The sequence below is a fragment of the Cetorhinus maximus genome, unplaced genomic scaffold, assembly GCF_964194155.1.
Source record: "Cetorhinus maximus unplaced genomic scaffold, sCetMax3.hap1.1 HAP1_SCAFFOLD_2189, whole genome shotgun sequence".
NCBI lineage: Eukaryota > Metazoa > Chordata > Chondrichthyes > Lamniformes > Cetorhinidae > Cetorhinus > Cetorhinus maximus.
Window position 1 is genome coordinate 1 of NW_027598128.1, and position 52500 is coordinate 52500.

The following is a 52500-nucleotide window of genomic DNA, read 5'->3' on the forward strand; positions in this document are numbered from 1 at the left end:
CCCACAAACCGCAGTGTGATGATGACCAGCTGATTTGTTTGGGTGCTGTCCGCCAAGGGCTAAATATTGACACAGGAGGAAACTCCCCTTTTCCCCTTCAAAATAATGCCCGCAGGACCCTTTATGACCGCCTGAGAGGGCCTCTATTTTCACGCTTCATCTGAAAGACGACAGTGGAGTGCTCCCTCAGTACTGGCACTGGGGAGTGTGTCAGCCTAGATTGTTGCGCACAAGTTTCTGGAGTGGGTCTCGAACCCACAACCTTGTGGCTCTGAGGCAAGAGTGCTACCCACTGAGCCACGACTGACAGTAAACCTTGGGGTTCATTGTCTCTGATTTGCCTGAACCCAGTGCTTTATAGAATTGGCCCAACTGGTCCTTGCTGGAGCTTCATTGCAAAGGCTGTGAGCCTCAGCAGCTGTGCAGTGATAAGTGCCTTATGCCGAGCAGGTTGCAATACACTCCCTTTCAGTGCTCGCCCCTCACTTTGCAATTTAATAACCCTGCACCTCTAAACTCATGAGGAGAAAACAAAAGCAATCCTCTGTCGTTCCCTCTCTCTAGTTATTAGTTGGTCATAAATTAATACAATACTGGTAAGAATACTAGTAAACCATTCCATAAGTTCACTGCAGCCCTATAGCTCTTATGAGATCTCTGTGCCCTTCCATTTCTGGCCTCTTGCCCATCCCTGATTTTTTTAACACTCCACCATTGGCGGCTTTGCCTTCAGCTGCCTGGGCCCTCAGCTCTCAAATTCCCTCCCTCACCCTCTCCCTCAGCTTTGGAATTGCCTCCCTCACCCCCTCTCCCTCAGCTCTGCAATTCTCTCCCTCCCTCCCTCTCCTCACCCTCTCCCCCACCCTCTCCGTCTCTGTTGCCTCCATTTAAGACTCTCCATTAAGCTTACTTCTGACCAATCACCTGCCCTAATCTCCCTCTGTGGCTCGTGTTAGATTTCGTTTGATAACGCTCCTGGGAAACACCTTGGGATGGTTTAACGACGTTAAAGGCGCTATATGAATACAGGTTTCTGTCGTTGATCGGGTGGGTAGGGCCGACAGAGCTATTGAAATACAAAGCTTTCTCCCCCACCCCCGCCCCATCACTTCTCTGAACCGAGCGGCAATTCCTGGCTCCCTCAGCAATACTACTGACCTCTGCAGGCATTCCATTAGCTGAGACTCGAGCTGCGCGAGAGGTTTTGCTGCACTTGTCTACCCTCCAATCCAGTGACACCTTTACAGCCGCCATTGATGTCAGTAATCATCAGCTTAACTCCCAGTTGCACCTAGACACAAAAGAGCCAATGCGGAGTTTGACCCATGGCTAGAGAGTAACGGACCCAGTCACTTAGCTGCGAGTGCTGGCTCCTGTACATGTTCACTCTAAACTGGCTTAGTCCGCTCGGTTAGCTGAGCCACTTTGCAGGCTGTGATGAATAAGCCATTGTTCATTGCTTTGTGCACTTCCTGTTGATGGAGCGTAATCCAAATAATCTAGATTTTACTTGAGGCTGTTGTACAATGAGCTGCTCATGTAACAATACATCCATCCCATGGTTCTTTCTCCTTTAACACTGCACGTTTCTGGATGGGTGGGTGTGTAGGGAGAGAGAGTGTGGTTCCACTCGTCTTTGCTGTTCTCTTGCAACTGACCGTTGAGGTTCGAGGGAATGAAGCTGATAGTGTCTTGTGTATGTGAGGGGGTGGCGGGGGGCGGGGGGGATTTGTTTGTGTGACCACCTCCACCTTGCTTTCACTGCTTGGTCGTTTAGTACAGCTCTCCGCCATCAAAATTGAGTGAGGGAACATTCCACAGCGACCCCTGATAGATGGCACCTTACTTGGGGCTTTGTTCACAGTGCAGTCTGCTACATTAGGGGCACCGCGCACAGATTAAGTGTTTTATTGAACCCTCTCTGTCTCTGCCCTGAGCTGCCTGTCCTTACCACTGTCACCCAGCCCCATGCTTGATGCTTTTGTTATTAGCTTTTGCCCTCTCTTCCCATGCAGCTTAATGTCCCTTCGCAGGACAGTATCTCATAGCTCTAGGGTGCCAAGAGGAATAGACTGTTAACTTAAATTAACTCTAATCCTCATTTTTGAATGAGCCTGTCAATTGAAGGCTCTTCAAGCCTCTTTTTTCTCCTTTACTCTTTCTCCCTTATATACAACAAGAATTAGAGGCGGATGGGATGGGCGGAGACTCGTGTGATGAATGAATACCAGTACAGACTAAAAACAAAAAACTACAGCGGATGCTGGAAATCCAAAACAAAACAAAACAAAGCAGAATTACCTGGAAAAACTCAGCAGGTCTGGCAGCATCGGCGGAGAAGAAAAGAGTTGACGTTTCGAGCCCTCACGACTGAAGCTGCCAGACCTGCTGAGTTTTTCCAGGTAATTCTGTTTTTGTTTGGTTTTGGTTTTCCAGTACAGACTAGTTGACCCAAATGGCCTTTCTCTGTACTGTATGTTCGATGTGCATAAAAATAACAACCATTTGCATTTGGATTGCGCCGTTAACATGTTAAAACGCTCCATGGCACTTCACAGGAATGTTATCGAGCAAAATTTGACACTGATCCACATGAGATATTCGGGCAGGGTTGGTCAAAGAGGTTGTGTCTAAAGTTTGGGGGCTTAGGGAGGGATTTCCAGAGCCCTGGACCTCATTGGCTGAAGGCATGGCAGGCAATGAAACTCGGATGCTGAGGAGGGTTGTAGGGCTGGAGGAGATTACAGAGATAGGGAGGGGGCGAGGCCATGGAGGGATTTGAAGACAGGAATGAGAATTGTAAGAACGTGGACCGTGAGCCAGTGACCATAACTTCCTGCAAGTTAGCTTACAAACAGCAAGAGTTTGTGTTTAACCTTAGTTTCCACCCTTTATTTGACTAGTCTAATGTGTGGCATTGTTCCATTCCATTCCTCTTGAGTCTGCCCACCATTTCTTTATTGTAATCCCATCCTTCTCCCGCTCCCTCTGATTTTGTGTTCGTATATCCGACTTCTAGCCTCCAAGCCCGTGGAGGACCCGCACCCAAAAAGGACAGTGTCCGTTTTTGCCGCTAATGCACTCTTCTTTGAGCGTTGTGGTCATTTTCTGCTTATTTGTTTCTGATTCCCAGCATCTGCAGTAATTTAAAAAAAAAAACAATTATTTGTACGAAGTTCCACCCGTGAAGGGGGAATAGTTCCTGTGCCCACTCTTTTGGGCATTTAGAATCCATGTCAAATCCTCTCCTGAGTTTTGACCCCTTTGAGTTGGTTCGAGCTCCCTCCCGAGCTGCTCCGTCGATGAAGGTTAGACCACAAGACATAGGAGCAGAAATTAGGCCATTCGGCCCATCGAGTCTGCTCCGCCATTCAATCATGGCTGATAAGTTTCTCAACCCCATTCTCCCTTCTCCCCGTAACCTTTGATCCCCTTACCAGTCAAGAACCTATCTATCTCGGTCTTAAATACACTCAATGACCTGGCCTCCACAGCCTTCTGTGGCAATGAATTCCATAGATTCACCACTCTCTGGCTCGTTAGGGGGGGTAGGGCGTGGCCCCTCTGCGCTCCTCTGCACAAGCGCTTGTGGCTTTTCTTTGGGGGCAGATGCTTTTTCTTCATCCCCCTAAGTGAGGGGATGCCTTCCCTAACTAATAAACAACATTCGGACATTAATTTCGGAAAGGTCTCCTGACCGAGACCCTCAAATATGCGTGGCGTTTTGCTGCCATGTTGGACACTCACGGACGGCCACCCTTAATGTAATTGTGGTGAGGTTTAGGCAGCTGCCTCTCTGTACGTCAAGCCTGAAATCTCTTCCATTCTCCCGTTAGGCCCTCAAGCCTCCTCTTGTTTTTAAATTTGTGCGCTTTCGCTGCAGCTGAAAGGGCTGGGAGCTATAAAAAGCAGGAACGCGGCGTTGATTTGAATGTGTGAAAGGTTTTCGGATGTTTCACTGGTCCAGCCTAAAACTGGCTCCTGCCGAGTGTGAAGAAATAGGAAATGTTTCACGTCCGTATCTTAATTAAGTTTGAAATATTTTTTTTATTGCGGTGAAGGTATTTTAGACTTCCAGTCGTTTGCCTGAAGTGCTCCCAAATCAAGCGTAATGTGGCTCCAGTTTTACCTTCCTCCCCGAATGAACCTTTGGCTGAACATCTCCCCCTGAGCATGTTGCTGCTCGTTGTAGATCCCTACAAGAGTGTGTTTGTTACCAGTCCTCCTCCACATTCGCACACTTGCTCCCCAGCCTCTGAAAGGGAGGTGGCTGGTGATGCGCACTCTTGTGAATTGAGCTTACACCCGAAAGAAAGGGCAAATTTGGTATTTTAACAAAGAGCACACAAAGGCAGCTCCCAATCTGCCTTGGCGTTCTGTTTGTTAACCCCCCCCCCCCCCCCCCCCCCCCACACACACACACACACACACACACCCCTCCCCCTCCCCCCAGCCACCCAAAGCGCCCTCAGGGTGTTGGCAACAGTTTCATTGTTAGTTATTGTCAGTCAGATTTCAGCAAAGCAGAAATAAAAATGAATTGCGCAGAAGGCTCTCGATTTCGAATCCTCGGAATCGATTGTGCCTGGAAGAGGGTGCTCGGGGTCGCAGGCTAAGGGGCTGGCGGTTGTGGGCCTGCTGTTGGCCAGTTTGAGAGGCTGTTGGGGTTGAGCAGTGTTAACACAGCAGCGAGCAGCGTCGGCTTCAGGGCAGGAGACGAAAACAACCCCCATCACTTCCCTTGGCTGTGGAACTCCACCCAGTTCAGATGCCTTTCGGTTACGTGCTGCATTGTCCCAGTTCAGTGTACAGTAGGTGGGAGATGTCGCTGGGCGATCAGGCTGCTTTGTAAAATGCTCCAGCTGTCCTGAAGAACGGGAAAGTAGAAATGTTATTTTTGGACTGCCATTCCTAACTGAACGCGAGATGGTCTGAATATATCGGGAGCTGCTTGAGCAGAGTAAGAGTCTGTGTGAGAGGTTAACTGTGTCATATGTAAACACTTCCTGTACTTGGGCTCGTAAATCAGCTCGCGATTTCAGTTGTAAAGTTCAGCCTGGATCATGTTCAGAGGGAGCAGTGGCCCTGTTAAACAGCCCATCGTCGTCTCCTTTGCGTTATTTGTTCAAGATCCACGGTTTGCTTTGTCAAAAGGGAGCGGCTGCTTTGAGTGCTCTCAAAAGTAGGAAGTGTGCCAAACTTGGGGTGGTGCCCCCAAGTATCAAAGTGACGGTCGCTCTTTTCGATGCTGAGTGTACCTCCTTTCAGGCCTGGCCCAGTGGGTTGCTGACTCTCTCCTAGCTCGGCAGGTTGTGGGTTCAAGTCCCACCCCAGAGACTTGAGTGCCTAACCCAGGCCCACGCTCCCACTGCTGCACTCTGGGAGTGCTGCACTGCCAGAGGGGCCATCTCTCAGACGAGATGCCTCAGACAAACTGCAGACCCATTCGCCGCCTCGTTAAAAAGGATCCCTGGAGCAACTGGGTAGAAGAAGAATTGGTGTAAATTGTGTAGCATACCAAACATCTGAAGTAGGAGCGAGAATAGGCCATTCAGCCCCTCGAGCTTACTCTACCATTCAGTAAGATTATGGCTGATCTGATTGTGGCCTCAACTCCACTTTCCCACCTACCCCTGATAACCTTAGGCCCTTGACTCGCAAGGGATTCAGTCTACCTCTACAATGACCCAATACAAACATTCAAATTAGCAGCAGAAAAGTAGGCCATTCAGCCCCTCGAGTCTGCTCCGCCATTCAATAAAATCATGCCTGATGTAGCATTTGAGTATATAACTTTATTCATGTGGTGAGCATGAACAGGGGATTCATTTGAGCTGTGTGTAGGAACAGACTGAAACTGTGAACATAACATAAGAAATAGGAACAGGAGTAGACCATTCGGCCCCTCGAGCCTGCTCCACCATTCAATGAGATCATGGCTGATGATCTTGTGTTTCGATTTCCACATTCCCATCTAACCCCGATAACCTTAGATTCTTGTTTGGCAAGGGAATCAACCTACCTCTGCCTTAAAAATATTCAATGACCCCCACCTCCACCGCCTTCTGAGGCAGAGAGTTCCAATGTCTCTCAGCCTTCAGAGAAAAAAAATTCTCCTCATCTCTGTCCTAAAAGGGCGCCCCCTAATTTTAAAACAGTGCCCCCTAGTTCTGGACTCACCCACAAGAGGAAACCTCCTTTCGATGTCTACCTTGTCAAAGGCCGTTCAGGATCTTGTATACTTCAATCAAGTCGCCCCTCACTCTTCTAAACTCCAGTGGAAACAAGCCTGGTGTGTCCAACCTTCCCTCATAAAATAACCCACTCATTCCAGGAATCTAGTAAACCTCCCCTGAACCGCCTCCAATGCATTTACATCCTTCCTTAAATAAAGAGACCAAAACTGCACACAGTATTCGAGGTGTGGCTTCACCAATGCCCTGTATGACTGAAGCATAACATCCTTACTTTTATGTTCAATCTCCCTCGTTATAAAGGATAGCATTCAATTAGCCTTTTTAATTACTTGCTGTACCTGCATACTAACTTTCTGTGACTCGTGTACTAGGACACCTAGATCCCTCTGCACCTCAGAGTTATGTAGCCATTCTCCATTTAAGTAATAATCTGCTTTTTTTGTTCATCCTGTCACAGTTAAAAACTTCACATTTTCCCACATTAAACTCCATTTGCCACATCTTTGCCCACTCACTCAGCCTATCTATATCCATCTGCAACCTCCTCATGCCCTCTTCACAACATACTTTCCTACCTATCTTTGTGTCATCTGCAAATTTAGCTACCATGTCTTCACTCCCCTCATCTAAGTCATTGATGTAAATCGTAAAAAGTTGAGCCCCCTTGCTTGTTGAGTTCGGAGGTGCATGCTTGTAATATGTATCTCCGCAAACGAAGGCTGAAAAGATTAGGCTCTAGTTTTATCTTTGCCACCTGGCTTACTGAAGTAGAATAGTTTGGAGCTTCCTGCGTGAAAATTGGTAGCTGCATTTTGTACACAACAGCGACTCCAGTTGATTAGCTTTGAAGTGCTTTGGGAAGCCCTGAGGTTGTGGAAAGCGTGGTCGAAATGCAACTTGTTTATTTTACCGGCCACCAGACAGCTGGGCTGTTTCGAGCTGGGTGTTGCCGCCCTGTGCCTGAATGGGTCGCTAATCTGCATCTCTTGTTTTCCGTCCTTGACAGATTTCTGATTGGCCGAGTCAAGGTGGGCTTAGAGGCGTTTGCTTTGACCGGAGACGATGAGTGAGCTCGAACAGTTGCGCCAAGAGGCAGAACAGCTACGAAGTCAAATACGGGTGAGCAGCAAAGAATCCAGAATTTGTGTGGTATCACATTTAATTGGAGCCAGCCAAAACTTTGTTGAAATGAACCATCGGTGTAATTATTACTTCCTTCCCCAAAGTCACAAATTTGAGGTGCTGAATGGCCTTCTACTGTTCCCGATCCTGGCAGGTGAGCCAGGAACATGTACCCTGAGCAAAATACTTCAAGGCTTTCTACTTTTTCCCAAGCATATCTAATCGTAGCAAGATTGTTCAAATTCATTCTTGGGATGTGGGTGTCGCTGGCTAGGCCAGCATTTGTGATCATCCGTAATGGCCCCTTGAGCAGGTGGTGGTGTGCTGCCTGCTTGGCCCCGCTGCAGTCCATGTACTGTAGGTACACCCCCAGTGCTGTAAGGGAGAGAGCTCCCAGTCGGGATAGTGTGTGGCTTGGAGGGGAACTTGCAAATGTAGGTGTTCCGATGTGTGTGCTGCCTTGTCCTTCTAGGTGGTAGAGATTGGAAGGTGCTGTAGAATATAGTGGTGCACTATACCCCTCCTCCAAAACCCGTTCCTGGCCATCCCCTTGCCGCCCTCCCTTGCACCCCCCTTCTCCACCCCTCCGCCCCCCAGAATAATGGGGCGCGAGTTGGCAGCCAAGGGAGGAGAGTGAGATACTAATGGAGAAGTGTGGCAGCCCTGCCGCGGGTCACCTGCTGTTCAAGGCATGAGTTTGGAAGAAGCTGAGGGATGGAAAAGTTATTGCCCCGCGACCACTGTCTCAATTTAAACCTGCGATGCCAAAACCTAAATGTTCCTTGGCAGTGTAGCTCGAGTCTGAAATTGGAGATTGGCTCAGGATCCTGAGAAGGTGCAATGGTGGTGGTGGTGGTGGTTGTTGTTGTTGTTACAATAATTGCTTTATAAAACCTGACATCCTTTCCCCAAGCCGACGCCCAATTCTCTTTTTGGTGTTTTGTTGTCCCAAAATATTGCTGTGTACGGTTTTCCCCTCAAAAAGCGCAAGTTGAGAATATCATCATCTCTAAACAATGCTGTTGCATTGCTTTGCCCTTGGGTAGCACAGCCAGTCTGAATGTTGCGCTCAGAGTCCTGGATCTAGCCCAGAGTGACGCTGAGCTGAAATAGCCCGGAATGAAATGAACTGGGCCACGCTTTCAACTCCCTTCCTATGGGGAAGGAGCCCACTGCACATTGCAGCTCCAGGTTCATTCCCTTGAATTTCATCGCGTATCAGCCACGGTTCAGTGACTTGTCTGAGTCAGAAGGTCTCCCGAGTTCAAGTCCCACTCTGAAATCGAGGCTGATGCTCGACAGCAGTACTGAGGGTGGTGCAGCACTGTTGGGGTGCCGTCTGTCGGGTGAGGAGTTAAACCGAGGCCCCGTCTGCCCCCTCAGGTGGGTGTAAAAGATCCCATGGACCTTTGGCGTTCTCCCTAGTGTCCTGGCCAAAATTTATCCCTGAACGTCACCAAAATGGATTATCTGGTCCTCATCACAGTGTTTCCTCAACGTTTTTCCCCTTGTGACTCCATTTTAATACCTCGAGCTTCATGTGATCCCGGGTGTTTGGGGGGGGTGGGGTGGGCAGAGGGAGTTGCGTGGGGTGGTTTTTGCCGCTCCCGAGTGGAAGAGGAGAGAGAAGTTAAGCGCGGCGGGAATTGTTTAAGCCACAGGGTTCTTTCTTTGAAAAAAAAAAGACAAACACCTAACTTTTCACAGGCTTCTTCTTTCGCAGCAGTGTTCAGGCCTCAAAGATCTGTCCATCAGGCTGAGCCCACCACTAGAGAGAGAAAAAAATGCGAGTTATTAAAAGGGCCTCGGTGCTGTTAATGCTCAGCCCGCGTTCCACAGCAGCCATTGCGGCCCTGGAGCTCGTGACCCACAGTTTGTCTTTTCACAACCAGTTCCTCTCTACCCACCCAACTGGAAATAACTTCAAAACAGTGACCTAATTGCCCCTTGAACCCACCCACATTCCGTGAAATGCGCCCTCCGCTCGTGTAATTTGTTCATGTAATTTGATGGATGCTCAGAGTCCAGGCACTGTGCTGGAAAACCTACATTGCCCCAAGGCCAATATATCCTTCAGACTGTTAAACACGAGCTAACATAAGCTGAATCTCAGCCGAGCTCCTTTCCTTACGTGGGAGGTTTTGACACTTCGCTGGAGCAAGAGCAGCAAAAACTGAATGTTTTCATCTTTCCAAATCACTGAATCCCTCTTACTTTCAAAGGCACGGCTTCAGATTTACTTCAAGTTGTGACGCAAGTTTGCATTAACAAGTGGACTGAAGCAAATGTGATGCTGGAAGCGCTAAGTTTTTTTTCTTAAGGTGACAGGCGATGTTGATGGATCAGGAAAAAATTATTGAGCCAGCACCGACCAACCAAACGTGTCTTCTAACTGAGACTCTGTTCCTTACAGGATGCAAGGAAAGCATGTGGCGATTCTACGCTGACCCAGGTGAGTCCAGTAACGGGGCCGCTAGCACAACTGGCGGGTTTTCTATCCTGATCTGTCTCGCACTCTGTATGGTTAGTTTTGTAGTCTTCCAGCAAGAGGCTGTCGCAGATTCAGGAGTTAATTATCACAATAGTTTCTGTCCGGCCTAGATTACTAAGAATGTATAAAAATAAGAGATGGAGTAGGCCATTCGGCCCTTCAAGCCTGCTCTGCCGTTCAATACAATCGTAGCTAATCTTCTACCTCAACTTCACCGACCACATTAACCCCATATCCCTTAGTATCCAACAATCTATCAACTTTTGTCTTGAATACACTAGACCACTGAGCATCCACAGCCCTCTGGGGTAGAGAATTGCAAAGATTCCTGTAAAACCACTTCCTAAATTTTCGAGGGGACATTGACTTCATTCCTGCTTTTTGAGATCTATATAGCTGCACCCCTAGACTTCATTGTTCATGGGGTTCTATTGCACCTTTTGCCAAGTAGGAGTATTTTTTTCATTCTTAACAGTATTGCTTTACAAGGTTAAATATTGGGAAGACTCAAGCCATTGTTTTCAGTCCCCGCTCCAAAGCCAGCTACCGACTCGATCCCTCTCCCTGGCAATAGTCTGAGACTAAACCAGTCTGCTCGCAACCTCGGTGTCGCATTTGACCCTGAGATGAGCTTATCCCTATTCCTATCCACGCCACCGTTAAGACTACCTGTTTCCACCTCTGTAATATCGGCTGACTTCACCTCGTCTCAGCTCATCTGCTGCTCAAACTCTCGGTTGTGCCCCTATAATGGCTAGACTTGACGATTCTACCCTCCATCAACTTGAGATCATCCAAGACTCTGCCTTAGTCTTAACTCACAGCAAGTCCCATTCCTCTTGTCACCCCTGTGCTCACTGACCTACATTGGCTCCTGTTCAAGCAACGCCTCGATAAAATTCTCATTCTTGTTTTTTCATATCCCTCCATGGCCTCACCCGTCCCTACCTCTGTAACCACCTCCAGCCGCACGACCCTCCGAGACCTCTGCGCTCATCTAATTCTGGCCTCTTGAGCATCCACCGCCTTTGGCCTTCAGTTACCTGGGCCTAAGCTCTGGAATTCCCTCCATACACCTCTCTACCTTGCCTTCCCCCTATGAGAGACTTCTTAAAGCCTGCCTCTTTGACCAAACCTTTGGTCACCTGACCTGATATCTCATGTGGCTTGGTGTCATATTCGTGTGAAGCACCTTGGGATTCTATACGCATATAGTGCCTTTAATGTAATAAAACTTGAGCGTGAGTAAGTGTTGCCCATAAATTAGTTACCCTATTTCCCAATGAAATATAGTGAATCATGGATATTCATAAGATTGATTTTCATATCCATTACTCAGCCTTCCTGTGGCACTAACTTGTACACGTTGGCTGTTGCTGGGGTCTGGTTCTGTTGGTGCTGTCATTCCCTCAGTCACTTTGCCCTGGCTTGCACTGCACACTCAGGACAGCTGCCACTGATGGCCAGTTGTTCGACCGCATCAAGCCCCAGCCAGAATATAACCCCCGTGTCTACGCACGCACTTTTGCACACTTTTTTTTTCAAAAAGAAAAGGCTAAGGATTTAATTTGGCTTCCTTGTGATGCCTTCATTGTCAAATAGCCAGCTGAAACATCATTGAGGCTCACGTGCGAAGTGTGGGGAACTGGAAGGTTACCTGTGCCCGTTGAAGTTACATTGCAGCAAGAAGGATTGTTGGCAGGGACAAGCGATTACCAGCACCGTGAGCTGCCTCGAATATAGGGCGGCCGCAGTCTGACCCGTTAGGAGGTCAGGCCCCTCCACTCCCGGAGGGTTGGTCAGGAGCCAGCTGCGCTAGGCTGCTCTTACGATCTTGTCGATGCGCGTGAAAGCACGCGCTCTGTGATTTCGAGAGTTGCGTTCTGCCCAAGGATACTCTCCACAATCACTTTCCTGCTGTGCATGAAATGTTGTGTTTGTCCATTTCCAGATTACAGCCGCCCTCGATCCCGTCGGAAGGATCCAGATGCGTACGAGACGCACACTAAGGGGTCACTTGGCTAAGATCTACGCCATGCATTGGGGAACCGACTCTAGGTGCGTACACCACTTATAACAAACAGCAGCAACTCGCATCTATGTGATAAAAACAAAAAACTACTGCGGATGCTGGAAATCCAAAACAAAAACAGAATTACCTGGATCTATGTGACGCTTTTAATATGGTGAAACATCTCCAGGTGGTTTCCTCAGCGGTTTATCGGGTAAAAGTTTGACACCGAGCCACATGAGATATAGGGACAGGTGACCAGAAGCTTGGTGGAAGAGGCAGGTTTCAAGGAGCCTCTTAAAAGGAGAGAGAGAGAGAGGTGAAGAGGTTTAGGGAGGGGATTCCAGAACTTAAGGCCCGGGCAGCTGAAGGCACGGCTGCCTGTGGTGGAGGGATTAAAATTGGAATATACAAAAGGCCAGAATTGGAGGAGAGCAGAAAACCTGGAAGGTGGTGGGGCTGGGTTAGAGAGAGGGGATGGTGGGGTGAAGCCATGGGGGGAATTTAAAAAAAAAAACAAGGAGGAGAATCGATCACTGGAGTCAAAGGCAATTTCTTCTGTAGATTCTGAGATTCATGCTCGTTTTCATCTGCATGCTCCAGAAACTAAAGAATCCTTTCCTAATAAAGCAAACTTCCTGATCTCACCTGGAGCTGAATTTTAGGACCCAGGTGAATAAGAAGCAGTAAAAACTAAAGCCGCCCCCGGATCAACCTTGCCCCAGTCCATGTCATTCCTCCATCGCATCTCCTTTCGGAGAGACACCTAGCTCTCGTGAGCTTGGTCCTTACCGTCTGATTCAGCGGGATTTCCCTGGAGGTCTGCTCCCTGGAGGTTTCTGGGCCACTCTGACAAGAACGCTGGCTGCAGTGTCACCCACGCCGCCGTTCAGCCCGAGGCTCCGTTTGCTTGCTGGGGTGGAGGCAGAGGGCCCCGTGGCACTGCTCACAAACTTGCAGTGTCCTGGGAAAACATTCCCCCCCACCCCCCCCAAATGTTTGTGCCCCTAACCGCCCCCTCGACCACGCCACCCAAAAAAAAAAATCAAATTAACTGCTTGTTATCGTCTCGCAGTTTATGGGATCTTGCTGTGCGCGGATTGGCTGGCTACTGCATTTACCTATGCACTATGTTGAACTCGCAGCACAGAAACGGGCCATTTGGCTCATCGTCTGGCCCGTGCTGGCGTTTATGCTCGTCCCGAGCAGTTTCACCTTTTCCAGATATGCTCCTGTTTCTTTCCCCCTTGTGCCCTCGACCAAATTTCCCCTTAAATGCTCACCGCAGCCTCTCCATGGGGTAGCACCACCCTGACTAACGAAGTTTTTCTCCTCAATTTCCTTGTATTTATTGGTTTATCTCCCCTGGTTTTGGAAACCTCTATAATTGGAAGCATCATCTGTGCCTTATCCCTTCACAATTTTAAAGATCTCCATTAGCCCACCCCCACCCCCACAGCCTTAAGAGCTCAAATAATGGTGTGTTTATATTTTATTTGTTCGCAGGATGCTGGCTGGCTGCCCATCCTTAAGTGCTCCTTGAGGAGGTGGTGGTGAGCTGCCTTCTTGAACTGCTGCAGTCCATGTGGTGTAGGCACACCCACCGTGCTGTTAGGGAGGGGGGGGGGCTCCAGGATTTTGACCCAGTCAAGGAACGGCCGCTATATTTCCAAAGTCGGGATGGTGTGTGGCTCGGAGGGGGGGTGCTTCCAGGCTCCCCTCTGCATCCGCTGCCCTTGTCCATCTAGATGGTAGCGGTCACAGGTTTGGAAGGCACTGTCGGAGCTGCTCCCCTCCATTCTCCCCTCTTACCGGGTTACAATACTGACTACACTTCCAATGTGTTTCCTTGGCTCTGAATCACTTTGAGGCCCTCAAGAGGGAGCTGCCTAAATGCAAGTTTTTGTTGGCCATGTTACTGTATGATGGACCTTGGGGGAGGAGGAGAGAGAGAGAGAGAGAGAACTGTAGGGGTGAAAAAAATAATGCTTTCGCTGCCCTTAATTCACTTAAATTTTATGTTCCTTTGGCAGACTGTTAGTCAGTGCATCTCAGGATGGAAAATTAATCATCTGGGACAGCTACACCACAAATAAGGTAGGCCCCAGTAATTCTGCGAAGGCTTTCCTCGATCGTTTTGACAAGAGGTACGCCAAGTACGTTCGCCCCGTTCTGTGTCCTGCTGCGGAGCGAGACTCGCTGCGGTTTTTAATCCACTGACAAACAGGCCGAGATGTCCGATCTTGTCTGTCTTTGAGCGGCTGGGGTGAAGGAATTAGCAAGGTTGTGCGCGCGCCCCCCCCCCTCGATCCTCGGGGAACGGAGGTAAAGAGTCAGTTGTTGACCCCAGCTAGCGTTGTCCCACAATGGGGACCTTTTATTTGGATCTGCTCAGCTCACCCCCCCACCCCACCCCGGTGTCACAATGGGATCTTTTATCTGGATATGTTTTTTTGGCAGACCTTGTGCTTCAGTGTGATACATTTTTTTTTTAAACTTATGCAGCGAACCATGTGCTAAGCAGCGATTTTTATCTTGGCTTAGACCTCTCTCTGATCTTTGCCACAGGAGGTGAGCTGTTCACCGATATAACTTGGGGTTTTCGAGAGCACAATCGCTGGAAGAAGCTGCTTTATTTTTTTTTAAGGGCGCGCTCAGTATTCAGGCTAGGCTTTCTTCAAAGTATTCGGTTGCAGGAACGCAACTCCCGGCTACGTCCAGTGGCCGTGGGTGGCCCAATAGAGTTTCTGCCCTCCAAATTTGGGTTGTGATTTGGAGCTTTGTGTCGTCCACCTACACAGGGTCCCAAGCGGGTTTGTACGTTTTCCCTCACTTGTCTCATGCCTCTCCCCTCTCGCTCCCGAGTTTTAAGTACCGATCAGGGAGCCCGCCCATCAGCCTATTGTTCAACGCTGGAGTTTGTGTTTCTTGCACAGGAGCCCCCACTGAGGCTTTAAAAACCTGTCGTAGGTTGAGAAAATGGGCTGGCGCTTTTCGAGGCCTAGCCGTTTTAGGACGAGGTGAGCAGGGGAGGTAAATGATCCCACCGGGGATGAGGGAGAAAGGAATAGAAGGAATACACTGATCGGGTGAGATGATGCAGGGGTGGGAGGAGGCTCACATACAGTATAAATGCTGATTTTGATGGGCTGAATGGTCTTTTTGATCCCCCTTACCCATCAAGAACCTATCTATCTCGGTCTTAAATACACTCAATGACCTGGCCTCCACAGCCTTCTGTGGCAATGAATTCCATAGATTCCTGAGCATATCGGGGTGCAGTGTGGAGCCGAGTTACTTCACACCGAACAGCAGTTACCCTCGCAGGTCCCCAGACGGGGCATTTGAGAATCAGTGGAGTCGTATCTGCCTTCCACCAAAGTGTCGCCGTCTCCCTCTTAATTACAGGTCCGCAGGAGGAGGTCATTCTCTGCCTCTAGACAGAGAATCGCTAGGAGGAGGGGGAGTTGGGCACTTTGTGGAAACTGGGTGCAGGTGCTTGATCGAGAGTCCTCTTTTTTGAAATGTTCAGTGGAGACGGGAGGGCGTAAATGGGAAGAGCCTGCGCCTCCCTTCCCTCGCTTTATCGCGATACGCCCTGGTTTGGAGAGTTGTGAAGGAGGAATTAAAAACACGCGGGGGAGGGGCACAGCCTCGGGATAAGGGGGCCGATCGTTTAGGACTGAGACGAGGAGAAATTACTTCACCTCCAAAAGGGTTGTGAATCTTTGGAGCCCTCTACCCAGAGGGTTATGGATGCTCCGTCGTTGAGTACATTTTAAGATTGGGAGATTTTTGGGGTCTCAGGGAATCGAGGGATATGGGGAGCGGGCGGGAGAATGGAGTTGAAGCCCAAGATCAGCCATGATTGTGTTGAATGGCGGAGTAGGCTCGATGGGCCGAGTGGTCTCCTCCTATTTCTTCTTCTGTGATATTTTTCTCATCTGACCTGCATTTTTTTTTTTTAAGTGAGGTGCTTCCGATAAAAGGTTTCCAAGTGAAACTTCTTGCTGTAAATGAATACCGGTGGACACTTGATTTCTGGCGAGGGTGGCTTCTCCTCTGCTTCTCTTTGTGTTGCAGACCAAGGAGAACTTTAAGAGGTTTCCCTTTGCTCCCCGGAAGGCACTTGCTCATGTTGGGGTCCAGCACCCCCACCGCGTGCCTGTTCGTCATGCGACGATCGGCGGCAAGTGTTGGCGGGCTGTTTGACTGGGGAGGGAATCGCACCAGAACCCAAGCAAGCCCTCGCCCGACGTTTGCGCACGTAACCGGGCAGCCCTTCCGAATATTGGCCGTGCGGGTGGCCGGCCAGCTGGGCGATGTGACGCAGAGCCCCTGACCTTCTGTGCACCTTCCAAATCGACTGCTTCCTTTTTGAACAGGTTCACGCCATTCCACTCCGGTCATCTTGGGTCATGACCTGTGCTTACGCGCCGTCCGGTAACTACGTGGCCTGCGGTGGCCTGGACAACATCTGCTCCATCTACAGCCTGAAAACTCGCGAGGGAAACGTGCGAGTGAGCAGGGAGCTTCCCGGACACACAGGTGGGCGCTGCGAGTTTCGGTGGGGGTGGGGTGTGGGGGTGCGCGGGTTGGAGGGAATGGGGACCGTACGCGAGGGTTGGCCCTGTCGGAATACCCTGTCCGAATAGGGCGGCTGAACCCATCAGATTCCTCACGATTGTGCTAAAGTCCTGCCACATGGCGCTCGGCTGTGCTCACCGCAGCATCGATTTCAGCAGCACAGAGGAACCCAAATGAGGGCAGGTCAGGCGCCCTTTCTCCTTTTTTTAGGGGGGGAAATCTGGCCTACATGCGGATGACTCTTAACTGCCCCTCTGAAATGGGTAAATGAGCGAGCCACAGGGTTCAAGGGCAATTAGGGATGGGCAACAAATGCCGGCCTTGCCAGCGACGCCCACATCCCATGAGAAAATGGTGCTCGATCTCTTAAAGAACGATTACAACTCTCGCTGACTGACGTAGCACCTTTAACATGATTTTTTGAAAATGCCCTCGTGGTTTGGGTTGAGGGGGAAAGTTTTACAGACCCGCAAAGCGGACAGATACTGAGACAAAGTGAGCAGAAACTTGATCAAAGAAGCTAGTTTTTAAAATGGCCTTAACCCTGCCACCTTTTTTTTTTAAGAGAGGGAATTCTCAACCATGGAGACCCTGCAAGAGATCACCATGCCTTGAGGGGGAACTGATTGTGGTGTAGAAGGTGGTAAGGAGAGAGACTAGCGTAGCGGCAGTGTCACTGGGCTAGTAATCTGGAGTCTCAGGCTAACTCTCTGGGGACACGGGTTCAGATCCCACCACGGCAGCTGGTGGAATTTAAATTAAATTAATAAAATCTGGAGTGTAAAGTTGGTCTCAGTAATGGTGACCGTGACAACTATCATCGATCGTTGTAAAAACCCATCTGGTTCAGTAATGTCCTTTTTTAGGGAAGGAAACCTGGCCTGCATGCGGGTGGCCCTTAACTGCCCCCCTGAAACAGGCAAATGAGCGAGCCACGCAGTTCAAGGGCAATTAGGAATGGGCAACAAATGCTGACCTTGCCAGCGGCGCCCACATCCCGTGAAAGAATGGAAAAGAAGGGCCTTCCAAATAAAGCAGGGCAAAGGGCAGCGAGTTGGGGTCTTTTGGGATGTTTGGAATTTCTTTGCACAGATGATGTTCAATAGGTGGAGAGATTGCCCGAAGAGCTGGCTGAGACTGAGACCCATTCAAGAAACCATTAGGCTTTTTGAGGGCCGGAAGTTGTTCATATTCTGCGCAGAGTCTGTGAAGAGTGCTGAAGAATGTGTTTGTTTATTGACTGATGTTACAAGATCGAATACACCTTCAGCCACCACCTTGCTTAGTGTTATAGAAGCGCAGACTGATACCGCATTGAAAGTGGCCATTTGGCCCATCGTGTCTGTGCTGGCTCTTTGAAAATGACCCAATTAATCCCATCGTAACCCTGCACGTTTTTCCTTTTTAAGTATTTGTTCAATGCCCTTTGGAAAGTTTACTATTGAATCTGCTCCCACTGCCCTTTTTCAGGCAGTGCATTCCAGATCCCAACAACTCACTGGATTAAAACATTCTCCTGAGCTCCCCCCTCAGGTTCTTTGGCTGATTATCTTCGACGTGTCCCTCTGGTTACCGACCCTCCTGCCACTGGGAACGGTTTGTCCTTTATTTATTGTATCAAAACCCTTCTTCATTTTGACCACCTCCTACTAAATCTCCTCTTTTCTGCTCTTGGGAGAGGAACCCTAGTTTCACTAGTCTCTCCGCGTCTCTCTCATCCTGGTGCTAGTCTAGAAAACCTCCTCTGTACCCTCCATGAAGGACCTAAAATCCTTCTGTAAGTGTGGTGCCCAGAATTGGAGGCAGCGCTCCAGCGGATGGCCAACCCATGTTTTATAAAGTTATAGCGCAGATAGATGATTGGTTAGTCGCAAAATCATCATGGGGCAGGTGCTGAATTGTGATGCTGACACAAATAAAACGAGTATTCATCATTCATCGTACAGCTGTAGACAGTCCATAACACCGTTGGTGACAGACGGCTGAAATAAAAATGAAGTCTAAAATAACAAAAGGATTGTACAACTATGATCATTTCGGTGTACAAATAATTACAGTACGTTGCAAAATGCAGGTCTCCTTGAGATACAGAAAAGGGAGAGGTCTGCTACACTGTGGATTTTGTATTAAAGTCCATAGATCATACGTTGTCAGGTTGAGTTCATTAAATTCTCAATCATTTACGTACTGTTTGAGCTTTATAAAGCAGGGAATTGGGCTGTCTGTTCGTTGGAAATCTTATCTGTGGAATGGTGCCCTTCCTCATTAGTTCCATCACATGTTTACTTTCGGGTGGTTGGAGCAAGAGAGATTGGCAGTGGGAGGAGGGATTCGAGAGGCTTCTAGTGAACTCTTTCAGCAAGGGAACATATATTTGGATGTTTAGCGTAGAGCTTTGCTTTTTTACTTTTCTGGCTTCTGATAATGAAACCCATGATCCCATTTGCCTTTTTGTTTTGTGCCATTCGATACAAAACGGAATTCAATTAGCCTATCTTATTCACTTGCACTGCCGTCTCTTAATGAAAAAAAAACCTCTACCCCTGTACTGTTGTTTCTGAATGTTTCATACATACAAACATACGAATTAGGAGCAGGAGTTAGGCCACTCGGCCCCTCGAGCCTGCTCCACCATTCCATAAGATGGTGGCTGATCTGATTGTGACCTCAACTGCACATTCCCCTCCCTGATAACCTTCCTCCCCCTTGCTTATCAAGAATCTGTCTAGCTCTGCCTTTTAAAAATATTCAAAGACTCTGCTTCCACCGCCTTTTGAGGAAGAGAATTTCAGATGGGTTCCTGCTTCCAAAGTGTATTGCTTAGTTTGAACTGTCTGCCACCAGCTGCCCCACTGCTAGCCTCCTGAAGTCTTTTCCACTGGCCTATTCACTCTACAGTGTATTTTTGTAAATCTATGATAAACGTGGCTATTGCCAACACGCCCCCTTCCCCGCCCTGCATCAATTCAAGTCCTGATTGTTTGCAAGTTCCAACGCAGTGGAACACCGCTTGCTGTCACAGATACATCCTGGGAAATTGCTTCTAGCCTCTGGTGGCTGCTATGTTTTGGCCTCTGGCTCATGGGGAGCGAGGTTGTGGGGCAGGGGTTGATGCTACAGCTGCCCTAATAGCAAAGCACGCTCTGCGACTGGGATGGCCTGAAACCCTTTGCATCTTTCTCCCACATCTACACAAGGGAGCAGTTCAGTTGGCCTACCTGGGGGAGGTGATGGCGCAGTGGTATTGTCACTGGACTGGTAATCCGGAGACCCAGGGTAATGCCCTGGGGACCCCAGGTTCGAATCCTACCACAGCAGATTTAATAAATATCTGGAATTAAAAGTCTAATGATGACCTTGATGACTGTAAAAACAGTCCTTTAAATGCCCTATAGGGAAGGAAACCTGCTGTCCTTACCTGGTCACCTATATGTCAGGGTGCATTGTAGTTGACTTGTAAAAATGCCCTCTGAGCAAGCGCAATTCAGGATGGGCAATAAATGCTGGCCTAGCCAGCGATGCCCACATCCCATGAACAAATATAAAACAAAAATTGTGAATCAGACTGTTACTTTAACAGGGTTTGGGAGCAGATTACCACTTCAAGTGAAGGTGTTAAACAATCCTGAGTGCGCTGATAGCTACATCCAATTTAAGATAATTAGTTAAGCACGTAACATGTCTCCTGTACGCTGGCTAGAAGCGGCATACATTTATACAAAGGGAAATGAAAGGAATATGTTCAAGCCTTGCACCTTTGAATTACCCAGGAGCATGGGGAGCCTGTATAGCTCCCTTTTGCTTTCTCCATGGCAACACCTCGGCCAATCAGAGTTGACTTGCCAACCAGTTTCTCCTGTAGTTTAAATTGTTGTGATCATCTGAAATCTGGCATTCTTGTGTTTGTCCCGATGAGTGCAAGACGAGAAAAATCGGCGACATGTCTCTCTTCAGCAATATTCAAGACGAAGTTAATTTGTATTCTTTTATTTCTTTCTCTCACCCCACCTGGTTTAGGAAAACCCAGACCCTGCGATTGGCTGCGCTGAGGGTTCCCCAAAACCACCCACCACCCTCCCCTTCCCGCCACTTCCAGTTTCCTCCAGGCATTTGAGCTGAGCTCTGATTCACACGGGTACTTCCTAAACCAGCTAAATTGTCCTGGCTTGCAAATTCTCACCATCCAGTGGACCACCAAAGATGAGGCCACTGGCGGCCTGGTCTGGCACATGAAGCGTGTCAGACACTGGAGGCAATTTACACCCTTTGGAGGCTCGGCCTAACAAGCAGTGGTGCATTTTTTTTTTGTTGGGGGGTGGTGGGGGGGCTGACATTGATCAGGAATGGTTTTGATTTGAGTCCAGCTTGTGGAAGTAAGTGCTCATCCTGGTGACTGTCAATTATCTGTTGTTTTGTAGGTTACCTATCCTGCTGCCGCTTTCTAGATGATAACCAGATAGTTACAAGCTCTGGCGATACAACCTGGTGAGTTTATCAGTGAGTCGATGGAGTGGTGGTGGGTGGGTTGAGGGGGGGGCGGGATTTCGAATTGTTGCCGTCTGTCAATCGAACCTTCCCTCGGGGTGGGGCGGTGGGGGGATAGTTTACTTGATCGGTGATGTGAATCCAACCCAGGGATGATTGTTGGCGAAGGAACCGACCAACCGAGGTATTATTTATTTGGACACAGAAGAGGGAGGAAAAGAAACCAGCGTGGCTAACTTGAGTATTCATTGACAGGAGTCGTAGACTAACGGAGCAAGAGGAAATAATGCACAGCAAACATATAAAATAAGTTACGGGGAGTGCAAGAGCGATGACCTTGCACGGTCCCTTTTAAGATAACAAAAATGTTCCAGGTGTTTGACCAGTGGGCTGTTCAGATTCTAGGCAGGAGTTGGGGGTAAGTGTAGACTTGAAGGTGAAGAGAGAGAGAGAGAGAGGTTTGCATTTATATAGTGCCTTTTGCAAGCTTGGTTCATCCAAATGTGCTTCACAGCCAAGCAACTGGTTTATTCAAGTGTAGTCGCTGTTGGAATGTAGGAAATGTGGCAGCCCATTTGTGCACCACCTGCTCCCACTAACAGCGATGCGGAAATGACCCGATGGCCTGCTTTTTTTTTTAAGCTATTAGCTGAGAGATAAATGTTGGTCCAGGACACCGGGAGGGCTCCCCTCCTCGTTGTCTTTGAAATAACACCATGGGGTCTCTGTGGGGGCAGACAGGACCTCTAAGCTTGGCAAGGTGGAGAGGTTTAGGAAGAGGATCTGGGAGCGGAGGGCTGCATTGATGTCGGATGTCCTCTCTTTACCCCCCCTCCCCCCTACTGTGGGTTAAGTGGACCTCAGCCCAGACCTGGAATCGTGGGTGGTGAACTGAGCCACAAGGTGGAATCTTCAGTAATTACACTTCCTGTCCTCTGACTCTCCTTGCCCTGGTCCAGTACTGTAGTGTTCTGGTAATGGTGCTAGACTAGTAACCTTGACACCATGAGTTCAAACCCTACCACGGAAGTTAAATTCATCAAAGATTTAAGTCTGACATGCCACCAAACCAAAACAAAAAAAAAGAAATGGAAGCTGCTAATTGATCAAAAACTGGGTCACTAATGTTTCTCGAGGAAGGTGACCTGACGCATCCTACCAGTCCAAGCTATGCATGTCCAAAACTAAATGGCCCTCTGACATGCCATAATAAGCTTCTCCATTATAAACATAGAAGACCCACCCCCATCCAGCACCTTACCAGGCCACGAGTGATATATGGATTCGCAGCCAGTGCATGAAGTGTGAAACTAGACATGAATCCTTTTCCTGATGGTTGGTTTATTCACAGAATGCAGCATTACCTATGTCTGCCTCCCATTTAACAACCAAACCAGTGTCCCAGCATTCTCCCTTTTCAGCAAACAATAATCAAATTAAGTAATTGGCATCCCCTTAAAGGGGCACTGTAATAAAAAAGCAAATCTTTAAATTAAACTTATCAAATTTAAATTACAAGAACATTCCCAGGGCTGCTGATGCACTCCAGCCCAGCAGCCCTTCTTTATATGTGCTCAAGGTACTTAATCGGTACTCTCCACCTGTTTATCCTTGACCTTAACCGTACAATTATCAAACCGTTAACACTTAGTGACGGGCAATAAATGTGGTTTCGCCAGCATCACCCACATCCTAAGGACAAACATACCCTGCTACTTAGAGGCAGTCGTGTGGTGGGTATTTGTATCCAGCTGTCTGACTTTTCTAGGGTGCGAGGAGCCTTCAGATTCTTGTCCTTGTTGGTCTCCAGAAAAATATTTTGCAATTTCTGTTTCCCGGTGGTATTTTTTTTTTTAAAAAAAGAAAAAAAGTTCTTCACCTTTCTAATGATTTCCCTCTCCTCACCCTGCCCATGCATCCCCTCCTTTTGTTCCTCGGCAGTGCCCTGTGGGATATTGAAACCGGGCAGCAGACGACCACGTTCACGGGCCACAGCGGAGACGTCATGAGCCTCTCCCTCTCCCCGGACTTCAAGACCTTCGTGTCGGGGGCCTGCGACGCGTCAGTCAAGCTCTGGGACGTGCGCGACAGCATGTGCCGGCAGACCTTCACCGGTCACGAGTCGGACATCAACGCCGTCTGCGTAAGTTAGCGCAGGCGCCGCGCACCGGGGCTTCGTTCCGAGCCAGAGCACTTTGGGATAGCTGTCCGGGGTGAAACCATGGAGACGTGGTCCGTGGTGGGGTGTGGCCGTGGCCCTGGCCCTTAACGCAGGGCAGAGAGAGAGAGAGAGAGTGAAACACAAAACTGGGGGAATGGCGGTTCGGTGGTGCTGGGTTTGAAAACGAGAGCAGCCTGCATTTATAGAGCACCCTTAACATCCCAGCCACAATTTGATAGTGAGCCACATTAGGAGAGGTGACCAAAAGCTTAGTCTAAGAGTTAGGTTTTAAGGAAAGGTTTAAAGAAGAGGGGGATGGGGAGAGAGAGAGAGAGAGGTAGAGGCAGCCTCTGCTGATTAAAGGAGATTAAAAAAAAAGGCCTGGCAGAGGCTGGAGTGAAAAAGGCCATGGATTGATCATCACTCCATCCATGGAGGAAGAAGAGTTCTCAGGATGGGGTAATAAGACTCGAGTGCCCAGAGTGTGCTCTGGGATAGTCAAGATCACTGAACCACTCGAGGCTTAACTTTGGGCACTGCACCTCAGGAAAGTTATATATTTGCCTTTGTGTGAGTGCAGCAGAGAACCACCAGATGGATTAAACTATGGGGGCAGGTGCACAGACTAGGCTTGTACTCCATCGAGAGTAGATAGGCGGTGGGGTGATCTAATCGAGGAGTTTAAGATGATTAAAGGATTCGATAGGGTAGACAGAGAGAAACTATTTCCCCCTTTTCGGGGTGAGGAGGGTGTGGTGGGGGAAAGGAGTCCGGAACAAAGGGGCAGAGCCATAAAATTGGAGCCAGGCTGTTCAGGGGGTGATGTCAGGAAGCAGTCCTTCACACAAAGGTGGAGTGGGAATCTCTCCCCCAAAAAAGCTGCTGAGGCCGAGGGCCAATTGAAAATTTCAATACAGCAATTCAGATATTTTTGTTGGGTGAGGAGATTAAAGGGTTAGGGGACCGATGCGGGTGGATGGAGTTGAGATACGGGTCAGCCATGACTGCCTAACTGAATGACGGAACAGGCTCGAGGGGCTGAATGGCCTTCTCCAGCTCCTGCGAAGCCTTGATGAAAGCTGTTGCAATGGAGCGAGGCGGTGGGGGGAACAGGACAGAAAGGAGGGGAAGTTGGTTACCAGGGGACGATGGTGATAATGCAGCCGCTGCTGCTGTAGTGCCGGCGACGAGGTCGCTTGTTGAGGGATCCCACAATGAGTGAAAGCGGTGGATGCTCCATGAAGCAGGTGATGTGTTGATTTTTTTTTTCTCTCGCTCCTCCCCTCCCCCTCTCCAGTTCTTCCCCAACGGGAATGCCTTTGCCACGGGCTCCGACGACGCCACCTGCCGACTGTTCGACCTGCGGGCGGACCAGGAGCTGATGATGTACTCCCACGACAACATCATCTGCGGCATCACATCAGTGGCGTTCTCCAAGAGCGGCCGTCTCTTGCTGGCTGGCTACGACGACTTCAACTGCAACATCTGGGACTCCATGAAGGGCGACCGTGCCGGTAAGTGTGCCAAGCAGCCTGTCCTCCGGTGTGACGCTCCCTGGTTCCTCCCCGCCATTGCAGTGCTGGAACTGTGAGGAGGGTGTGCGGGTAAGGACTGGAGGGCTGGCTTTGGGCAGAAGGTCAGGTCAGTAGGTAGCTCATAGGCGGGGCTGGCCTTGTAACAAACAAAATCTATTTAGAGTCTCTCCGGACAACAGCAAACCAAGCTCGTGACCGGAACTACATCAAAGCCTCCCTATAAAAAAAAAAACAGGGTAATTTCCCCAGTCAAATAGTGAGTTGATGAGCATTACCTGGATGAGTGCAGCTCCCGCAACACTCAAGTAGCTCGACACCATCCAGAACAAAGCAACCCCGCTTGATTGTCACCCCATCCACAAACATTCACTCCCTCCTCCACCGACGCACAGTAGCAGCAGTGTGTGTACCATCTACAAGATGCACTGCAGCAACTCACCAAGGCTCCTTAGACAGCACCTTCCAAACCCACGATCACCACCATCTAGAAGGACAAGGGCAGCAGACAGATGGGAACATCACCACCTGGAAGTTCCCCTACAAGTCACTCACTATCCTGACTTGGAAATATATCGGCCGTCCCTTCACTGTCACTGGGTCAAAATCCTTGAACTCCCTCCCTAACAGCACTGTGGGTGTACCTACACCACATGGACTGCAGCAGTTGAAGAAGGCAGCTCACCACCACCACCACCTCGAGGGCAATTCGGGGTGAGAAATAAATGCTGGCCTAGCCAGTGACAGCCCCATGAATGAAAAAAAAATCCTCCACCTCCTTCATTCACACCCCTCATCACCGACGCACAGTAGCAGCAGTGTGTGTACCATCTACAAGATGCACTGTAGCAACTCACCAAGCCTCCTTCGACAGCACCTTCCAAGCCTGTGACCTCCACCACTGAGAAGGACAAGAGCAGCATTTTGATGGGAATACCACCACCTGGAAGTTCCCCTCCAAGTCACTCACTATCCTGACTTGGAAATATATCGGCCGTTCCTTCACTGTCGCTGGGTCAAAATCCTGCAGCTCCCTCCCTAACAGCACTGTGGGTGTACCTACACCACATGGGCTGCAGCGGTTCAAGAAGGCAGCTCACCACCACCTTCTCAAGGGGCAATTAGGGATGGGCAATAAACGCTGGGCCCAGCCAGCGACGCCCACATCCCAGGGACGAAATAAAAAAGAATAGAAGGGGACAAGCTGTTTCCCCTGGTATGGGGAGGACCAGAGCAGGGAGTCTAGAACAAGATGCACAACATGAAAATTAAAAAGTTAGATCGTTCATGGGTGATACCAGGAAGCACTCACAAAGGTCATAGTCATTTGGCACAGAAGGAGGCCATTCAATCCATCGAGTCCACGCTGGTGCTCTGTAGAGCAACCTAGTCAGTCCCATTCCCCCGCCCTATCCCTTTAGCCCTGCAAGCTTATTTCCCTCAATTCCCCCACCCGATGTCCTTTTCAAAATAATTCTTCACCTCAACTTGCACTGTCTTCGTGGGCAGCGTGTTTCCAGTCAGGGAAATCAGGAACTCTCTCACCCCCATCCCTAACCAAAGCTGGAAATCAGGAACACTCTCACCCCCACCCCTGACCAAAAAAAAAACCCTGATTCTGGAGGGGGGGCCATTGAAAATATCAAAATTGAGATTGATAGATTTTTGTTTGGCAAGTGCATTTAAAATGTTAGAGCGCCAAGGTGGGTGAATGGAGTTAACACCCAGATCGGCCATGGCCGGAATAAGTGGAGGAATAGATTCAAAGGGACTGAATGTGCCTACTTCCTTCGTTTGACTCAAAATGGTGGGATCTGTCCTCCCCTCCTCGGGATTGCTAGGCCCCCAATGTAACCGACATCCCACCACACACTCGGTTTCTATTTAAAATGTTTACATGGGCAGTTTCGATGCTGAGTGTCGACCTGAACCTTGACAACAGGAGTTATGCCCGTATGCTAGATTTTCAAGCCAGTAGTTAATATCCACGGTGACCTAATCCTGTCACTGAGAGCTCTTTGTATTTTGCTGGGGATTTGCATTGAGAGCGGCGGCTGACCGAGCTCCAGATCAACCTGATTCTCAAATCTCTCTCTCTCTCTCCCACCTCCTTACAGGAGTCTTGGCTGGTCACGACAACAGGGTTAGCTGCCTGGGAGTGACGGACGACGGAATGGCTGTGGCAACAGGATCTTGGGACAGTTTCCTCAAAATCTGGAACTAACCGTGACGTGAAGTGGGTGCGACGCGAATAGAGAAATTAAAATTCAAAAAACCTTGATTATTAGATATGAAAACCTCCCGCCCTCCTACCTTCCCTCCCTCCTTTCTGCTCTCCCTCCTGACAAGAAATTACAGGACCTGGGGGGGAGGGTGGAAGAGGAGGAGGATGAGCCTGTGACAAACAGATTTCCCACTCCCCACCGCCCCCACACAACCCCCCCGCCCCCCTCCCACCACCGCCAAGAAAAAATAATTCCATCCCTTACCCCTCCCTCCCCTCCCATAGATGTAACCTGTTGAGGGTGAAATTTTATTTGTTAAAATAACAAGAAAAAGAAATACTTGGCGGGGGGTGGGGTTGGGGGAAAGAAAGGGTTTCCTCAGGCTTCTTGTGGAAAAGGTATAAATGGAGGGAAGGACTGCAGTTAATTTTTGTTTTTTAACAAGGAATCTTAAATTGACCCAGGCTTCTTGTGAGCTGCTGGTGTCAATCTAAACTTTGTCACCAGAATTTATTTGTTTCTCCCTTGGCTCATAGATTTGTTTGTGTGTGTGTGTGTGTGCTCATGAGAGCGAGAGTGAGTGTGTGCTCACGAGAGCGAGTGTGTGTGCGCGCGCGCGCTCACGAGAGCGAGTGAGCGTGTGTGCGCTCACGAGAACGAGCGGGTGTGCGCGCGCTCACGAGAGCGAGCGGGTGTGCGCGCGCTCACGAGAGCGAGCGGGTGTGCGCGCGCTCACGAGAGCGAGCGGGTGTGCGCGCGCTCACGAGAGCGAGCGGGTGTGCGCGCGCTCACGAGAGCGAGCGGGTGTGCGCGCGCTCACGAGAGCGAGCGGGTGTGCGCGCGCTCACGAGAGCGAGCGGGTGTGCGCGCGCTCACGAGAGCGAGCGGGTGTGTGTGTGTATGTTTTTCTTTTCAGTAGAATATCTTTACTGATGTGTCTCTTGACCCCTCCCTCTCCCAACACCAGTATCCTGGCTTTACATTTTTATACTGAAGTGCTAATTGTGTCACGCTCGACAGGGCAGCTGTTGACATGCGAGTGAACCGAAGCCTCGGCCTGTGGGTTTCACCCCCGCCTGCCTGTCCGCCTGTCTTCGCCCGTCGTTGTCAACGGCCATCACTAAGAGCTCCTGAGGACCACCCCCCCTCCCCCGTACGCTCCTCGCGGCGAGACGTGTATACCGACTTTTTAAAAACAAAAAAAGGAAGAAAATCCCTTTTCGCGACGAAGGATCTTCCCTGGCTGGGGTTTGTCAGTCGGTTGCGCGCGGGTCGCGAATGCTGTTGCCCTCCCGTCCCCGCTCGCCGCCTCTTTCAGCCCCTCACCCACCCACCTTCCCTCCCTCTCCCCCAACCTCTGCCTTTACCTCGCTTCCCATTTGAAATCACCCAGGTCCTGACAGCTCAGCTGCCCCGTCCCTCCCCTCACTCCAACTCTGCCCACTTCTCCGCCGTCTCTGACATGATGCACTTTGCAGTTAAATAACAGCACATTGCACCCACCCCAAAACAATATACAGCCACTCGCGCTTAACAATAAAACACTCCTTTCTTTATGGCCCCTTCAGGGGCTGCCTATGACTGTGCTGTATTTGGATGCAGCTTTATGAAGAAACTTCTGATACTGGTCGGGCGAGAAGCAGCATGCTTAGGGGAGGGCGGGTGTGCAGAGGGACCCCGCTCACACGGCACGTGGGCGGTATTGGCCTCGGCTGGTGTTGAGCTCATGGGTAAGCAGCTAACGGAGGCTGGTCCAGAGAGGCCGCCCGCATCGGCATTAACACCACGGTCTTGGGTTCAAAGCTCAGCTCTTAACCTGCGAGCTGATGTTGGCACGGTTTTATCTGCGGGAATCGTCTCATCTCTGCGCGCTCTCTCTCTCTCTCTCTCTCTCGGGGGGATATCTGCCACTTCTGCCATTTCCCCTCCTTCCTCCCCCCCCCTCCAAAAAAAATACATAGACCACGGACTCTCTCCTTTCTACTAGTGAGCAGAGGTTTCAAGATGTTGGCAAAAAGCTGTTGTCTCCTGAAGGGAGCCTTCTGATTGTAAACTGTCAGAAGAGGAGAGGAAACAAAAACAGAAAATGCTGGAAAAACTCAGCAGGTCTGACAGCGTCTGTGGAGAGAGAGAAAAACCAGGAGAAGGGAGGTGCAAGCGTGACCAGTCGCTGGTTTGTGCAATCCGGGGCTTTGTGTACCTGGCCGTCCCTAACCCGGCGAAGGAGGAAATGTGTAGTATTTAGTGAAGGCGGTGTACGGAATAATCTCCACCCCCTCCCCCCCATGTCCCACCCTGTTTTCCCCCCCACCCCCCCAAACAAACTGGTCAATCTTGCACCACCCACTTCCAAATCACTGCAAGGTTGTCATTTGCCTCTGTAGTGAGGTGCTGCTCCCCTCCACCCTGGCTGTCTCCTGTGTGTGTGTGTACGTGTGTGTAGGTGTAGGTGTGTGGCCACGCTTATTAAACTGGTATGCACTGCGCACCTATTTGGCCGCACTGCAGCACTTGTGAGCTGTGATCGCTTTTGGAGGGTGTATGAGGAACAGGGTTATTAGTTCACAGACCAGCTGGAGTCCTCTTTTTTTAAAAACTTGAATATCACGGACAATCTTTTGAGCAGATGCGATGCTGAAGTCAGCATCTCAAAACATCTTTCCAGAGCTTTGTAAATCTAACGAGTATTAAAGAAGTGTTGAAGCAAAATGGAGGGTTTATGCGTTTTGTTCCATGTCAACTTTCTTTTATACTCCTCATTGGGCGATTTAGATAGTGGCTCTAGCACCCGCTGTCTGGCCTCCCAATCGCTCCTGTCCGTGCACTAAGCCAAGAGCAGGCACCCTGTCCCAGTGTCAAAGCCAATATGGCCCCTCTGGGTGTTTGTTTAATATGCCTGTACTAAAGTGTCGTGGAGTTCGACAGCACTTTGGGGGGTGGGGGAGAACAGAGAGGGGTGGGAGAGGGGAGGGGAGGGGGACAGAGGGGTGGGAGAGGGGGTGCCGCACAGTCCATCGTGCCATCCTGCAGGGGCACGTCCGTAATCTCCGCTATTGCGCCCACCAGTCTCCCAGCCCACCCCAACCCAGTGGCGTCCTTGGAAGAAAGGGAAGGGTGGTGGGTGCCTGCCATTGTACAGCCAGGTTGCCGGTCCGCTTGACAGTGGTGTCAGCCAGTAAGAAATAGCAACCCCCCCCCCACCCCCGATCATGGGCCAAGGTGTGTTGGCTAAAATCAATTGAGCTGGGCCAGTTAAAGCAGCGGCCCACTAATCCAGCGCATGTCCCCGGGACTCTGGCAAGATCACCATCGTCCCCTGGGAAAACCCATCCCCATTTCCCCCTCCCACCCCACCCCCCTTTGTCATTTCACCCACTGGGAGATGATGGGGGGAAGAATCCCTGCAGAAATTGTATTGAGTTTATTAATCTTGTCCAGGAAGTCTCAAGTGGTGACAGAAATTGTATAGAACCTTGGTTTTAGATCTCACTTGGGAGTACGGTGCACAGTTCTGGTCTCCATTGTGTGAAAAGGATTTGGAGAGTGTGCAGAAAATGTTCATGGGAGTGATACCAGAGCTGTAAGGCTATACCCAGCAAGAAAGGATGAACAGGCTGGGGCTCTGTTCCCTGGGTATAGAAAAGGCTAAGGTGTAACCTTTAGAATGACTAAATGTTTTGATCGAGTGGCTACAGAGAGGATGTTTTTTCTAGCGAGGAAGAGCATAATTAGAGGCCGTCAATATGAGAGAGTCGCCAATAAATCCAAACGGGGAATTCGGGAGAAACTTCTTTACCTAGAGAGTGGTGAGAGTGTGGAACTCGCTCCCACAGGGGAGTGACTGAAGGGATTAACAGATGCGCTCAAGGGGAAGCAACAGGGAGAAAGGGATAGAAAGTTGTGCCAACAGAAACATAAACAGCTGGAAAAACTCAGCAGGCCTGACAGCATCTGTGGAGAGGAAGATAGTCAACGTTTCGAGTCTGTGTGACTCTTCATCAGCATAGAGAGTTGTGCCGATGGAGTGAGATGAATGGGAGGGGGGGGGCAGTGGAGCATAAAACCCGTGTGGACTGTTTGGAATGAATGATGTGTTCCTGTGCTGTGTAATTCCCCCCCACCCCCACCCCCTCCATTGTTCCTTCAGTTTAGGAAGAGGGGTTAATAAGCCAGGACTGTTGGCTGTATTGGCAGCCCCCCTGATGCTGGAATGAGCAGGTGTGAGGACCGTGGGGGAAGCGTGGAATGTGGCTCTGCAGTTTAATAACTTGCCAGCGCTCTCCGTGATCACCCGTGACAGATTTTGCACCTGGCTGTGGCTCCAGCAAAGTGCCTTTATCTGTGTGACCCAACCCGCTCGAGAAACTATTATCATCATTACTTCCCCACTGGTTCCAAATTTTTCACTTTATTTTTTTTTGAAAGAAAACGCTTGACAGGTTGTTTAAACCATTTAACTGTGTCTTTGTCTCCCATTTGAAGCTCTTTCTGTTAGCTGTCGAGAGAAGGCAAGTCAGTGTTTCGTATGTTTGAACCCTTAACCCAGATGGGGAAATATTACCAACGAACAGTGTTTGAAATAGAGAGCGACAGGAGTGAATGAGGAATTCATAACCCAAAGACAGCAACATCAGTTTTCTCTACAGTTGCTATTTGACCTGCTAAGGTGTTTTCCTTTTCTGTTTTTGATACCGTTTCTGCCCCACCCTGTTGCCTCTTTTTATCTCACAGTCCTCACCCTCCCCTGGACCAATATTTAATCCCTCCGTCAACACCACACAAAAAAAAAACCAGATCCTCTGATTGTTATCGCATCGCTGTTTGCGGGAGCTTGCTGTGCGCAAATTGGCTGCCCGTGTTTCCTACATTAGAACAGAGACGACACTTCAAACGTACATCATTGGTTGCAAAGGGCGTGGACACGTCCGGTGGTCATGACAGGCGCTATATAAATGCAAGTCGTTTTTTTTTTTAATTTAAAAAAAAAAGAAATCTTGGCACATGGGAAGGTTCGTATTTTCCTGCTCAGACCATTCTCCAAAAGCAGCGGCTTGCATCTATATAGCGCCTTTGACGTGGTCAAAAACAAGTTCCCGGGCCGCCCCCCGCCACGGGTGCACTATCAACCAAAAATGCCGGGACCTGTTGATGGGCCAAGGAGTAAGGCCTGGATTTGGCCCCTAGAGCCTGTTCTGTGATTCAGCTAAATTCTGCCTGTGCCTCAGCCTCATCTCCCTGCTTCTGCTCCATGTTATTCGATCACTTTAAACAAAGAAAATCTAGCCCCCTCGGTCTTGAAGGTATCAATTGACGCCTCTTTTTCCCCCAACCCCCCACCCCTCACTCTCCACTAGCAAAATACCGTGTGATCCCAATGTTTGGAGTTGGAAAGCTCATTCCCAGATTCCTTTCTGTATTTGTCCCCTGGCGGGGATCTTTTTGAGCACAGTTGCCATGGCTACACCACTAGACCCTTGAATGTTTGTGCTGTCTTCCCAAGTGAAACGATTTTTTTTTTTCCATTGTGTTGTCGAGCGAATTTACTAATTACTCACCAGACTCTCTCCTCCTTCCTTTTCTGCCTAACTGTGGCCTGGCCTGAAAGACGGAACCTGTGAGCAGATTAATTCGCAAATGTTATACTCGATGTCCGGTTGACCTTCCTGAACGCCCTCTTTCTCTCCCCCCACCCCCGCCAAACGCAACCAGGCAGGGACTGTCTCTAGACAACATTGCCCAAGAGGTGTGTGTGTGTGTGTGTGTGTGGAACGTGTACCCGGGTCACTGCAGCAAACAAGCAGCCATTTCACGGGATTGCTGGGCATGGAAACCACTTCTCTGTTTTCCCCCCTCCACCCACTCCTTCACTCTTAACCCAGCCCCTGTAGCATGGCTGGCTAGGGGTTATGTTGGCAGTGACCTGGGGCTGTCTGCTGTTGCCAAGTGAGGAGGTGCCATCATGCCCAAATTGGCTTAGTTGTCACACATGTAATGTTCAGGAAGAAGGGTTGGCACCGTGATGTATCTGGTATATTAACGTGGATAAACCCTGCTTTGGCAATACACTTGTACAAATGACCCGTTACCACACTTTTGATGGTATGCGCTGTGACATTGGGACAGTGCAAGAGAGCTACCGTCTCCTCTCCCGGCAAGATCCACCTTGCCTAGAACCCTGAAACCAATCGAGTGAAAGGCAGGAGGCCTCCTGGGTTTAATGTCCCAACGAAACTTTGGCATCTCTTAATGCAGTTGTATCAACATTGGAACATGGGCCTGGATTAGACACTGGATCCTGGGGTGTAATGTTCTGGGTGGGTGGTGTGTGTGTGTGTGACGTGGGTAAACACGAGGGAGTCAGTGACCCTTTCTTCCTTCTTGGAATGTGGGCCTCGCTGGCTGGGCCAGCATTTATTGCCCATCCCTAATTGCCCCTTGAGAAGGTGGTGGTGAGCCGCCTTCTTGAGCCGCTGCAGTCCCTGTGGTGTAGGTACACCCACAGTGCTGTTAGGAAGGGAGTTCCAGGATTTTGATCCAGCGACAGTGAAGGAACGGCCGATATATTTCCAAGTCAGGATGGTGTGTTGCTTGGAGGGGAACTTCTAGGTGGTGGTGTTCCCATCTGTCTGCTGCCCTTGTCCTTCTAGATGGTTGTGGTCGTGGGTTTGGAAAGTGCTGCCTAAGGAGCCTTGGTGAGTTCCTGCAGTGCATCTTGTAGATGGTACACACACTGCTGCTACTGTGTGTTGGTGGTGGAGGGAGTGAATGTTTGTGGATGTGGTGCCAATCAAGCGGGGCTGCTTTGTCCTGGACGGTGTCGAGCTTCTTGAGTGTTGTGGGAGCCGCACTCATCCAGGCAAGCGGGGAGTATTCCATCACACTCCTGACTTGTGCCTTTGTAGATGGTGGACAGGTTGAGTCAGGAGTTGAGTTACTCTCTGCAGAATTCCCAGCCTCTAACTTGCTCTTGTAGCCATAGTATTTAATATGACTAGTTCAGTGTCTGGTCAATGATAACCCCCAGGATGTTAATAGTGGGGAAATTCAGCGATGATAGTACCATTGAATATCAGATGCTATTGAATGACATGCTGGGTCAAAATCCTGGACCTCCCCCCTTGACAAGTCTGTGACACAATGCATTGCGTAGGATCATTTCCACACACACGTAATATACGCAGCGATAGGTATTGAAGACCAGAATACAGTTACCGTCTCTATACGTTTCTCTGTCCCCCGTCCACACTCCCACTTTAGTTTGACGACCCTGCTTCACCGGACCCGGACTTGATAGTATCTCTGTAATAATTCAGCACGTCTCAGCACAACTGAGACAATGCATAACCGGCAGGATGGCTCGGACAGGATGTTTGTGTTTAAAAGGAAGAGAGGAAAAGCTTTTTTTTTTAAAAAAAAAGAAAACTTGCTCTTGTATGTTGCTGACTTTCACTTTGTATATATTATATATATTGAAAAAAATAATGTGCACAGCGTAACCACTGCGCTGCAGAAACAAGTGTTAGTGTTGTGTTGAAGGATAATGACATTTTTAAAAAAGAAAAAAAATGAAGTTCCTAGAGACTGTATTTATCTGTAGTTGATCTTGCTTTCTGTTGGTGGTTTGCATTGTAACTTCTTGAAGAAAAGTGTCAACGAACGATAAGTAGGTGTTCTGATTTTCGATATTTTTTTTGGGGAGGGAGGGGGTGAGAATATAAACTCTGCCCTGATGGGCCAGTTTTTAAAGAAAAAACAATTAAAATTGCAATATTTTTAACCCCAAGCATTTCATCTTTACCCACTCTTCCTGCATTGGGAGGGGTTATTCTCTCAACCACCCAGTTTCTTTGCAGAGGCCAGTGATGAGATATATATATATATAATATATATATTTATTTATATATATATATATATATATATATATATATATATATAATTTTTTGGGTTAATTTTGTTCTGGCACCATTCAACAATGATAAAGCAAAGAAAAATATTTGAATTTTTCACACTCTCTGGTCTTTGATTTGAATAAAGCAACATTCTGTGTTCTGTACTCTGGACTGGTTTCAATCTCCATCGGTTGGTTTTCATTGGAAGTTTCCAAGCACCCGCCGCCCCCTCCCCAACACAGCACCACCTGCTTCCCTCCCTTCCCCCCACCCCCAACCTCCCTACCTCGCCCCCCTCTCTCCCTCTCTCTCTCTCTCTCTCTCACACACACTCTCACTCTCTCACACGCACCCCACCTCTCTCTCTCACTCTCACACGCACCCCTCCCCTGTCTCTCACTCTCTCACACGCACCCCCTCCCCTCTCACTCACTCTCACACGCACCCCTCCCCTGTCTCTCACTCTCTCACACGCACCCCCTCCCCTCTCACTCACTCACTCTCACACGCACCCCTCCCCTGACTCTCACTCTCTCACATGCACCCCACCCCTCTCACACGCACCCCACCCCTCTCTCACTCTCACACGCACCCCACCTCTCTCTCACTCTCTCACACGCACCCCACCCCTCTCTCACACACACCCCACCCCTCTCTCACTCTCTCACACGCACCCCACCTCTCTCTGTCACTCACACGCACCCCTCCCCTCTCTCTCTCTCACACGCACCCCTCCCCTCTCTCTCTCTCTCTCACACGCACCCCTCCCCATTCTCTCTCTCTCTCTCCTATGTGGTTGTAACCTGCCATGAATACAACTTGAGGGTCTTGCTCGGCCAAGTCAGAGGACAGTTAGCTCCTGCTCCTAACTCATACGCTCGTCTTGAGTCGATCACGTTCCTGAGAGTCCAGAGATCCCGCGCAGGCCAGACTGTGTAAGGACGGCAGATTTCCTCCCCTCGTGGACTTCATGATAATCCACTGATTTCATGGTCACCATTCCCAATTCTAGCTTTTGAATCCCAGGTTTATTTAATTAACAATTTCAATTCCTCAGCTGCTGGGCTGGGATTTGAACTTGCGTCTCCCGATCATTAATCCAGTGTCCTTCTCCTAGTCTCCCTCCCTCCGCTGGGCGATGGTAGAAATACTAAATAATTATTTTGCTTCACTATTTACCGGGGAGAGAGAACAGGTAGACATGACCTTGAATGATATGCGCAATGAGGTAAGTGCTTTTAATTTTTTAAAAAAGGACGTATCGAATAAACTAAACACACGCAGAGGATAAAACCCTTGGTTTCAGTGTACCACATCCACGCATTTTAAAAGAAACTAGGGAAGAGACAGGCATTGCTGCTATGTATTTAATAATTAGTTAGAAAACAGTGTGTTGTCAGAGGATAGCTAATGCAATTCTTATCTTTAAAAAGACAGCATGGATTTCAAAAGAGAAACTTTTGACTTGACTTGACCAACCCTATTGACTCTTGAGGAGGTAGCACAGAGAGTAGGCAGTGATAATGCAGTGGATGCAATTTTATGGAAATAATGTGAATGGCAATGCCTCAGAGGGTGACTGAAGGACTTTCACTGCTTACTTTCAAAAGGGGATTGGATGGATGCTTGTAAGGGCAGGATTCGCAGCTCTATACACTCCTGCTTGAACACACCCTCTCCCACTGAGGGATTGGTGACCAGGTGAAGTGTGCCCTGGTCGAATTTCATCTGTGCGGCCCATGGAGCCCTGCGCCCCCTCTGCCCCCAGGTAACTGGAAACAAGCCCAGTGATCCATATGCACTCGGTGTGTGCAACCCAGTACCAACGCCCTATGGCATAGTTTATTTCTGGGCCTCCAGCTCACTCTCGAACCAGTTCTAGAAAACATCACAGAAAGAATCATGATGGTAACGCCAGCAAGCATGGTGCTTAATAGAATGTGTCTTGTACTATGTGAATGGAGTAGAGCAAGAGCAAACACATGTACAGCAGCCAAGGTGTCACTGTCTCTCACTCCATGTTGAAATCGTAAGTCTTTCCCATAATGTAATACAAAAGCAAGACCCCAACTTTAATGAATTTTGAGCTCAAAGTAACGTTCTGTTGCCTTTGCCTCCTTTAGGCAGGTGTCATCCTCTGCGTACCCCCTCCCCCTCCCCACAGCCCTTGCTCAATGGATCCTTCCGCCCGTATCCAATACTCTCGCTCCATCAGGAACCCCCCTCCCTCCCTCCCTCCGGCCCCTTACCTTTTCTCTATCTTTTCGACGAGAATGGCCAGCGTGACATCGGCCGTCTCAATTTCTCTGCTTCCCCCTCTCCCCCTGACTGGTCTCCCTCCGGTTCCCTCGGGTCTCCCCCTGACTGGTCTCCCTCCGGTTCCCTCGGGTCTCCCCCTGACTGGTCTCCCTCCGGTTCCCTCGGGTCTCCCCCTGACTGGTCTCCCTCCGGTTCCCTCGGGTCTCCCCCTGACTGGTCTCCCTCCGGTTCCCTCGGGTCTCCCCCTGACTGGTCTCCCTCTGTTCCCTCGGGTCTCCCCCTGACTGGTCTCCCTCCGTCTCCCTCGGGTCTCCCCCTGACTGGTCTCCCTCCGTCTCCCTCGGGTCTCCTCCTGACTGGTCTCCCTCTGTTCCCTCGGGTCTCCCCCTGACTGGTCTCCCTCTGACTGGTCTCCCTCGGGTCTCCCCCTGACTGGTCTCCCTCTGACTGGTCTCCCTCGGGTCTCCCCCTGACTGGTCTCCCTCTGACTGGTCTCCCTCTGACTGGTCTCCCTCGGGTCTCCCCCTGACTGGTCTCCCCCTGACTGGTCTCCCTCTAACTGGTCTCCCCCTGACTGGTCTCCCCCTGACTGGTCTCCCCCTGACTGGTCTCCCTCTGACTGGTCTCCCTCGGGTCTCCCCCTGACTGGTCTCCCTCTGACTGGTCTCCCTCGGGTCTCCCCCTGACTGGTCTCCCTCTGACTGGTCTCCCTCGGGTCTCCCCCTGACTGGTCTCCCTCCGGTTCCCTCGGGTCTCACCCTGACATTATCAAACTTGCTGACAAGGGGGTTGGGCGGATGCTGTTTGGGAATCTGATCTTGCAGAGGCTGAGCACCAACTCTCCGACACTTCCTCCCCTGGACCGTGACCCCTCACCACTGAACATCGAGCCATTGTTTTCATATCAGTCACTGACCTCATCCTCTCTCCAGTGACCTTCCCTCCACGGCTTCCCACCTTATAGTCTCACGATCCCATACAGTTCGCTTCTACCTCCTTCCCAAGATCCATGAACAGGACTGTCCTGGTAGACCTGTTGTTTCAGCTTGTTCGTGCCCCACCGAACTCATTTCTTCCTACCTTCACTCTCTTCTGCCCTTGCCCAGTCTCTCCCTGCCTACCTCTCCGTGACTCTTCTGATGCCCTCTGTCACTTTTTTTCCAAATTTGTGGCCTTCACCATCTCAGTTGTCCAATCTCCCTACACCTCCATCCCACACCAGGGACAGCCTGAGGGCTCTCTGCTTCTTGTCGGGGGGAGGTGGGGGTTGGGAGCCGTCAACTTTCTTATACGTTGATGGCTCTATCGGTGCCATGTCCTGCTCTCTTACCAAATTGGAAAACTTCAACTTCCAATTTTCTCCCTTCTCTCAGTTTCAGGTGGTTCATCTCTGACTCATCCATTCCTTGACTTCTCTGTCTCCATTTCCGGGGACAGGCTAACAATATTATAAGCCCTCTGACTCCCACAGCTACCTCGACTACACTTGCTTGCACCTGACATCCTGTAAGGACGCTGTTCCATTCTCTCAGTTTCTCCATCTCCATCATCTCTTCTGTTGATCCAATCTTCCACACTAGTGTCGACTTTTTTTTCCTCAGCTGAGGATCACATGCACCACCCCCCCCTGGTTGACAGGGCCTTCTACCGTGTCTGATCCACTTCCCACACTTGCACACTCACCCCTTTTCCCTCCTGGAACTGCAGTATGGTTCCCCTTTCACCCCCACCAGCCTCCGTCTGCAACAGATAAACTTCCACAATCTTCCATGTGATAACGCCACTAAACACATCATCCCCTCCCTCCTGCGCTCGCCCCACCCACTTCATTATTCCAAAGGGACCGTTCCCTTCACAATACCTGGTCCATCCCTCAATCACCTCCCCTAAAAACCCTATCCCCTTCCCACAGCACCTTTCTATTGCAAACCTCCTCTCTCCACACCGTCCGAGGACCCAAACACTCCTCCCAGGTGAAGCAGCAGTTTAGGTGTACTTCTTTCAATCTAGTCGATTTGTATTCGCTGCTCACACAAGCGGCCTCCTCTGTATTGGGGAGACCAAACGCGGATTGCGAAACGCCACTGTTCAGTCCACGAGTGTGACCTCCCCCGAGCTTCCCGTTGGCCTGTCAGTTTAATCCTCCACTTTGCTGCCGTGCTGACATCTCTGTCCTCGACCTGCTGCACGGTCCCAGTGAAGCTCAACATAGGCTTGAGGAACAATTAGGCACTTTACAGCGTTTGGGATCAACACCGGATTCAACAATCTCAGGCCATAAACTCTGTCCCCATTTTGTATCCTTTTCCTGGCGTGTTTTGGTTTTTCTCTTCCGAGAACATCTCACCTGGTCCATCACCGTTCCCTTTGGCCCTGGAAGGCTAACTCTTCCGTCATTCAATCTCTCCTCTCTTCCACCCTATACATGAAATCTTTTACCTTGTCCCAGTTCGGATGAAAGGTTGCCAACCTGAAACTTTAACTATGTTTCTCTCTTCTCCCCCCCCACTCCACAAGATGCTGCCATAACTTGCTGAGTATTTCCAGCATTTTTTAACTTCAGGAGTTAACACCAGCCACCTCCATTGACATACTTGTAACTCATTGAGTCAAGTTTGTGGGTTTAAGCCCCATCCCAAGAGGCTTTGAGCCCATAATCCATGTTGCCAACTCCCAGTGCGGTACTGAGGGAATGCTGCACTGTCTTGAGGTGCCACCTTTGGGACAAGACATTAAACTGAGGTCCCCGTCTGCCCCCTCGAGTGGACACTATTGGAAGAAGAGTGGGGGTGGGGGAATGGTGGTGGTGGTTTCCAGTATCCTGGGCTAACACTCTTCAACCAACATACAACAGGTTATTTCTGGTTTGTGGGAGCTTGCTGTGTGCAAATTGCCATACTTTGTGATTCATACATTACAACAGTGACTACACTTCAAAAAGTAAAGATACTAGGTATGTAGGTTGTACATTCCAAAGACCGGCAAATCATATCAAACAGCATATTCCTCTGGCTGTTGCAACAGGCAAAGTACTGACTGTACCCAACCTGCCTGTGCTTGCAAAACTCAAAACATAAGTGTCCAACGTTAGATGTGATTCCACGATTGGGCAACACTTGCTAAACAATCATGAGTGTGCTAAGAATTACACTGCTGATCAATTTAACTCTCAGTGTGGCTCACTTACCCGTGCTAGAAGCTACATGTATTCACACACACGCAGACAGAAGAAACGTGTACAGACTGTGCTCTTTTCAACTATACAGAATTGGGCACAGCCATTCCCTGGTTCGTTCCCCAGGGCAATGCCTTGACCAATCAGAATCAACCCACCTGGTTTGATATTGAACAAAGCTTGGCAGTTAACTGCCAACTGGTGCATTCTCCATGGCAATGCCTCTACCAATCAGAGTCCACTTGCCAACCAATCAGCACTCTTTTCTCACGCAGTATAAATTGGTATTCCCTTTACAGTTTGGTATTCTTGTGAATTGTCCTGATGAGTGCAAGATGAAAAGCTTTGACAGAATGTCTCTTTTTGTTCAGCAATACAAAAGTAAGGGTTGGAAGGAGTTTTGCAACGTTCTGAGGTGTTCTTTCTCTTCAGTTATGGGATGTAGATGTCACTGGTAAAGCTAGCATTTACTGCCCTCGAGAAAGTGATGGTGAGCCACCTCCTTGAGTACAACTGAGTGGGCTCGCTGGACCATTTCAGAGGGCGTTTAAGAGCCAACCACATCGCTGTGTGGGTCTGGAGTCACATGTAGGCCACACCGGGTGAGGATGGCAGATTTCCTTCCCTAAAGGGACATTGGGGAACCAGATTTTGTTTTTTAAACAGCAATGCAGGAGTTTCACAGTCACCATTACGATTGGTAGTTTTAAAATTCTAGGCTTTATTTAATGGTTGGAATATAAATTCCTCAGATGTTGGGCTGGGATTTGATCTGTGGTCTCCAGATTATTAGTCCTGTAATATAGCCACCATAACTGTCAAAGGCTCTATATTAGACACTGGTTCTGTCATGTCTCTCAACCATTCACACACGAGCTACATTGAAATAAGTGTTTGTAGAATCATAGAAACTTAAAAGCGCAGAAAGGAGGCCATTCAGCCAGTCACACCCATGCTGTCTCTTTTAGAAGAGCGGTCACGCCAGGTCCCAAGCCCCTGCTTTTCTTCTCTCAAAACCTCATCCAATTCCTTGTCCACCACGCTTTTTAAAATTATTGATGCACTCCGCTCCAACCACCTTTTTCAGATGGGACATTTCTGGGCTGATAACAGAGAGAGGAGATTTTTTTCTTCCCCTGCTCAAGATCTTTAGCCGATGACTTTTTGTCAGACAGAAGTTGACATTGATGTGATGTGGGAGACTGAACACTGAGTGCTCTCAGAGGAGAGGCAGAGGGGTTTTGGGGAGGCAAGGCCAGAGCTTGGGACCCAGGCTGCCAGCGGTGGAGTTTGGGAGGGAATGGAACGTTAAGGATATGAGAATTTTCCAATGGAGCCATTGCTGGAACAGGAGCCTGTATAGGTCAGTGGGGTGACGGGGCCCCTGGGCTTTGGTGAGAGTTAGGCCATGGGCGATAGAGGTTTAGATGAGATTAAGTTCATGGTGGTTGGAGATAGGAAGCCAACCTGAAGAGGTCTGGGACAGTGAAGGCTGGTGGTAACAAAGAGCATGGTTGAGGATGGCAGGAGCAGATGGGCTGAGGGAGGGGTAATATTACAGAGGTTGAAGTAGGCAGTAGAGCCAATACAGGGATTAGGCTGATGAGGCTTCAGTTTAACACTTTAGCGCTGCATTCCTACGTTAAGGATACAGTAAAGTCCCACTGTTCCCAGGGGTTACATTCCTGTGAAACCTCTCAAACGACGAACACGCTTTTACGATGGGAGCCAATTAAATAAGTCCCAGACATCCTGAAATTTTTACATGTATAAATGATCAAAGGCAATAAAAAACTGCTTTTAATAAATTTTAAAAGTTTACTGGAGGGGGTTGTTTAATAAAACAAGAAAAATGTCAAATCTGTCTCACACTTGACAGTGGAGGCGGACTGTGATCAGCAGCAACGAAGAGCACTCACATGCAAACAACAGCAGGCGACACACGTGCCGTGTGTAACTTCTACTACAGGAAATATGTCGTGGATACCTTCCTATTTTAAAAACTTTATTTCGGTGACTTTTTTTTGCAGCATTTTCTAAAGATAGCTTCTTATTTTTAAAACCGTGGATAAGTGAACATTTGGGTCCCGCAGTGGGTGAACACAGACTTGCGTGGATAAGCGAATTCGTGAAACAGGAAGTCGCAAACGGCAGGAATTTACAGTGTAAATACTCGCTTGGTTGAACAGAACTCGAATGTTGCTGAAAAGAGACGTGTTGCCGCAAAGTGTTCTTTGGTGTGTTGCATTTTGCCTTTCGGTGTTCTTGGGTTTGTTCTGACGAATGCAAGACCAAAATGTCTACTGGTAGATGTAATTCTGCGATTGGGCAGCACTTGCTGAACAATCCTGAATGTGCTAATAGCTACACTAACAACCAGGTTAAGATAATCAGTCAAGCTCACAATGCGGCTCATTTATACCTGCTAGAAGTGACACATTCATACACAGGGTCCTGCTGTCTGCAAACAAAAGGAGTCTCTCAGACCTTGCGGCTTTTTAAAATTGCTCGGGAGCCTATAGTTCCCTGGTTCTTTCTCCATGACGATGCGAATTGACTTGCCGATCAATCAGCACCCTTTTCTCCTGTAGTATAAATTGTTGTGATCGTCTGAAATTTGGCATTCTTGTGTTTGTCCTGATGAGTGGGCAAGATGAAAAGCTTTGGCAACACATCTCTCTTTTCAGCAACGCACAACATTAAACGCCTGGCGTCTTAACCAAGGACAGCATCCTTAGGAGTGCTGCACTCCCTCAGTACGACACAGGGAGTGTCAGCCAGTTCTCAAGTCTCTGGACTGGGACCCGAACCCATGACTTTCTGACTCTGAGGTGAGAGTGCGACCCACTGAGCCATGGCTGTCAGTTGTAAAGAGGTAGGCGGCCGTGCACAAGCCCAACCAACTCTTCTTTTATCAAGAGCTTTGTGCTGAAGACCACTGCCACCCATTACCCCCCACAGGAATGCTGCGCTTTCTTGCCCGTTGGGCTAATTCACAGTCTGAATTAGAAGGAAAACACCAACTAGTTTACAGGTACTTGGCTGAGACCAGCCAGTGAGTGGCAGCTGGATATTTGGCTGCGGTGAGTGAGCATCAGGGGACGAGGTTGAGGGTTTGGTGGGGGGGGATGCTGCGCGGATTGACCACCAGAGGGCACATTCTGCCCAGCACAAAGTTAAACTAGTGCAGGTTGGCACTGCAAGCACAGATTAATCCAGGAACCCTGCTAGAGTCAAGAGAATAACACAGCACAGGAGGAAGCCATTCAGCCCACTGACTCCGTGCTGGCTCTTTTGAAGTGCAAGCCAGTTAGTCCCACTCCTCCCTCTTCCCCCCCCCCCGATACATATCCTTGCAATTTATATCCTCTATCCAATTTCATTCTGTGAGCTGATATCAAATCTGTTTCTCCTCACCCCCCACTACCGGGCAGTGAGCTCCAAATCCTAACTACTCACAAACACATTCTGGTCCTTTTAATTTCCTCCAGTTACTTGGTGCTGGGAAAGGTTGTTTTGTTTCACTGATGGCCAAAGCACTTGCTTTTTTTATTCTGTATTGCCCTGTTCACCTGCTGCTGTGACTATTTGGCTGTAAACATTCCTGTTGGGATTCTGTTGCCAATCGTTGGCTCTGGGTCTCGGCCACCCAACCATCGGAAACCAGTTTCTCCTCGTTTTGCTGCATCTAAACCCTCCGTCCTTTCAAACACCCCCAGCAGAGGAAAAACGGCCTTCAGCTCCGTGCCCGGGTGACCCTGCATTGCTCTGGCCACCTACCCGCTCACTGTCTGAGAGGATAACATCCAGTGGGGGAAGAGAGTTTGCATTATTGTGCGACATTTCTTTATTTCCATTTCAACCCATCAGTATTTAGAGCCCCCTTTCCAAAGTGTTTCATGAGGAACAGGGGTGGCTGTGTTGATTGGCTATTTGACTACGTGTGGCATCGCCTTCGCTATGGGGACTGTCCCACTATGGGGGTGGGGACGAGGCGGGGGGGGTGACTTAATTTCCACATACATGATATCCTTTGCCACGGTCAGTTTACTCACCCACCTTGCAATCCTTCTCATCCATACAGGTAGCAAGCACCTGGTGGACAAATCCCTCCCATTGCTACCTGCTGGATCCCCTTACCTGCCTGACTCGCAGTCATAACCACCTGACCCTGACCATTGACCAACCCTAACCTAAGGGGAAGGGACCGCCTCTTGGAACAAGGAGTCCAGCTAACTCTTTTTCCCCCCTCCTTCCCCCCTCCCCAATTTTACATGGACACTTTAGCACATTCAGACAAGTGGACAAAGGGGGCCAGTTACACTCACCCCCTCCTCTGGCCGATCCATCGTGATTCTAGATGGTGAATGGCGAGCTATTCGACTGTGGTAGGCACCACAGTTGGGGCTGACCTCGCCTTGGTCCCGGATATTGCAGCCAGCTCACTGAGGTGCAGTCAAGGATGCTTCACCTCCTCCCCACCCCACCCACCCAGTGCTTTTGGCATCACCAGATCAGGTTTTTTTTTCCGATTGTGAAGCCAAATGTGACTCGTGTTATTTTGCTGCTGCTGCTGCTGTGGGAAACAAGAGGACTGTGTCAACCAAGCTCTCAACTTTATGTGCAATCCCACTGTGCGGCTTTTCAAGTTGCCAAGTTGAGTAAGCTCCTCTCTCTGTCTGAGTCAGAAGGCCGTGGGTTCAAAGTCCCACATTCCAGAGGGATAGGAGCTCGGTAATCCCAGACTGACACTCCCAGTACTGACGGAGTGCAGCACTGCCACAGCCTTCTGAACCGAGGCCCCTCCTGTCCTCTCAGGTGGACATAAAAGAACCCCCCCCCGCCAAACTAGTTAGAAGTAATAGTGGGCATTTGGGGGGAGAGGGGGGGTGTTGGTGGTAGTTGGAGTTCTCTCCCGGTGTCCTGGGGCCAATATTTATCCCTCAACCCATATCACAAAAACAATCACAATCTGATCACTATTTGTGGGAGCTTGCTGTGCACACACTGTGTTTACGGACAGGGAGCAGGAGTAGGGCCATCGAGCCTGCTCCACCATTTAATAAGACCGTGGCTGATCTGACAGGAACCTGGAATCTGCATCCCAACTACCATCCCCGATAACCCATCGCCCCCTCACTTACCAAGAATCTATCCCACCTCTGCCTTCAAAATGTTTATTAAAGACTCTGCTTCCACCGCCTTTTGAGGGAGAGAGTTCCAAAGACTCTCGACCCCCTGAGAGAAAGACATTCCTCAGAGGGAGTTAGTGCGAAGGAAGCTGCTGACGATGGTTTAGAAGGATAAGCTGTACATGAAACTATTCCTCAAACCATGTGAAAACAGGCGCGTCAACAACAACTTGCATTTCTCGAGCACCTAGCACCACCTCAGGACGTCCCAAAGCGCTTTCCAGGCTTAATGAAGAACTTTTTTTTTTCTGAAGTGTGGTCACTGTCGCAATGTAGGAAATGGCAAGTTATGCACAGCAAGATCCCACAAACACAGTGTGATAATAATGGCCCTGGTCGTCCGTTTTTAGTGATGTTGATTGAGGGGTAAATAGCGGCCCCCGGGAGACCAGGGAAACTCCCCCCCCACCACTCTTCAAAACAGTGGCCGTGGGATCTCTTGTGTCCACCCGAGAGGGCAGCCTGGTTTGATGTCCCTATTGAGAGGTGGCTTCTCTGACAGTGCAGCACTCCTTCAGTGCCGGCACTGGGGGGGTGTCGGTCTGCATTAGGTGCTCAAGCCCCTGGGGAAGGGGCGGGGGGGGCGGGGGTGGGATTCGAACCCATGACCTTGTAACTCCGACGTTAAGCGTCTCGTGCTTTCTCAAAGCCCGGTGTTGACTAAACAGTTGAGGCTCGTGGTAGAGTGAGCCACTTTCCCCTGCTGAAGGTGCTGGACAGAGTAACCTTTGCTCTTTGACCTCCACCTCTTGCACATATGAATGCGTCAGGCAGTTGCATCTGGTGTTACAGATGGTGTGATGTCTAGCTCACTAGAATCATGTCAGGGCAAAGACCCCTCTCCCTGCCTTCCCAGCAACACAGCAGCTGCAAGGAATGCTCAAAGCCAAATTTATCCTTCCCACACAAGCGTCCTGCTCGAGTCCACACATTCCTAAGAGGGAGGAGAGAGCCAGGCGGATAACGTGTCAAGCAGCAGAGGCTGGTGATCAAGTGACTCACTCAATCTTGGATAGCATCGAGCTGCTTAAGTGTTACAGCCTTACACCATCAGCCCCACTCCCACCCACCACCACCATCCCCCCCCACCCCCAACCGAGCCGGGACACGGGGTTGCAAGCTCAGCTCGGCGTCCAAGGCAACCCCCTGCGTGGTCCACCTCGAGGCCGTGGCCCTGGGGATGGGAGCGGGCGGCCAGCGAACGGCCTTTCGTGTCGAGGGAGGTACCGACGTTGGCTGGAGCAGAAGAAATGGGTGCTTCAACCAGGACCGGGTAAAGGCATGGAGTCGGGCACTGGGGTGAGCGGGAGCTGAAATTTACACGGTGAGTGGCTGTGGGCAATTCGACTGTGGAAAGCATCACAGCTGAAAACACACGCGTACGCATTCTCATACACTCATGCATGCACACATTCTCACATACACACACACGCGCACTCACACTCAAATTCTCTCACACATACACACATTCTCTCACACACATACACACTTTCACACTCACTTTTTCAGTCATACACACACACATTCTCATACTCACACACTCACATACACACATTCTCACATATACACACACACACACACGCACTCACACTCAAATTCTCTCACACACATACACACTTTCACACACTTTTTCAGTCATACACACACACATTCTCATACACTCAAATACACACATTCTCACATATACACACACACACACGCACTCACACTCAAATTCTCTCACACACATACACACTTTCACACATTCTCAGTCATACATACACACACATTCTCATACGCTCACATACACACACACATTCTCACTTTTACACACATTCTGTCATGAAAATATAATAATTTTCATCATGTTATTGGGATTTATTGTGAAGTAGGAATAGTGGGGTCTGGATAGTCTGTATACGTGTACACATGTGTGTGTGTGGGGAGGGGGAACTTAATTAAATTAAAGACAGCTGGTCTGAAGGCCTTGATGTATCAGAAGAGAAGCTCGGTTTGAAATGCTAAATAAGTAAACATGTCTGATGTTTTAGAACTTGAGGTGTAAATAAAAATTTGCATTTTTAGATAAAGCAGAGTAGCTAAATTTTAAAAAAACGAAGGTGGAATGTTATACTTAGCCAGAAGAAGCCAGACTGTGTTTATTTTTCCCAACACTTACTGATAAAATTGGTACTGTGAAAGATTTTTATTATTAGAAAGGTAAAATCCAAAGCCATATTGGAACAATGGGATTTACATTAAAAAGGAACATGTATAAAGGAGATGAGGTTATGTGTAAGGAGAAGGAATTCTAAGATCTAACAATTATGAAAAGCCCCCAGCCTCTATGCACCAAGCTGCTGCCTATAGGAACTGAAGCTAAAATAATTCACTGTGAATATCCCTGTCCAGGGTATTGTGTGGGTCTGTTAAAATCTATTTTGTTTTTACTGTAGCCTTAATGGGGGTGTAAGTAGGAGTCAGATTAATTAGTGGAGCTAGGAGTTATCATAGTAGTAATGTGCAGACCTATGTATGTACTTAAAAATGTTTTTATTAATAAATGTTTAATTTAGTTTTGTAAAAAATCCTCTAAGACTTGGTGGACTTTTATCACTACTGAATTCAAGGCATGGAGCTCGAAATAAAAATACAAATTGCAAAACAGTTGTGGCAGTTGTTTCAAGTTTTCCTCTGGGATTTGGGCAGCTCAGCATTTACCTTCCACTGAGCGATAACAATTCTCACACTCATATATACACACACTCTCACATACTTATTCTCACACGCACTCATTCTCACACACATATATACACACACTCTCATATACATATTCTCACACGCACTCATTCTCACACACATATATACACACACTCTCATATACATATTCTCACACTCTCACATGCACTCATTCTCACACACATATATACACACACTCTCATATACATATTCTCACACTCTCTCACACGCACTCATTCTCACACACGTATTCTCACACACATATACACACACACTCTCATATACATATTCTCACACTCTCTCACGCACTCATTCTCACACACGCATCCTCACACACATATATACACACACACTCTCACATACAGATTCTCACACTCATTCTTACACACACATTCTCACACATATATACACACACACTCTCACATACATATTCTCACACGCACTCATTCTCACACACGCATTCTCACACACATATATACACACACTCTCATATACATATTCTCACACTCACACGCACTCATTCTCACACACATATATACACACACTCTCACATACAGATTCTCACACTCACACTCATTCTTACACTCACATTCTCACACACATATATACACACACTCTCTCACATACATATTCTCACTCTCACACACTCATATATATACACACACACACATACATATTCTCACACACATATATACACACACACACTCTCACATACATATTCTCACACTCTCACATGCACTCATTGTCACACACATATATACACACACTCTCATATACATATTCTCACATGCACTCATTCTCACACACATATATACACACACTCTCATATACATATTCTCACACTCTCACACGCACTCATTCTCACACACATATATACACACACTCTCATATACATATTCTCACACTCTCACACGCACTCATTCTCACACACGCATTCTCACACATATATACACACACTCTCATATACATATTCTCACACATTCTCACACACATATATACACACACTCTCACATACAGATTCTCACACTCTCTCACACTCATTCTTACACACACATTCTCACACACATATATACACACTCTCTCACATACATATTCTCACTCTCACACACTCATTCTCACACACATATATACACACACACACATACATATTCTCACACTCTCTCACGCACACATTCTCACACACATATATACACACACTCTCTCACATACATATTCTCACACGCACTCATTCTCACACACATATATACACACACACACTCACATACATATTCTCTCACTCTCTCACACGCACTCATTCTCACACACATATATACACACACACTCTCACATACATATTCTCACACTCTCTCACACGCACTCATTGTCACACACATATATACACACACACTCTCACATACATATTCTCACACTCTCTCACACGCACTCATTGTCACACACATATATACACACACTCTCATATACATATTCTCACACTCTCACACGCACTCATTCTCACACATGCATTCTCACACACGCATTCTCACACATATATACACACACTCTCACATACAGATTCTCACACTCATTCTTACACACACATTCTCACACACATATATACACACTCACATACATATTCTCACACGCACTCATTCTCACACATGCATTCTCACACACATATATACACACACTCATATACATATTCTCACACTCACACACACGCACTCATTCTCAGACACGCATTCTCACACACATATACACACTCTCACATACAGATTCTCACACTCTCTCACACACATATATACACACACTCTCTCACACATATTCTCACTCTCACACACTCATTCTCACACACATATATACACACTCTCTCACATACATATTCTCTCACTCTCACACACTCATTCTCACACACATATATATATATACACACACTGTCACATACATATTCTCACACTCTCACGCACTCATTCTCACACACATATATACACACACTCTCTCACATACATATTCTCACACTCTCTCACATGCACTCATTCTCACACACATATATACACACACTCTCTCACATATTCTCACACTCTCTCACATGCACTCATTCTCACACACATATATACACACACTCTCTCACATACATATTCTCACACTCTCTCACATGCACTCATTCTCACACACATATATACACACACTCTCTCACACGCACTCATTCTCACACACGCATTCTCACACACATATACACACACACTCTCACATACACATTCTCACTCACGCACTCATTCTCACACACGCATTCTCACACACATATATACACACACTCTCATACATATTCTCACACTCTCTCACGCACTCATTCTCACACACATATATACACACACTCTCACATACATATTCTCACACTCTCTCACACGCACTCATTCTCACACACATATATACACACACACTCTCACATACATATTCTCACACTCTCTCTCTCACACGCACTCATTCTCACACACGCATTCTCACACACATATACACACACACTCTCACATACACATTCTCACACTCTCTCACGCACTCATTCTCACACACGCATTCTCACACACATATATACACACACTCTCACATACATATTCTCACACTCACGCACTCATTCTCACACACGCATTCTCACATTCATACATACACACATTCTCTCTCTCTCTTATACATATTATATATATATATATACATCCCACACACATTCTCACACTCACACACAAATACAAACGCACACCCACACACACATTCTCTCACACAAAACAACCCAGCAGTTATGAGCAGGACTAGGGAGCCGCTTTCTAACTGGGACAAAAAAACGAAATCTCTTGACCCAGCTCTGACTTTTCACTGAAAGCAGCTAACAGAGCCAACCTCAGGGTGTGGGCATCGCTGGCAAGGTTGGCGTATATAGCCCATCCAGGAGAGACCACTGAGTGGCTTCAAGCGGTCATTATGGAGATTTATAACTGAGTGGGGCAATGGGACAGAATGGATTGATTCTGTGACTTTATAGAGGGAGGTTCATAATCAATTGGGTGTCACACGTGGGCCAGGCTGAGGACAAGACATGGATTTCCTTCCTTAAAGGGCATTAGTGAGCCAGTTTGCATTTTCCAACAGCCAGGTTTTTAAAACGTAACTCAATTCCTGAACTGTCAGTATTGGAACTTGGACTCGTGTCCCCACAGTTTATTATCCTTGTGCTCAGAGCTACGAGTCTAGTAGCAGAGCTAGAATAAGGCTTCCATTCTTAGCAGGCCTGCTTAATCCTTTTAAACACTCCCCATCACCGGAGGCTTGAATTAGTGTTGCCCCTAGAACGCAGTAAAGATGTCCCAAGGTGGCATCAGCACCGTCAGATAGGAAAACAAATGTCAAACAGGAGGATTTCCAAACAGGCCCTGCTCAAAGCGAGTTTCCCCGATCACCCCCTGTGCTCGCTGATCTACACCAGCTCCCAGTTAAGCAACGTCTGGTCGGCAAAACACACATTCTCATGTTCAAATCCCTTCATGACCCCCCCTCCTTATCTCTGTCACCTCTTCCAGCTCCACAACCCTCCCGGGATCGCTGCCCTCCTCCAATTCTGACCTCTCGCCCATCCCCGATTTCCATCGCTCCACCACTGGGCGGCCGTGCCTTCAGCTGCTGGGGTCCTGAGGTCTGGAGTTCCCTCCCTGAACCTCTCCATCCCTCTCTCTGCTCCTTAAGGCTGAGCTCTTTGACCGAGCTTTTTGGGTCGCCCACCCATCCTCCCCCTTGTGTAACTCGGCATCAGGTTTTGTGAGACAGCTTCCTCGAAGCTGGGATGGTTTTACCATGTTAAAGGGGTGATACAAATGGGGCAAGGTCACGGCTCTCCTTTCTGCTCTGGAGACTTGGACAATCTACAGCCGGCACCTCAGGAGAAGCCCCAGCAGCTTCACGAGTTCCTCCAAATCCGGTGGCAAGGAAGGCAGCATCTTCTCCCGAGTCACCCCGCCCGGCGTCGAGGCGATAATCACGGAAAACCAGCTCTGCTGGGGGGGACATGTCATTCGTACGCCTGACACCAGGTTCCCGGAGCAGCTGCTCCACTCAGTCACGGCAGGAGATTCCGGAATTGGGAACACTTTAGGGAGGTCCTCGAATTCACCCCTGAAGAGGTCAAACGTGCCCCGCTGACTCATGGGAGGCCCTGGCTCCTGTCCGACCAAAATGGGGATGATTCGTTTGGAAAGCCTCGGAACACATCAGGAGACCTCATCGGGAGCGATCGGAGGGGAGTTCGAGGCTGTCGGAGGGAGCGCACAAACCTCCAAACTACCCCATCTACCCGATCCTCCTGCCCCACATGTGGCAGAGTCTGCAGATCTGCCCCGTGGACTTATCAGGCACCCCAGAACCCATCGAGCCAGAGCGGAAGCGAGTCATCCTCTATCTCTAAGAAGAAGGAGATATAATTTTTATTCGATCATGG

General features: G+C 48.9%; 1 protein-coding gene across 1 annotated transcript; it reads left to right on the forward strand.

Annotated features, from left to right (window-relative positions):
* Positions 1-4796: 4796 nt before the first annotated feature.
* Positions 4797-27286, forward strand: LOC144677065 (guanine nucleotide-binding protein G(I)/G(S)/G(T) subunit beta-2). Its single transcript, XM_078537325.1, has 10 exons — positions 4797-4960; positions 7204-7316; positions 9733-9771; positions 11762-11868; positions 13855-13918; positions 16207-16369; positions 20827-20893; positions 22835-23036; positions 24352-24568; positions 26704-27286. Exons 2-10 carry the CDS (start codon positions 7260-7262, stop codon positions 26808-26810), a joined length of 1023 nt encoding a protein of 340 aa, XP_078393451.1. The 5' UTR covers positions 4797-4960; positions 7204-7259; the 3' UTR covers positions 26811-27286.
* Positions 27287-52500: the final 25214 nt, after the last annotated feature.

Bases quoted from the DNA above. Each gene is read 5' to 3' on its own strand.
- LOC144677065 (XM_078537325.1), top strand. From the start codon at position 7,260: ATGAGTGAGCTCGAACAGTTGCGCCAAGAGGCAGAACAGCTACGAAGT. The intron at 9,772-11,761 runs GTGAGTCCAGTA...GTCCATTTCCAG, and splicing joins GCGATTCTACGCTGACCCAG to ATTACAGCCGCCCTCGATCC. The intron at 13,919-16,206 runs GTAGGCCCCAGT...CTTTTTGAACAG, and splicing joins ACAGCTACACCACAAATAAG to GTTCACGCCATTCCACTCCG.